General features: G+C 50.0%; 3 protein-coding genes across 3 annotated transcripts; 1 reads left to right on the plus strand and 2 right to left on the minus strand.

Annotated features, from left to right (window-relative positions):
- SDHA (succinate dehydrogenase complex flavoprotein subunit A) lies at positions 6,895–28,889 on the minus strand. The gene is made up of 15 exons (XM_018065656.1): positions 28,757–28,889; positions 20,805–20,894; positions 19,681–19,842; positions 17,730–17,873; positions 17,355–17,519; positions 16,321–16,469; positions 15,612–15,736; positions 14,037–14,205; positions 12,893–13,088; positions 12,104–12,275; positions 10,449–10,567; positions 9,508–9,619; positions 9,288–9,418; positions 7,786–7,899; positions 6,895–7,209 (listed from the first exon to the last, which is right to left on the minus strand). The coding sequence occupies exons 1-15, from the start codon at positions 28,817–28,819 to the stop codon at positions 7,123–7,125; spliced, it is 1,998 nt and encodes a 665-aa protein (XP_017921145.1). The 5' UTR covers positions 28,820–28,889; the 3' UTR covers positions 6,895–7,122.
- CCDC127 (coiled-coil domain containing 127) lies at positions 28,789–41,642 on the plus strand. Its single transcript, XM_018065657.1, has 3 exons — positions 28,789–29,056; positions 30,129–30,259; positions 39,093–41,642. Exons 1-3 carry the CDS (start codon positions 28,818–28,820, stop codon positions 39,746–39,748), a joined length of 1,026 nt encoding a protein of 341 aa, XP_017921146.1. The 5' UTR covers positions 28,789–28,817; the 3' UTR covers positions 39,749–41,642.
- LRRC14B (leucine rich repeat containing 14B) lies at positions 45,497–51,108 on the minus strand. The gene is made up of 2 exons (XM_005694896.3): positions 50,175–51,108; positions 45,497–46,889 (listed from the first exon to the last, which is right to left on the minus strand). The coding sequence occupies exons 1-2, from the start codon at positions 51,062–51,064 to the stop codon at positions 46,244–46,246; spliced, it is 1,536 nt and encodes a 511-aa protein (XP_005694953.3). The 5' UTR covers positions 51,065–51,108; the 3' UTR covers positions 45,497–46,243.

Below are 68,923 nucleotides of genomic sequence, written 5' to 3' on the forward strand. Positions count from 1 at the left end.
TACTCTACAAACCTCAACAATGTGGCTTTTTTCATGACTTAATGAATTCAAGTGCTTTCTAGTTTTATCCTCCTAAAGCATTCGCTGACTCGATGGACGTGAATCTGAGTGTACTCCAGGAATTGGTGATGGACAGGGAGGCCTGGCTTGCTGCGATTCATGGGGTCGCAGAGTCGGACATGACTGAGCGACTGAACTAAACTGAAAGCATTCACATCACTTGCTGACTAATCCTTTCTACAGTTTTCCACAGCTCTTTGATCTGTAGTTTCTGAAACTTGTTTATTCTGTCTCCCACCTCTGGCTCATTTTCCTCTAGAACACTACAAAATTAATAACTATGATTTTGCACCCAATTTGTAAGTTTTCCAGCACAGAGTGTACAGGGCAACTTCTGCAAGGAAGTCCTCAGCGACTCTAGCTGGCTTTGGTCTCCCTCTCCTGACAGTGACACAGCCTCTACCAGCCCTTGGTTGAGTCTCCAGCCTGGATTGCCACAGCCAACACCAACTGTGGGGCCCAGAATTACTCCATCCTACTTTGTTTAGTTCCAAGGGTTGGAAATGATTCATTCAAGAGAAGAATCAATTACTGAATCAACCCTAGTGTTTAAATATTGCTATGTGTAATCCTTATACCAGAACCTCATGGCAAGGTACCAAAGTTCACATTTAACCGACGAGAAAACTATGCTGGTCTAAAATCTGTCAACTGAGAAAAGATGCACAACATGAGAGTTGTGAATTTAGTTTTATCTGAGGCAAAGTGAAGGAAACAGCCCAGGAAACAACACTTTAGACTGTTCTGAGAAACACCTCCCAAGAGGTATGGGGTGGGGGTGGGGGGTGTCAACATATGTGATTTTGGCGAAGGGGGAGTTCATGCAATCAAGCACTTACTTGTAAAAGTGTTCTGCTAGTTACCAGAAGCTAACTTTACCATGAAGGGATTTAGTGCTTCTCTAGACAGGAGATGCTGGCTTCCCTGATAGTTCAGTTGGTAAGAAATCCACCTGCAATAAGGTGACCCTGGTTCGATTCCTGGGTTGGGAAGATCCGCTGGAGAAGGGAAAGGCTACCCACTCCATGATTCTGGCCTGGAGAATTCTGTGGACTGTATAGTCCTTGGGGTCGCAAGGAGTCAGATATGACTGAGTGACTTTCACTTTCAGACATGAGATGCAAGGATTGGGATCATAAAATCAGTTGCTGAAAATATCTAAGACCTGTTCCAACAGTTTTCCTGGAGCACAGCATGCCTCAGTCTTCACCCTGGACTCGTTTCAGGGCATGTCAAAGGTCAGCAGCTGCAGCAGCACGGGATTCAAGCCCAGCCGAGGCAGACAACAGATACCCTTACCTTCTTAATCGCTAAATCATGACCAACTCTTTGCAATCCCATGGACTGCAGCACACCAGGCCTCCCTTTCCTTCACTATCTCCTGGAGTTTGCTCAAACTCATCTCCATTAGAATCAGTGATGCCATCCAACCTTCTTATCCTCTGCCACCCCCTTCTCCTCTTGCCCTCAGTCCTTCCCAGGATCAGGGTCCTTTCCAATGAGTTGACTCTTTGCATCAGGTGCCAAAGGACTGAAGCTTCAGCTTCAGCCTCAGTCCTTCTAATAGTCAAGAAGCAACAGGTAAAACTGTACATGGAACAGACTGGTTCAAAATTGGGAAAGGAGCCCATCAAGGCTGTATATTGCCACCCTGCTTATTTACCTTATACGCAGAGTACATCATGCAAAATGTTGGACTGAATGGATCACAAGCTGGAATCAAGATTGCCAGAAGAAATATCAACCTCAGATATGCAGATAATACCACTCCAATGGCAGAAAGTGAAAAGGAACTAAAAAGCCTCTTGATGAGGGTGAAAGAGGAGAATGAAAAAGCTGGCTTAAAATTCAACATTCAGAAAACTAAGATCATGCCATCTGGTCCCATCCTTTCACGGCAAATAGAAGGGGAGTTCTTGGGCTCCAAAATCACTGCATATGGTGACTGCAGTCATGAAATTAAATGACGCTTGATCCTTGGAAGGAAAGCTATGACGAACCTAGACAGCATATTAAAAAGGAGAGACATTACTTTGCCAACAAAGCTCTGTATAGTCAGAGCTATGGTCTTCTCAGTAGTCATGTATGGGTGTGAGACTTGGACCCTTAAGGAAAGCTGAGCAGCCAAGAATTGATGCTTTTGAATTGTGGTGTTGGAGAAGACTCTTGAGAGTCCCTTGGACTGCAAGGAGATTAAACCAGTCAATCCTAAAGGAAATCAGTCCTGAATATTCATTGGAAGGACTGATGCTGAAGCTGAAGCTCCAGTAGTTTGGGCACATGATGCGAAGAGCCGACTCACTGAAAAAGACCCTGTTGCTGTGAAGACTGAAGGCAAAAGAAGAGGGTAGCAGAGGATGAGATGGTCAGGTAGCATTACCACCTTAATGGACATGAATTTGAGCAAACTCCAAGACAGTGAAAATGATAGGGAAGCCCTGCGTGCTGCGGCCCGTGGGACGGCAGAGGCGGAATGAATTAGCGACTGAACAACCCGTCTGTCACAGCTTTACTTCCAAGGAGCCAGCATCTTTTAACTTCACGGCTGCAGGCACTGTCTGCAGTGATTATGGAGCCCAAGAAGACAAGAGCTGCCATCTTTTTCACTTTTCCCCCATCTATTTGCCATGAAGGAATGGGACCAGATGCCATGATCTTAGTTTTCTAAATGCTGAGTTTTAAGCCAGCTTTTCCACTCTCCTCTTACACCATCATCAAGAGGCTTTTTAGTTCCTCTTCATTTTTGGTCACTGGAGTGGTATCATTTGCTTATCTGAGGCTGATATTTCTCCTGGCAGTCTTCATTTAGCTTGTGATTTATCCAGCATTGCACACAGTGGGCTGAGCATGAATTAAACAAGCAGGATGACAGTTACGTCGCCTCAGTGTGCTCCCTTCCCAATTTTGAACCAGTCCCTTCCATGTCCAGCTCTGACAGTTGCTTCCTGACCTGCATACAGGTTTCTCAGGAGGCAGGTTAGGTGGTCTGGTGTTCCCATCTCTTCAAGAGTTTTCCTGGATGGTGAGGGACAGACAGGCCTGGCAGGCTACAGGCCATGATTGCAAGGAGTCGAACGTGACTGAGTGACTGAACCGACACAAAGGCTTTTGTGTAGTCAATGATGATTTTTTTTTTTTTGGAAATTCCCTTGTTTTTTCTCTGATCCAACTGATGTTGGCAATTTGATCTCTGGTTCCTCTGCCTTTTCTAAATCCAGCCTGTATATCTGGAATTTCTCAGTTCATGTACTGTTGAAGCCTGGCTTGAAGGATTTTGAGTATTACTTTACTAACATGTGAAATGAGTGCAATTATATGGTAGTTTGAATACTCTTTGGCAATGCCTTTCTTTGAAACTGGAATGAAAACCTTTTCCAGCCTCATGGCCAGTCTTAAAGGGGAGACTAATTTAGGATGTGAAGATGTAAATACCACCCCTCCCCACCCAATGTAGCCTCTATATATGTACAAAAGAGTCTAGGGTTCACCAGAGACTAGCCTGGCACTTTCACCTCGGCCCCGATGGCTCAGACTGTAGCTCTAACAGTGATGGCAGTGGCGCCTGGGCTGGTTCCAGCGCAGGACTCAGCCTGCAGTTCTAGCCAGATGGCTGCCATCCATTTGGCGGGGTGTGGGGTGGTGCCCCAGTGGTATCTTGTTGCCTGGAGTCCTGACACCACCTTACAAAGATGTACAGCAACCATGATGACCACCCTCTGCTAACAGAGAGAGGCTGACCATCCACCCCTGGCTCTGCTGAAAAAGTGCCAGTCGCTCAGGTGTATCCGACTCTTTGCGACCCCATGGACTACACAGTCCACGGAATTCTCTGGGCCAGAATAGTCACTAAAGTATTGATGTGCTTGCCACTATCTCCTTGCCCATCTTGGGATTCAATTCCCTCCTAGCTAGGTCTGTTCTAAGCTTTCCATTTAGATGGTGATTCTGGGTGGAGCAGAGCAATGAACTGAAAGACGACACTCCCCTAATTATTGGGCATCTTTCCTTTGGTCTGATTTCTCTAATCGGAAAATGCCTGTTATCCCTAGATTTTTCTGAACATTGGTTCTAAACAGAGTGCTAGCGCTAACACATTTAAATCCATCCCCTGTTCATCTTTGGGCACAGTAAACCCTCAATAAACATGAAACGTGAATGGACAACCAAGGCTACGCACCCTGGTCCTGTCATTGTATATGTGTGTGCACACCTAAGATCTTGTATTATCTACCTTACCAGCTTCCCCTGGAAGCCACCCTGGCTCATTCTGTTCACTAGCTCACTTGTGTCCGACTCTCTGCGACCCCATGGACTGCAGCACGCCAGATTCCCGTCCATCACCAACTCTCGGAGTTCACTCAAACTCACGTCCACTGAGGCGGTGATGCTGTCCATCACGTCCTCTGTTGTCCCCTTCTCTTCCTGCCTTCTGGCTCATTACTTGCCTTTATTTTCTTATCAGGACCATGACACCTGCACACTGGAGACCCTTCCTTCTCTCTGCCCTTCCCAGCCCAGCATGGAATTCCAGGACACAAGCTCATGATGCCTCTCCTCCCCTTCCTTTCCAACCAGTATTCTTGCCAGAATCCAGTATGAAAGTCAGTGACCTTCCAGCTTTGTTTCTAACTCTGGCTTTTCACTGAGTAGCAGTCTATGTGTTGAGCAGAGGTTTAGTGTAGTCTTAGATCTACACTGGTGTTGTCCCCCAGAATTTCCTGCAGTGATGGAGCTGCCTTTATCTGCCATCCAGTGTGGCAGCCACGAGCCACATGTGGCTCTGGAGCACTCGAAACACACCAAGATGACTGGGGAATAAAATCTTAGTTTTAGTGACCTTATTTAACTTATATGCAGAGTACATTATGAGAAACACTGGGCTGGAAGAAGCAAAAGCTGGAATCAAGATTGCCGGGAGAAATATCAATAACCTCAGATATGCAGATGACACCACCCTTATGGCAGAAAATGAAGAGGAACTAAAAAGCCTCTTGATGAAAGTGAAAGAGGAGAGTGAAAAAGTTAACTTAAAGCTCAACATTCAGAAAACAAAGATCATGGCATCTGGTCCCTTCACTTCATGGGAAATAGATGGGGAAACAGTGGAAACAGTGGCTGACTTTATTTTTGGGGGCTCTAAAATCACTGCAGATGGTGACTGCAGCCATGAAATTAAAAGATGCTTACTCCTTGGAAGGAAAGTTATAGCCAACCTAGACAGCATATTCAAAACAGAGACATTACTTTTCCAACAAAAGTCTGTCTAGTGAAGGCTATGGTTTTTCCAGTGGTCGTGTATGGATGTTGAGAGTTGGACTGTGAAGAAGGCTGAGAGCCGAAGAATTGATGCTTTTGAACTGTGGTGTTGGAGAAGACTCTTGAGAGTCCCTTGGACTGCAAGGAGATCCAACCAGTCCATTCTAAAGATCAGTCCTGGGTGTTCATTGGAAGAACTGATGCTGAAGCTGAAACTCCAATACTTTGGCCACCTCTGAGAAGAGTTGACTCATTGGAAAAGACCCTGATGCTGGGAGGGATTGGGGGCAGGAGGAGAAGGGGATGACAGAGGATGAGATGGCTGGATGGCATCACCGACCCAATGGACATGAGTTTGGGTGAACTCCGGGAGTTGGTGATGGACAGGGAGGCCTGGCGTGCTGCGGTTCATGGGGTCACAGAGTCGGACACGACTGAGCACCTGGACTGAACCGTAAACAGCGATATGGCTATAGCTATTGCAGGTCTGACTCTTTTACGATGTATCTTACCTTTTTGCTTTTTTTGATCCCTATTAGAAATGATCTACAGCTCTCTGGGCAGAATTCTATTTCCTTGTTATCTTGACTCTTTTTCTTTTACTTTTCTGGTTTGTCAATCCGCTTAACATTTTCAGTATGAAATATTCTGTACCACATTTCCTTAACTAAAGGAATTCCACAGAGACTTACATTTCCAGATTACCCACTCCCTGGTGGTTTTCTTGATCTCAGAATACTCATGAAAACAGGTTTGTTTTTGGTTCAGAATTAGTGGCAGACATCAAGAAACCACCCTCATCAGTTACTCCTCTGCAACCATCAGCCCTCCAGTTACCCTCTCATGCCTCAGGGGTACCCATGCCAGCTTTAAATTCCTTGTCCTAACACATCAATGTTGCTCAATGCCCATGTTAACACTTCCACCCAGCTTACAAAGTGCCCTGGCACGTACTTCCTCGTAGTGCCCGCTGGCTGGGCAAAGCGGTCTGAGGCTGTCGTGCAGCCTTCCCACATGTCCTTTCCTCCTGAAAATCACCTCCTTCATATTTGCTGGACCACATCACTCCACACAGGTGGTTTTTGAAGTGTGGTCCTTGGTCATGTTACGAATGCAAATTCTCAGGCCCAATCCCAGGACCTACTGAGCGAGTTCTGGGCAATCCCTAACCTAGAAAAACAGAATCTGAAATGAAGGAACCCAACTGCCTCAGACTGGATTCTACAGAATCCAACCCTGAGACAAGACCTGGCGAGGTGGCTCCAAGCAGCACCTGCAAGGGGGGAGAAGACCCATTTATGCCCACATCACCTTCCTGTAGTGTAGGTCATTTAAATACTTCAGGACACACGCTCAAGTATTAAACCATCCTCCTGCTAAGATCTAGGAGGTAATGTCTGTTGTCTTCACTTGCTGTCAAGCACGAAAACTCATGCCTTACACACACACCATGGCAAAATCTCTGGACTTGGATGCAACAGAATAGAAAGGCAGTTATGTTTTATATTTCAGGTCAATAAGTATGCTCAAGTCAAACGGTACAATACTGCAGATGAACCTGGACGTAAACACAAGTCTGTAACTTACGTTTCATCTAGTTTTATTATTTCACGAGAAGGAGGCAGGGATGAAGGCAGGCGGAACACTTCCTGGCTGGTGATCACTGGCAAGTTACTGGCCTCTGGTAGGAATCTCTACCAGATGGCCTCCTCAGTCCGTCAAGGACACAATCAAGAGGGCGGTTATGACCTGAACCTGGGCGTGAGCTATTATACATAGTTACAGGAGCAGGGAGCCCCAGGCTCCTCAGTAGGAGCGGATGGCTGGGGGGACAGTGGCACAGTCGGTCTCGTTCAAAGTCCTGTCGATTACAGGTCTGTATTCCAGGGTGACCTAAAAAAAGAAGAGCCGGTGATGAGTTAACGCAGAGAAATGCACACACAACACTCTTGTGCTTTTGAAAAATCGTAAAAGCAGATTTGCAGACACATTTAGGGACTTAAAAGCAAAGGTATTTACTAAAATATTCTTCAGTAATGAACTTGAGACTATGTAAGTTCACATATGGAATACAACAATAACACTGTATCAAATTCTCAAGACTTCAAATTAAAACTTGAACTGAAAACGCTCAAAAAAGCAGGTAAAATTTTGTACACACTGTCATCACTTAATTACGTGTAAATCGTATTTGCAGTTTTTCCTACTTGAGTGAAAGTTTATATGCACTCAACACTTGGGGGAACTGTTTCCCAACGGTGGGTGGGAGGCGGCCTCTCAACCATCTACCCCACTCGGCTCCTTTCCAGGCAGAGCCCGACGGACAGTGTGCTTTCAGTGGCGTCTCTCATCTGTCAGTAGCCAACTGAAATCCACGCTGTTCCTCGCAGTTCGCCGAACGCTGATCCGCATCACCCGAGGGCCAGGCCAGGCGCCCGTGTGGACAGGCGGAGCCCGCCCCCCACGCACCTCCCCAGTCTTGACGTCGACGTAGGAGAGCGTGTGCTTCCTCCAGTGCTGCTCAAACGGCTTCTTCTGCTGCCCCTGGACGGGCTTGGAGTAATCGTACTCGTCAACCCTCTCCTAAGGCCACAGAAAGTAAGTTTACTTCAGAAAATGCCATCAACAAATACCCTTTACAGCCAAACATCCAGGAAACACGGCAAACTTGCCATTCCCACTGAAACCAAGTGTGCAGACCTGACCCAGAAGAGCACATGAAGTCGCGCCACCGGGCACCATGTGCAAATGAAACAAACAGGGTTTGGGAGTCCTCTAGACATACCCGTGGGCCTTTACCGGTGAGCTGCCAACCCCCCGCCCCAGGCTGGCCCGATCGAGGACCCCCGTCCATCCCATCCCCCGACAGCACTGATGAGGTCAGGCCCCCGCGCCACAGGGCCGGGAGCGGGCCTGCAGCACGGCGCGGCTCAGAACCCCACTTCTGCATTTTCTCTCCACGACCAGCGGGTGGGTGGTAGAGTTTAACTGGTCTTTTATGCACTTGAGTTTATCAAATACTTTTCCTGTCTTTCTGCTCTGTACTCTTTCAGACTTCAACCTTTTCTTTCAGCCTTTTAAATTTAAATGTTCTCGTCTTAGCCATTTAAGTTTTCCAAAACTCTTAGAGAAGCTGAATGCTATTAAGGAATACCCTGCATGTTGTAACAGGTAAGAGGCACAAAGCCTCTTCAAATAAGACCCCAAACATCCACCCACTTGGCAGCTTCTGCTGAGCAAGGCCAGACCTCTTGCCTGGGGCAATGGACACCTCCCTGACTGCTGCACCTGTACCCCAGGGAGGAGCAAGCGACCCAACCCCAATCCGCTCCAGGTCTTCGGGGACATCTCAGCCACAGGAACCAACTGGCTTCCGGGAGCGGTTTCTGTCCTGGACACACAGGACGAGTGTGCTCACAAACGTCCTCCTCTAAGCACCTGGCAAATCTAACACAGCTCCAACTGGCGTCTTGTGGATCAGAAGCCAGTTCCTCCTGCTTAGCCTCTAGCTGAGCCACCCAAACGTGGTCCTGGACCAAAGACTGCCTGTCTGTCCTAAAGCAGCTCAGGCCCGGTAAACGTGCCCCATCCTAACCTGACTGCCGCCCCAAAAACCTTCCAGGGAAATCTAACTACCACGTGCTGGGTGCACTTTTCTGCAGAATCTGGCAAGTGAGCTGGGCGTAAAAATCAGTTCATCAGATGAACAGTGAGCTGCGACAAGGCCCCACAGCTCTTTCCAGGCCAGGGGCAGCACTGGCTGCACCTCCGCCCTGGCCAGGCTTCAAGGCAGCAGCAGACACTGAGCGAGCGGAAGGAGAAACGGTACCGGAGCGCCGACACGCAAGGACACAGGTGTGGCTATCTCAGGAGAGAAAGGCACTCTTCTCACAGCCCTGTGAGAAACAGAGCCCCGCGAAGGGAGTGAGGGCCGCAGTGACGGCTGACGGCCGCCCGGGGAGAAGGCACACCTTGAAGTCCTCCCTGGCGTGGGCGCCACGCGACTCCTTCCGGGCCTCCGCTCCGTAGATGGTCTGCAGAGCACAAAGCATCAGGTTCTGCAGCTCCAGGGTCTCCACCAGGTCAGTGTTCCAGACCATTCCTGGGCACACAAGGCGGCCGTCAGACGACATGGCCTGCTGAGCAAGCACTGTGGACCCTCCGACAGCGGGCGGGCTGCGGTGCACTCACCCCTGTCGAACGTCTTCAGATGCCGCAGGTCTCCGTAGAGGCTGCTGATCTTCTCACAGCCTTCCTGCAGCACACTGCCCACACGGAACACTGCGGCATGGCTCTGCATCGACTGTGACGTAAAACACCTGTAAGCTCTTAATTCACGTGGAGAAGCCACGCCAAGAACTCTTAAACCTTCAGGTTTTTTCTTATGCATTTCTTTTTTTTATAAAATATTTACTTCAATAGAAAAACTAAAAAACTCAGACTGAATTTTGAAATGTAGTTGGTGAGAACTTTGAAAACCTGCTCAAAGCAACTCTCACGTGTACAATACAGGAATACTGACTAGTCAGGACTCTGCTGTACACACCAGGGCTTACTGATTTCCACCCTGAACTTGTACCCTGGACTGTCTTTCTCCACGCGTCTGTTCCCTCCCCCCTTACCACTCCACAAGGCCCCCCCCCCCCCCCCCCCCCCCCGGTGAAGCCCAGACTCCGCGAAGAGAGCGCCACGGTCCTCTGGGAACAGCCACGTGCACCTCCTCCCTTTTGCTGGTGTCTGTGTCTATGGCCATAGGAACCATTCGGGCTTCTTTCCAGAAAACACTCCCACACAGAAATCTCAAGCGGACAGAGCAAGGTCTCCTTCATGGAGCAAGATTCCCCCTACTAAAATAATCGTATTCCTAACTGTTTTAATTGACCTTGTGTTACCTGATGGATTAGCCACTAACCACAGGTACCTACATTTTAAAGTGAAATTAAAGAGAAAACCACATCCCAATGCTGGGGAGCTGCTGGTTCTGCCCTGGGCTGCCCCCTCCAGCTTTTGGTATGGAAAGCACGCACTTGTATCTTACACAGGCCTGAACATGCCTCTGGGACACGGCAACCCCAGGGCAGAGCTGTCGATACAGCTGGCCTGCTCACTCCAGAGCTTGTCCAGGTTCCTACCTTCTGCATGTTGAGTCTCAATTCCGATGTTCTTATGCTTCCATTGGCAAATCTCAATTTGTCAAGATTCATGACAGATTCTTCCCCAGCATTTGGTTTAATTGAGGGAACTTTATCTCCTTAAAAAAAAAAAACCCACCAAATGTGTTATATTTTTTTCAGGGAGTTTGGAAAATGCACATATAATATTCTACCTGAACTACCCTGTCCCTGAGGAAGCATCTATTGACTTGGGGTCAAAGAGTAAACAAAAAGACAATTTCTGGTAAAAAGTTGGTGTCCAATAAGCAATCTTTGCATGAAAAGAACGGAAGCCAACAATCAGATGAAGGCAGGTGCCTCTTGCGCTGCTAACCTGCGGAGGAGAAACGCTGCACACCGCAGGAGAGCCGCCCTCACTCGGCGCAGCCCTTCCGGGGCTAGACGGTGGGCGGCGGTGTGGGTGGGAGGGACCTGGCCGGGGGTGTGTAACAGCCTCCAGGTGACCCTGGCCCTTTACCCTCAAGAGCTGCTGTTCTTGCCTTTCTAGAAAGATGAACACTTTGAGGGTTTTTAAGCAGTTTGGGGATGACAAATATATTCTCTGCAGAAGGTGACGCACACAGGTGCGGCGTGCAGGAGACAGAGGCCTGCAGTCAATCTCTCCCCGAGGCCGAGTGTTGCCTGAGCTCCTCCAGGTGCGTGGCTTTGCTCCCTTTGGTTTCAAATGCTTTAAAAACGTCGTTCTGTAAAACTTTTTCTCTTAGGTGTACACGTCTACAGATTTCAGTAACGCATACAGACTGCTGAGACTGCCATGAGTTTAACATTTAGCCTAACTTAGTGTGGTTGCTGGTTCTGACAGGCAGAGCTGTGTGACCCTCCCCACAAGTGGACGCAGGCCCTTAACGACCACCCCATGCTCTCCTGCCCCCGTCTCCCTACTCCAGAACCCCACACACAAAATCACATACACGTGGCCTCTTGGGTCTGGATCATAGCACCTGACAGACTCATCCGTGCTGCTACCTGAGTGGGTAGTTCGTTTCTTTTATTGCCAATTTCCAAAAGTTTTAAAAGTGCGACCCCTCAGGTACAGAAGTAAACGGTATTCTTGTAACAATTCCTTCTCACGTCAGAAGACAAGGGAGCCTCGAGTGTTCGCCTCTGCTCTGAGAGCTGCTGTGGGGCCCCCACTCTAGCAAAGTGGGCACTAGGGCTGATGTCAGGCCAGCACGCGGCATCGCCTCCTCAGTAAATTACACTACTTTATGTCCACAAGGGGAAATTACAGGGAGAAACCCAGCCTCACTGGCAGGGAGAGCTGCGACCCAAGCTTCTCCTGTCTGTGTCAACTCATCCTTTTCTTCCTTAAGAGATGTAGTTGTATTTTGCTTCATTTATAGCTACTATTTAAAACACTTCTTTGGAGATAATTCACACCAGGCAAGTAATATGTGATAAACCCCAATAATTTCTCAGGAGTGATTTCTGAGCAAAACGTAACAACTCCACCCAGCCTGTGTCTGTCTTGGGTCTATCACCATAAAAATCTCTGAATTTGTTTCTTCACTTCTGTGGGATAAAACCAGGACTTCCCCGCTCCGCCCCCTCCCCACTATATGACGACAAAGCAAAGCCTCTGCAAACTGCCAGGCTCCTGAAGAGGCAAGTACCAGGTCTGCAGGACTCTGCGATGCTCAGGGCGCACGCCCGGCCGAAGACCACCAGGTCCAGGAGCGAGTTTGCACCCAGACGGTTGGCGCCATGCACCGAGGCGCAGGCAGCCTCCCCGCATGCATACAGGCCGGGCACAACCTGGTCCTGGCCATTCACGTGCTTCAGAACCTGGGGAAGGAGACCAAGGTTAGCGAGCACGGTCTGCCCAGCTCCCTCTCCCTGCAGCAGGGGTAGAGAAAGGAGAAGTAGTAAGACTGGACCTCCCTCCCCTTAAGACACTGCCCAGCCCCCTCCCCGGCCCTGTGCTGAGGTCTAAGGAATGCAATCTCATGCCCAGGAGACCCTCCCCGCCACCTGATGTGCCCCCGGAGCCCCACGCCAGCTGTGGGTGCGGCACAGAGAGGGCAGCAGGCGGGAGAGCGCTCAACGGGGAGGTGGAGGACTGGAGGTGTTACTGCAGCCCACCTCACCGGACGAGGGACTGTAATAGTGACTAAAAAGCTCTCTGTGAGCCGCAAACCACCCACAGGAGTTAACTGTGAAGAGCTCACAATTTACTGTTGAAAACATGCACTCCTGTAGGAAACACTGCAAAAGACCTAACATATGACTAAGGGAGAAGTAACCAAATGCCAACAGCTGATTAAGGCGCAAATGCAAGCACTGGAGGAGCACCAGGGCCTCCCGCCCTCCAGCAGAAGCACCCGTCACACCACCGCACGGCACTTCTGGGCGGGGGGTCCCGTCACACTGCACAGCACTTCTGGGGGTCCCCAGCCGATCACCTGCCCCTTGTAGTTGGTGGGGATGCCACCCATGTTGTAGTGCACGGTGGGAAGCACGGGGATGGGCTCCTTGGTGACGTCCACGCCCGCAAAGATCATGGCCGTCTCTGAGATGCCGGGCAGGCGCATGGCCAGCTGCTCTGGCGGCAGGTGGTGCAGCTGCAGGTACACGTGGTCCTTCTCGGGCCCACAGCCTCTGGGGGAAGAGAACAGCAAGGCAACAGGTCAAGAACCACATCCAGGAAACGCCGTGAGGTCACAGCGTCCTGGTGGTGTGTCAGGCGCCACCTGCTCTGATCCAGGAGAAAGCGCCCCTTTCACTAAGGCCACCTCTCTAGGGCATCTTTTCTCGGCACCCAAGCAGCAAGGTGGGCCCCAGGGGCTGCAACGCAGCTGTGAACACGGCAGGCACCCCACCTGCACCAGGCTCACACCTGAGTGCTGGGAGGTCCCAACCTGCCATGTTCTGCTGGATGAATGCATCAGTCCTTTCATGCCGAAGAACCACCTGTCTTCTTTCTCGTGCACACAGGTGATGCCTCCAGAGGCCACACCCCAGGCATTTAACCAGCATCACCACAGCTGGCGCGGTGTCAGGGGCTCAGCCCTCACACTGCTTCACAAAGAACAAATCCCACTCATCTTGAGAGCCCCCAACCACCCAGGGTTAGGCAACAGGCACTGGGAGCTCACCGGTAAATTCCCCTGGTGGCTCAGACGATACAGAATCTGCCTGCCACGCAGGAGACCTGGGTTCAGTCCCTGGGTTGGGACCATCCCCCGGAGGAGGGCATGGCAGCCCACTCCAGTATTCTTGCCTGGAGAATCTCCATGGACAAAGGAGACTGGCGGGCTACGGTCCAGGGGCTTGCAAAGAGTCTGACACAACTGAGCGACTAAGCAGACGAAGGCACCACACGCTCACACACACGAACTGGTCCACAGGTCTGAGAAGGATCCACAGCTAACTGCGAAACTTCTTGAACTACAGGTCTCCAGAGACCATGAACTGGCAGACAGAGGCAGCTGCACGTGGCCTCCGGGGTGGGTGGCAGGCTGACACACACAGGAGCCCCCCAGCCCTGCTGAAATGCAGACACGAACCCCAGCCACCAGAGGATGGGGCGGGCATGAGCACACAGACCTTCCCTCGCGGATTTCCAGGGTCATGGACCGGGACACGACGTCCCTAGATGCCAGGTCCTTAGCGACGGGGGCATAGCGCTCCATGAACCTCTCACCCTGGCTGTTGATGAGGATGCCCCCCTCTCCACGACAGCCCTCCGTGATGAGACAGCCAGCGCCATATATGCCTGCAAAGAAGCAACCGATGAGACAGTTACAACCTAACAATCGCTGGGTCTATACTTCAGCAAATGCTTTTCCCAAGATACTCTGGGAGGAGCAAGGCAAGGGTGTGAAAGAGCACCCCTCCCAGGAGAGCAGAAGATAGAGAATAAGCCAAGGCAGGCGGCGATGCCACAGCCTAGAAGTGGCACGGCCCAGCTGCACAGAAGGCCTGGCTGCAGCGTCCACGCAGTTCTGCTCACTGCCCTGACCGTGACTGTGCTGTGCCCTCTCAACACGGCAGAGTGCACATTTAACAGCTCAGGTTTTAACTGTTCAACACCACGGAGTTGTATTGACTGGTGAAAGTAAGGGAGCCCAGTCGGAAAGCTGGTGTCTGCAGCAACTAAATGACTGACAAGGCTGCAGACTGCGACAGCCTCGTGGAGGCTGCACCCACCACGGGCATTCCAAGTCTCCCCGGCTTCACAGGCAAGCCCACCAGCATCACGCTGGGAAGCGCAGGCCCAAACCCAAGTCTGGCAGGGTGGAGGGGGAGCTGCGCTGTTTCTTCCCTCGACTTCGAAGCGCCCTCGACTTCCCTCACGGTGATGAGCACAAGGATGTCCGGAGCTGGATGCAGTGTGTAGTCTGAAGCCTAACCCTTCAGTTAGTGTTCTAAAGGGTTACCTTGCTTCCTGTCATTTTTCAGATTTCCTAGTTTCAATGCTCATTTCTTCCAGTAGTTTCTCAAAAATTGAAAAGGAAGCCAAAAAAAAAAAAAAAGCTCTAACTACAGCGAAAACCATAAGTTTCAGACATCTTGCTGGTTAAGCCAGCAATAAAACTGCCACCTAACGCACTGGCTTTTCTCACCCACGCCAGGGTCGGGTGACAGAGTGCGCCCGGTTCTGAGCGCGGGGGTGGCTCCTCGGCTGGCAGGTCGCCCCCGGCACCCTCCCACGCTCGAGCGCGCATCGCCTCACGCGGGTGCCTCTGGCCCGGCCTGCCGCTCGGTTGCCGTGGCAGCCCAGTCACCATGTGCTGCTTCTCCACTCAAACGCCTTCCCTCCAGCCCTGCCACGTGCTGGGCGCCGAAGTGCCAGTGTTGGTCACTCAGCCGTGTCTGACTCTTTGTGACCCCACGGGCTGTAGCCTGCCAGGCTCCTCTGTCCGTGGGATTCTCCAGGCAATACTGGGCAGGGTAAAGAGGCAGACCTGCTCTGGCCTCCCAGGGGAGCAGACAGCCTCATCTAGGAGAGGGACAGCCAGCAGTCACTGCGACGCTTGCGAGCGCGCCAAGGTGAGGTGGAGCTGGCTTCACTGCCCCGAGGGCCCTGGGAAGAAGCTCCTCGTGGAGGCCATGGCTCAGGACTAAGATCTGAGAAAGCAAGCGTGTGGTCTCCTGAAAGACGAGCCCGACGCGCCCTACCTGTGGGGTGGAACTGCACGAACTCCAGGTCCTGGCAGGGCAGGCCAGCCCTGGTCACCATGGCGGTGCCGTCCCCGGTGCTGGTGTGCGCCGACGTGCAGCTGAAGTAGGTGCGCCCGTAGCCTCTGGAAAACACAGGCAGCAGAGCGGCGACTTCACGAGAGTCCCTGGGGCCTCGCTAAGGACTGAGGGGCCGCGCCCTGCGCAGCACCTCTGGTGCGTCCGCACGAGCTGCCCTGGCCTCTAGGGCACGTCTGCGCTGTATGATTCTCTGAAAGAACGCTCTTTTCACAGTAAAAAGGAAAAACGTTATGGATTCACTTCTTGAAAGGGTTAAAGTAACAGACTGAGGTATAGAATATGGAATTTTACTTTCTTCATGTGAATAAACAGCATTTATCTACCCCAGAAATCAGTATAATCATAGCATCCACCAAAGCAAAAGAGATGTTACTCCAGAAAGCATCACATGACACGGCCTCGGTCTCCTCGAGGGTCCACCCAGCTGGGAACTGCTGACTCTTTCTGGCCATGCCCAAGGTAGCCGCTGGGGCTGCCCCTCAGGCCTGCAGCGGTACGAGCCAGCGGGTGACCCACAGCCTGGGCTGCACCGACCGCCCCGTGATGCCTCCATCCTCACTAGAAACAGGAAGTTCCGAAACACAGCTTGCCGGCAGAGAAGTCGAACACCACTAAGGCAGGCTCTCACCCGGTGGCGATGACGGTGTTCCTGGCCCTGATGCGGTGGATGGACCCGTCTTCTATGCACAGAGCGATCACGCCGCGGCACTCCCCGCTCTCCATCAGGAGGTCCAGGGCGAAGTACTCCACAAAGTAGCTGGTGTCGTAGCGCAGGGACTGAAAGGGGGAGAAGACAGAAAAAAGGGTCCTGCACCTGCAGCGGCACTGCGGACCTAACTGGCTAGAAACGACGACCTGAGGGGAGAGGGGCCAGGCAGACCCTAGGGGAACAACGGGTTCAAAAAGGAGCCGAAGACTGCAGCCCGTGGACGCCAGCTCAACAGCACAAAGACCAGAGCCCAGGAGAGGGGGCTGCATGTGGGCCTCATCTCAGCTCCATGCAGCCCTGAGAGGCACCAGAGGCAGCGCGAAGTCCCCCCTAGCCGCCGGGGCCGAGCCACGGACCACGGGGTCCAACGTGGACCAGGCTGCGCCATGTGGCGCACGAGTCCCAGCGAAACGAGATGCTCAGCACATTTCCACCACAGCAGGGGGCGCATCCTAGACTGCGAAGCCTGGACCTGGGACCTGACAGCCCTGGAAAAGGGCGGGGCACCTGTCGAACCACCAGCCCCAGCGTGAACCCCCTCTAAGACCTGAAAATCAGTGACCGGTGCCTGCCGCAAAACAAGAGTTCAGAAGCAGCACTGTTCAGAATATTGATTACTGGGCCAAAACTGGCCCTGATTAGTCAGCGACCACTGTCAAGTCACAGATCAGACTGAACAATTAAGTATTAAATCAGTCAATTCAGGAACTCGGAGGTGGGGAAAGAGCTTCAAAATGCTCACTCTGTTCTTGAACTTTCATGATAGAGGCCAGAGTCAAACCTGGCATGTAATGACCCCCACTTACCTTTCCTAAAACAGATACTTTCAAATTAACAACTAACCAAATTACTTTGCCGCTCAGAAAGCGCCCCCTGGGCCGGTGGTGACCCGGCCCAGAAGGCCTGCTCCCCACCCTCCACATGCCCAGGCGGGCGGCGCCCCGCTGCCTCACCCTTCCATACAGCGTGTGCAGCAGCGAGTGGCCCGTGCGGTCAGCCACGCAGCAGCAGCGGTGGGCCTGCCCGCCCTTCCCGAACTTGAGGCTCTGTCCACCAAAGGCACGCTGGTAGATCTTCCCATCTTCAGTTCTGCTAAAGGGCATGCCGTAATTCTCCAGCTGAGGAACACAAAAGGAGACCCTAGGACTTTACAGGATACTCACAGCTAGCCGACACTAGGGCTTCAACACGAACCCGCAGACCAGGGTGAACCCCCCCTATGAAAAGGTCAGCCCTGGGGAGCAGCCCGCCCGAGACGGCGTCTCACTGCCGCCCAGCCAGTTGGCCCCCGGCTGCCGCCGCTGCGCCTGCAGCCGGCAAGGACGCACCTCCACCACAGAGGCGGGGGCCTGCTCCGTCATGTAGTGGATGGCGTCCTGGTCCCCCAGCCAGTCGGAGCCCTTCACGGTGTCGTAGAAGTGCCACCGCCAGTTGTCCTCCTCCATGTTCCCCAAGGCGGCATTGATCCCTCCCTGAAACAAAGCAGCCCGTGAACCACAGCAGGAACTCGGCTGCACCGTCAGCCCACTTCCCACCGCCCCGACGGGACTGATGCGGACAAAGCCAGCTCCTCGAGTGCCAGCGTCTGTGAGGGATCCCACCGCCCGGCAGACTCCGAAGCAGGTCTCCCCGCTGCAACCCAGAGACAGTTTTGGAGTCCCCTAGCCTCAGGCGCCTCACCTGGGAGAGCGGCATGGGCCCTGAGGCCTCGGGGAGTTGTCTGGAGGGTCGGCTGAGGTCCCCTGGGTGAGGCTTCTTTCTTACCAAGCCTGGCACATAAAGGGGACTCAGAGCTGCCTACTGTTTTATGACAGTGTCCCCAGAGGTGCTTGTGCGCACAGGTTAAAGGCAGGAAGCGCCCGCTGCTGAGGCGCAGAGCCAGGCCCCCACGCCCCTTCCCCTGCTGGGCGCTGCCCCACCCCACTCCCACAGCCAGCCCTTGAGTCACGAGGAGAGCGCAGCACCGAGCACACGTGGGCAGCCGGCAGCACCCCCCCCCGCCTGCTCCTCCTCCTCAGGTGGCGTCTTTCTCTAACGGCCTCCCCCACTGTTATTCAGCCGCAACTTCTCACGAAGACTCTCCTAGCAGCTGCGGTCCCTCAGCTTGCTGTGTGTCTTGCTACCAAACTGATGCTAGCATAGAGCAGGGAGGCTCGGCCAGACAACATACGCGTTAACTCATTCCCTCCTCCCTCCTCCGACTCTACACTCAAACACATTCCTGATAAAGAAAAATCTGAAGTACTAGGGTAGCAGAATATAGAAAGCTGGTTTAAAATGATGTGAAAATCAAACTGCCTTCCAAAGGGGTTAGATAAATTTACATCTTCCCCAGCGATGTAAAAAAATTCCTGTTTCCCTACAGCCTTGCCAAGAGTTTTGTCAAACTTGGAGTTTTGCTCACCTAGTAAGTAAAAAATTCTCAATAAATAAATAGTGCAAAAACACACAGCCTAGCTCACACACACACGTGGTCATCCTTCCCCAATTAGACGCTCCTTTCTCGAGAACCAGCATTCAAGTCACGCTACGCTTTCGTCATTCTGTCTTATTGATACTGCACGCCACCTGAAAACTGTATTATTTTTGCAATACTATTTAAAATTATCTGTTTATATCTATTCTTCCTTTTAGACAATGAATTATCCACAGAAGTTTACTACTTATTCTTCAGTTTATAAAGGACAGCTTTCGAACAAAGTATCGGGATAGCTTGGTGGCTGAAGAAGGCTGCTGCTCCAGGTGCGGCGGCGACAAGCAGCCACTGGCTCCAGAGCCAGCACATCCTCTGCTGTCCCAGCGAGGAAGTGTGCCCAAATGCCAGGAGAGACGGCCACGTGTGGCCCTAGGGCACTACCTACAGTGTGCCTGGAGTGAAAAATCACAACCATAAAGTCACGTAAGTTCCCACCTCACTCGCCCCCTTCCCTAAATCCAGAGCAGCACAGGCCACTGCTCTCTGCTGCACCTTCGTGCATCATCAGAGCCCATCCCCAGCGCTGGAGGCTGGCCCCGCGGCTCCGGCAGACACAGGGCGAGCGCACAGCCCGCTCGTTCATGTGGGGCGAGCGCATGGGAGGAGGTCACACTGCGATGGGGGCAGGCGCGGGGGCGTGACTGGAGTGGAAACAGGAGGGATGCGTCCCCAGGCGCTGGGCAGTGACAGCGGGCAGACAGCCCTGGGGACCGAGTGCCAGGAGCAGAGGGGTCACAGTGCAGGGCAGGGCTCCTCGAGCGGCACTTTGCAGGCACTGTGAGCGCGACAGCGCCTTCTCATACCTGGGCCGCGACAGTATGGGACCTGGTGGGGAAGAGCTTCGTGACGCAGGCCGTGTTGAAACCTGCTTCGGAGAGGCCGAACGCGGCCCGCAGGCCTGCCCCCCCTGCACCGACCACCACGGCATCAAACTCATGGTCCACGACTGGGTACTGTGCAGAAATCTGGAAAAGAAATGTCCCCGTTAATCACTGGTTCAACTAGGCCAGACACTGAGGCTGTGGTCATGGTGAAGGACCTCAACACACACGAGTCGCTGCCACAGCCGGAGGGCCTCCATCGTGCTGGGCTGCACACCAGGCACGGCAGGAACGGCAGACACGTCCTCAAGTCGAAAGGGTGCTCCCACCACAGCAGAGCACCAACCCCACGGAGCCGGGACCCCCGCCATCAGCTGAGAGGCCGGAAACTCACAGCACGGGCCCACAGGTGCAGGGGGCAACGCCACAGATCAGAACACCAGTTCCACCTATGGCTTCTCTTTACAGTCACCATCTTTCCTCTTTTCTTCTTACGCTTACATCTGTATACACTTGGTAGACAAGCCTAGGCTTACAGAGAGTATAGGCCACGATTTGCAAGTTTCCATGGAAACACTGAAGGGTCATCTCGTTTAGATAAGCACGGTTGTTCGCCTGGGAGACCACCCACCAAGAACCCAAGTATGTTCCAGGCCCACACTGTGTTTACAACTGAGAAGGTGCCAACCAGCACTCAGAAACCACTGTGAGTGCCTATGGAAGTGACCTCAGAAGCAAATTCCGGTTACTTCAACAGGGTGCGGAAGAGCCTCGTAAACACAGAGGAGCCCACGTTCAGCTGAGAAGGCGTCTGCCACCGCGCGTTCCAGTAAATACTGTTCACCTGGCATCTGTACTTTGTTGTTTTGTTTCCTTCACCTGAGGTCTAATTTGCTTATAGATACACAAGAGCTACAAGCGAAAACGCCAGTGTCTCTGTTCACGTCTGAACTGTAATTACTAAGACACCAAAAATAGTTTGAGTATGAATTAGAAAGAGAATTTAAGTAAAAACCTGTGTGTTACTCAAGTACACAAATAGCTGGTATAGAACACTACTCTGCTAAGTCAAGAAAATCACTGAAAACCAAGAGCCCTGAACTTACCGCATCTGAAACTTTAGCGGACGACCTCTTATTGCCGTCAACGGTGAAGTGAAAGTCGCGGGCTCCTGTCTGCCATGCTGCCGGCCGCTTCTGAAACACAGGGGGAGGGCTGCGTGTCTTCACGGAGCCGGGGACTCCAGATCTCTTAAGCCGCCAGCCTTCTCACGGACGGGTGCATGCCCTCATCCAGAACCCTTTCCTGGAACCCTCCACTTAGCTCCGAAGGTTAAGGGAGGGGCTAAGGACCCAGGCCCGCCCGGCTTGAGGAAGTGGTAACCAGCAAAGGCCCTTCCACATGAAGCTTGTTTCCAGACAGGACATTCACTGACCCAGGAAATGTAAAAGGCACATTTTCACACTAATTTCTTGACTTGAGGTACTTAGTGCAGAAGGGGAAGGACACCTGTGCTGCCTAAGCGGCAGGTCTGCAGACGACCAAGTGCTTCTCCCGGGTCCACCCAGCCCTCTCCACACTGGCCCCCACCCTGCACATGGGGCCTGCGGCTCACAGCAGGAGGCGCTGACAGTAGGAGGAGGGGGCAGTGAGGCTGCCGAGCAGGCCGCCCCGGGGCGGGCCCTCCACAGACACACGTCCAGGCCCCGAGACGCTCCTGGTCCTGTGTCGCCCTCTCCACACCTGCACCGGCTCAGCCGCATCCCTGCCTGTCATACTTCGCCTCCATACCCCCTGCCTGGACAGCTGTCCCCAGTCTGTCCCTGGCCAACCTCTACAACTGCAAGCCTCAGCTAAAATGTCCCTTTCGACAACCATTTACAGGAAATGGTGGCAATGAAATCACAACCCAGCGAGAGAGGCAACATTCTGCGTGGACTAAGAAAGGTCCACCATTTAGGGAACAAGTCTTTTCATTCTGCTTACCACATTTTAGCAGACTGATAAGAGACTTAGAACATCCTGAACAACAGTTTGGGGAACTAAATACATTCAGCAATGACAAAAGGGACGTCTTCAATTGGAAGAGATGTTTCAATTTTGTGGAGAAAAGAAACTATGCTTTGGGACAAACACGTGGATTACAGGGAGAATTTCCAAACACAAAATGAACTGCAACCAAGTCGTTTGAAACCGGACAGACTTCTGTAAGATGAGGGACTCTGTCAGGGCTGGACGGCCCGGCTGACCACCAGCGAGGAACGCCAGAGGCAGGAGGCTCCCCCTAACTCAGGGACTGAGTGGTGGCTGATCAGACACCTGACTTCATCTGAACAGCTCTACTTAAAAAGCGTAGTTTCTTGCATTTTAAAGTAGATTCGAACTGGTAAGAGTGACGTCCTCGAATTTTTCATTTGTAATGTGAAGGTATTTATTTTTTTTTTTAGTACATTTGTTTTTATTGACAAACTAATTTAGTTTTTTCCTTTAGATGTGCATTTAAAAGAATACTCTCCAGCTTTATTACACTCTTTTAAATGGTAAATTTGTATTTTAACATAAACCAAGTCCCTGAAGGAATTTCAATACAAATGCTCTTGAAAACATCAGAAAGTACTGCGACTGAACTGAACAATAAAAATGTAGCCAACAGTACCAATAAGAATAGTATACTTTGTGATACCAAGTTAAAATTAAAATAGAAACTGTGAGATTCCCAAAGTACTTACTTCTTTCCAGGATGTTCACACTGAATAAAGACAAACACACACATCCACATGGTTAGCTTAAAAAGCAGTCCCTACTGTAATGAAATCAGTAACAGATTATCACATTACACAGATTATCCCGTGGAAAAACAGTAACACGATATTTTGTACCTAAATCAGATTTGGGGAGTGATTTCAGAATTTGGAGAGTGCAATTTAATCCAATTTCTGTCTTTAGAGAAAACTCATTTTATGCCACTTATTATTCTCACATTTTTTGAAAACAAAAAAATCAACCATTTTGCAACAGGGTAACATGAAAAAGAAAGCAGAAATCTACCTAAGATATTAACAGAGTTAGCATAAAAGTACAGGACACTGAATCAGGACAATAGAGAAGCAAGTGAGAAGGGCAGACACTCATCTCCCCAGCTGAGCCAAGTGCAGAGCCCTCATCCAGCACAGCTCCCCGCGGGTCGGGACCCAGCACAGCTCCCTGTGGGTCAGGACCGAGCAGCTACTCTGCAAGATCAGGTCCGAGCTGCGCAACTACAGAGCTGCACAGAAAGGGTTCTCAAAGTGGCTGCACAACCACACTGGGAGAACTGAGGGTGCCCGCAGAGGGGTAAGGGAACCGAACCCTTCAGAGCAGTCGCTCAGTCGTGTCTGACTCTTTGCCACCCCACGGACTGCAGCACGCCAGGCCTCCCTGTCCATCACCAACTCCTGGAGTTTACTCAAACTCATGTCCATTTAGTCGGTGATGCCATCCAACCCTCTCATCTTCTGTCGTCCCCTTCTCCTTCCCCGTTAATCTTTCCCAGCATCAGGGCCTTTTCAAACGAGTCAGTTCTTAGCATCAAGTGGCCAAAGTATTGGAGTTTCAGCTTCAGCATCATTCCTTCCAATGGATATTCAGGACCAATTTCCTTTAGGATGGACTGGTTGGATCTCCTTGCAGTCCAAGGGACTCTCAAGAGTCTTCTCCAACATCACCTTTCAAAAGCATTGATTTTTGGCGCTCAGCCTTCTTCACAGTCCAACTCTCACATTTATACATGACCACTGGAAAAACCATAGCTTTGACTAGACAGATCTTTGTTGGCAAAGTAATGCCTCTGCTTTTTAATAAGCTGTCTAGGTTGGTCATAACTTTTCTTCCAAGGAGCAGGTGTCTTTTAATTTCATGGCTGTAGTCACTGTCTGCATTGATTTTGGAGCCCCCCAAAATAAAGTCTCTCACTGTTTCCATTGCTTCCCTATCTATTTGCCATGAAGTGATGGGACCAGATGCCATGATCTTAGTTTTCTGAATGTTGAGCTTAAAGTCAACTTTTTGACTCTCCTTCACTTTCATCAAGAGGCTCTTTAGCTCTTCTTCACTTTCTGCCATAAGGGTAGTATCATCTGCATATCTGAGGATATTGATATTTCTCCTGGCAATCCTGATTCCAGTTTGTGCTTCATCCAGTCCAGCTTTCCTTATGATGTACTCTGCATATAAGTTAAATAAGCAAGGTGACAATACACAGCCTTGACGTACTCTTTCCCCAATTTGGAACCAATCTGTTGTTCCACGTCCAGTTCTAACTGTTGCTTCTTGACCTGCATACAGACTTCTAAGGAGACAGGTCAAGTGGTCTGGTATTCCCATCTTGTGAAGAATTTTCCACAGTATTTTGTGATCTACAGTCAAAGGCTTTGGTGTAGTCAATAAAGCAGATCTTTTTCTGGAATTCTCTTGCTTTTTCGATGATCCAACAGATGTTGGCCATTTGATCTCTGGTTCCTCTGCCTTTTCTAAACCCAGCTTGGACATCTGGAAGTTCACGGTTCACTTATTGGTGAAGCCTGGCTTGGAGAATTTTGAGCGTTACTTTACTAGCGTGTGAGATGAGTGCAATCGTGCAGTAGTTTGAGCATTCTTTGGCATTGCCTTTCTTTGGGAATGGAATGAAAACTGATCTTTTCCAGTCCTGTGGCCACTGCTGTTTTTTTCCAAATTTGTTGGCATATCGAGTGCAGCACTTTCACAACACCATCTTTTAGGATCTGAAATAGCTCCACTGGAATTCCATCACCTCCACTAGCTTTGTTCGTAGTGATGCTTCCTAAGGCCCACTTGATTTCACCATTCCAGGGTGTCTGGCTCTAGACGAGTGATCACACCATCGTGATTATCTGGGTTAAGATCTTTTTGTATAGTTCTGTGTATTCTTGCCACCTCTTAATATTTTCTGCTTCTGTTAAGTCCATACCATTTCTGTCCTATATTGAGCCCATCTTTGCATGACTATTCCCTTGGTATCTCTAACTTTCTTGAAGAGATCTCTAGTCTTTCCCATTCTATTTGTTTTCCTCTTTTTGTTTGCATTGATCACTGAGGAAGCCTTTCTTATCTCTCCTTGCTATTCTTTGGAACTCTGCACTCAAATGGGTATATCTTTCCTTTCCTCCTTTGCCTTTCCCTTCATTGTGGGATTCTTGCCCAGAGCAGTGGATATAATGGTCATCTGAGTTAAATTCACCCATTTCAGTCCATTTTAGTTCGCTGATTCCTAAAATGTTGACGTTTACTCTTGCCATCTCCCGTTTGACTACTTCCAATTTGCCTTGATTCATGTACCTAATATTCCAGGTTCCTATGCAATATTGCTCTTTACAGCATTAGACTTTACTTCCATCACCAGTCATATCCACAACTGGGTGTTGTTGCTTTGGCTCCGTCTCTTCATCCTTTCTGGAGTTATTTCTCCACTGATCTCCAGTAGCATATTGGGCACCTACTGACCCGGGGAGTTCATCTTTCAGTGTCCTATCTTTTTGCCTTTTCATACTGTTCGTGGGGTTCTCAAGGCAAGAATACTGATGTGGTCTGCCATTTCCTTCTCCAGTGGACCATGTTTTGTCAGAACTCTCCACCGTGACCTGCCTGTCTGTCTTGGGTGGCCCTACACAGCATGGGTCACAGTTTCATTGAGTTAGACAAGGCTGTGGTCCATGTGATCAGTTTGGTTAGTTTTCTGTGATTGTGGTTTTCAATCTGCTTGCCCTCTGATGGAGAAGGGTAAGAGGCTTATGGAAGCTTCCTGATGGGAGAGACTGACTGAGGGGAAAACTGGGTCTTGTTCTGATGGGTGGGGCCATGCTCAGTAAATCTTTAACTCAATTTTCTGTTGAGGGATGGGGCTGTGTTCCCTCCTTGTTATTTACCTGGGGCCAAATTACAGTGGAGGTAACGAACATAACGGTGACCTCCTGCTACGCTCAGTGCGCCCAACCCTGCAGCGGGCCACTGCCGACCACAGCTCTGCCGGAGACTCCTGGACACTTGCAGGCAAGTCTGGGTCAGTCTCTCGTCGGCGGGGGCTGGGGGGGGGGCACTGCTCCTTTCTCCTGGGTCCTGGTGCACACAAGGTTCTGTCTGTGCCCTCCAAGAGTCTGTTTCCCCAGTCCTGCGTAATTCTGGCAGCCCTATGCGGGGTTAATGGCAACCTCCTCCAAGAGGGCTTACGCTGTACCCAGGTCTGCTGCACCCAAAGCCCCTGCCTCTGCGGCAGTCCACTGCTGCCCGTACCTCCGCAGGAGAACTACACCCTTCTTTACCAGCAAAAATCAATGTCTAAAATGGACAAAATGCACCTGCATCTTAGCTAGAGAAATGGATGTAAATAGCAGGCATCAATGCCAAAACCAGTTCAGAACTGATTCCACTAGAGAACAGGTTTAGGGAAGGAAGTGGTCTTCCTTCTTTCCACTTATGAGAACTTCTATACTCACTTTTTTTTTTTTTGCTCACTATGTGCAATTACTTTCACTTAAAATTTAAAGGGTTTTCAAGCAGGAATGTTTAAAACATCATTCACATGGTAACTGAGGGTAGGCTGTGAGCTGCAGGCCCTGGCATGGAGGAACACCACACAAGTTTCACGTGTTCCCTCACAGAACCCTCAGCAATCAACAGAGAAGTGGAATCTTTCCAGGGTATTGGATCTGCCTGGCAGGCTCCAGATCCTATACTTTCTCTACCATCCAGGGATCCTTGGGAAGAAATTTCTGGGCTTCCAAAATAAGACGAATATCCAGGTCCATACCGAAACCAGCCACAGCTTTTCAAATGAACCAGGAAGAACAGGACATGGAATGCAGAACTGAAAGCCAGTGCCGTAGGAATTATTCCAAGAAGCAAAACAGAAGGGTGCTAGCTACTACAGGGCCGAGACAATGTGAGTCTGAATGTGCCACTCGGAGCAGGCAACGGCACCCCACTCCAGCACTCTTGCCTGGAAAATCCCATGGGCGGGGGAGCCTGGTGGGCTGCAGTCCATGGGGTCGCTAAGAGTCGGACAGGACTGAGCGACTTCACTTTCACTTCTCACTTTCACGCATTGGAGAAGGAAATGGCAGCCCACTCCAGTGTTCTTGGCTGGAGAACCCCAGGGACGGGGGAGCCTGGTGGGCTGCCGTCTATGGGGTCGCACCGAGTCGGACACGACTGAAGGGACTCAGCAGCAGCCGCAGCAGCAGATATGCCACTAGCACATATTCAGAACAATACTTTTGAATAAACTGACTTATTCTAGAACAGCTTGCTGAAAATGGAAAAATATCACCTGAAGTTAAGCAGCAACTATCTGAGGTTACTGGTTTTACTCCTCCTTTCGATTTAACTTCTTTCAAATAGTGTGCAAATCTGTGTCAGTGCATTGGGACAATTAAAAAGGAAACAAAGGCAAAATAGGTTCGATAATTTTGTAACTCGAAAGTAGCTGTAAATATGGCTTGAAAACACCACAGAACTGAACACATTTTCTGTGGACTTTACTCAGATTACCCTCATTGAGTGCAGCCCTTGGACAGAGAGAGACTGCGAGTCCTCCTTTCTTCGTTCTGCTGGTTTGCTGCCTCTGTTCTTGCCAACCTTAAGCTCCATTAAGCAGCTTGTAGGCAGATTAATTTACATAGGTGGAAATAGTTTTAAAAGCTACCTTCATCAAGATAGAAGACTTTAAAACTCAAGACCATCTTTGGTAGATCTAACCTGTGGTTCAATTTTGCTAACACTCTCTTGCCATTCTGTTCACAAGCACCTGAACAGAAGACCCTGGTGAAGAATCATGAGACAGCAAAGCACAGGGCTGGCAGTTAAGAGCAGATCGCACTAAGGTCACTTCCATGTCAAGCCAACAGGAGAGGAGAGGGTTAGGCTCCAATCTGTTGTGTGAAACTTTCACTTTCAGCTAAAACCTCAAAGCTGAATTCCGTCCAGCCCAGCCTGGATAAAGAAAGGTCAGCAACAGGTACATAAACTGTCAAAGAGCGAGTGATGGGTGAAGGGCAAGCACAGGCTGGAATGGCTGGAATAAGTATCGCTGGGCTCCAGTCCAGGCTGACAGACCTGTCCATTCTTCCCCAATGACCACCAGACCAAACCGCCATCTCACCTAACAAGAAGGGCCCATGCAGAAGTCTGCTTATGCTTGGTTGGCTAAAACTACTCCACTGACCATGGACTTCATCCCCTGCTTGTGGACCCCCTGCCACCCTTGTGTCTTAAAGCCCAAGATTTGAGGGGCTGGGGGGAACCTCCGCTCAGTAAGCATCAGCAACATGGGACAACATTTAAAACACTTTCTGGGGTTGGCAGAATGTCCGACTCAACCTCCTCACATTTAAAAATAACCTCCAACATCAAAATTTTAAAAAAGAAAACAACTGTGGGTATAACTACAGGCACAAATCAAGTCTACATTGTTGAAAGCCTTGCTAACTAGGTGGCTGAGCAAGTTCACATAACGGGACCAAGTAACTAAACCCTCTAAATCCAGTGTTTCAGTAAAATTCCAGAGGATCAACTCAGAAGACTTAACTGTCAGGAGTGGAAGGGACACGGTCCAGCAGCCAGGCCTTGGGAAACCACAGCGCAGACCTACCGAGTAGGGCTCGCCGGGCTCCGCAGGGAACGCCCAGGAGGACATCGGCCCCGCGACCGCCCCGGTCGCTCTGCGGCCAGTGCCCAGGGGCCGCGCAAAGCCCCAGAAGCAAGGCCGAGCCGAGTGCCGGGGCGCTGCTCAGACCGCACCCCACCGGCTCCACGGCCGTCCGGCTGCCCCGGGCGCGTCCCGCCGCGTGACCTTGGGCGGCCAAATCTTCGAGCGCGCCCCCGCGGCTGGGCAAGCAGCCTCGCAGCCGCGCCGGGCTCCCGGACGGGCCCCGGGGCAGTGACCTTCACCGCGCCGCAGCCCGGCCGGCTCCGGAACGTGCGGTGGGCCCTCCCCAGCCCGTTTCGCCGCGAGGCAGGGGACCCGGGACCCGGTGTCTGCCGCGCCCTGCCCGCGGCGGACACTCACCGTGCAGTTCAGCGCCAGGCGCCGGGCGCGCAGCAAGCGCGACACAGCGGCAACCCCCGACATGTCCGCCCTCCGGAGCAGTCGGTACGTCCCGCGCAGACCGCGCCTGCGCACGTCGCCGCGCCCGGGGTCTTACGTCGCCGCGCTCGAAGTCTTAGGTCGCCGCACCCTGGGTCCTACGTCGCCGCGCCCGGGGTCTTACGTCGCCGCGCCCGGGAGACTGGGCAACGCCGCGCCTGCGCAGAAGGGCTGGCGGGCGGGGGCTCTCAGGGCACCTGGTCGGCGAGTTCCCGGCCGGAGGTAAGTTGGCGTTTGGGGGTCTTCTCGGGCTCCCCCGATTTCTCCTCATATCCAGACAGTGGTGGGTTTTTCTGGAGATTACGGCAGTTTTGTGAGACGGTACCCGGGTACCCGTCCCGCTGTCTCTCCGGGACGGAGCGGGAGTTCCGGTATCGGGCAGTTGGACGGCGGGCCGCCAGCTTGGACCGGTGTTCCGCGGTCACCGGGGCGCCCAGCCCGTTCGGGCCCCTCTGCGCGTCCCGGGGCGGCGGGCGCGCGGGCACCCTCTGGAGCGCGCTGTCCGAAGTGGAGCGCAGGCCCTGAAGTTTGTGGGGTCGGGGGCGGAGTGCCGCTCCCAGCCCTGCGCTTTGAGGGTCGTGAGCTTCGGTACATCCTGACTTTTTTTGTTTTTTTCTAATTGTGCTGGCCACAAGCACCTTCACAATAACTACTGAGCTTTTGTGTGTGTGTGTCATTTTTTTATTGCCAATTAGGATTTTATACCTTTAGGCGTTAAGCAAGTATTTATTGGAAATTCTATGAAGAGTCTTTGATGCTGAATTGAGTTTCTTTTGTCTATATTCACCTCCTTCTATTTGTATTTCAGTTATTTGAAACACATCACGCTCGCCTACGATTTGCGAGTTGCTTTAATCTCGTAAGGCTCACTGCTGTGGAGCCCATACCTAGATCTGAACAAAGTTTTTTAAGAGAGAGAGAGAGAAAAAAAAAAAGGCTCACATGGACCACATGCTGTGCTTAGTCGCTCAGTGGTGTCCGACTTTTTGTGACCCCATGGACTGTAGCCCGCCAGGCTCATCTCTCCATGGGGATTCTCCAGGCGAGAATACTGGAGTGGGTTGTAATGCCCTCCTCCAGGGGATCATCGAACCCAGCTCTCCCACATTGCAGGTGGACCCTTTACCGACTGAGCCGTCAGCGTAGCCCAAGAATACTCCAGTGGGAACCCTGTTCCTTCTCTAAGGGATCTTCAGGACCCAGGAATCAAACCAGGGTCCCCTGTAGATGATACATTGTGAGCAGTGTGTTTTGTTCCATTTGTGTGGTTAATGATATTGTTATTTACTTCAAGGTGTATCTCCATGAATAACTTAAATGACCCCCCAAATTGGAATATCCGGCCCAATTCCAGGGCTGATGGAGGTGATGGAAGCAGATGGAATTATGCCCTGTTGGTTCCAATGCTGGGACTAGCTGCTTTTCGTAAGTCATGATTCTCCTAACTTGTTTTCTGGGCTCAAAGTGTGGAGCCCAGAGATCTTGGGCTTTGAAACCTAGCAAATGTTGACTGGGGAAAAAATGTACAGTGAGCTGTGAAGACTGTATCACAAGATGTGTGTGTGTGCGCTCAGTTGTGTCCGACTCTTTGTGACCCCATGGTTTGTAGCCTGCCAGGCTCCTCTGTCCATGGGATTTTCCAGGTGAAAATATTGGAGTGGGTTTTCATTTCCTTATCCAGGGGATCTTCCCAACCCAGGGACCGAACCCATGTCTCCTGCATTGGCAGATGGATTCTTTACCACTGAGCCGCCTGGGAAGCCCTATAAGCCCAGGAGAGAGCCTTTCAGATACCTGTTAGGAACTGCTCTGCTGAGGTAGAGGAGGAGCCAGGGAATACATGTGGTCAGGCTGCATCTAGGTGAAAGATTACTCCTTCTCACGAAAGAAAAACCAGGTATCTCAAGTTAATGATTTTAGTATGGGGAGGTGCAAGAATCTGGGGTCATTAAAATTCTTCCATAAGTGTGTATCTTAATTATGTTGGGTCTCATGTATCCAAGACAGAGTGCATTCACCCTGAATGCCTTTCAGGGTGAACGTGTAGGTCACTGACTGCAGTGGCTAATCACTTAATCATAAATGGCAGGCACCAGTCTTTGTTTACACAGATGCGTACTGTGTGTCCTGGTCAAGTGATTTAACCCTCTGAGCCTCAGTTTCTCTGACATTGTAATTATCTTAGTGCAGTGTGAGGGTTTGATAGAGAGATTTTGTGTGGAGTGATCAGTAACCGTTCATTCTTTTCAAAGCTTCATTGCTCTGAAGGGGGCTCCCTTGCTTCAGTTGCCCTCATAAGCGCTAATGAGGAAGAGAGAAGTAGGCATGAAGGAAAACCCGTTTTCGATGTCTGTGTACTGTTTAGGGTATCAGTCTTTGGGAGACTTCATCCCTGAAATCTCTGCTCAGGCTGACTAGAAACTCTCTCTACATTGAATCCACTTTGTACCACTTTGGGGAAATTACCAGTCACTGGTCCCTTGTAATTTTTCCAGCTCTTGGTTTTTATCCGGACTATTGAGGTGGCCAAAAAGTTCGTTTGAGTTTTAAACTTGAACGAACTTTTTGGCCAGTCCAATCCCTGATGAATTTCTGGGTGGTTAGGGGTTGATTTTATGTTTTGTCATTGTTGCAGAGGAAGAAACTTTACGCTTTTAGGGTTTTTCTGGCTGGTCTAAGAATTAAATTGATACGAGTTAGAGTAACAGGAGAAAATAAAACCACAGTTCCTAACATCTACCCATTGGAGAGAGCTGGGGCTTCCTAGGTGGCTTATTGGCGAAGACTCTGCCACCTGCCTGTGCAGAGACGTGAGAGGTGTGGGCTTCGTACCCCGGTCGGGAAGACCCTCTGAAGGACGGCACAGCAACCCACTCCAGTGTTCTTGCCTGGGAAATTCCATGGACAGAGGAGCCTGGTGGGATACGGTTCATGGAGCAAAGAGTTGGACACCACTGAGCACACGCACAACAACCACAGCATAGGAGAGAGCCAGGAAAGCCGAGCGACCCAGCAAGATGCGCAGGCTCTCCCCTGAGATGCCACGCTCAGCTCAAGACAAAAGAGGGAGCTTGGGGTGGGGAGAGTTAGTTACCAGAGAACAGGAGAAGCACAGTGATTGAGGGTAAGGTTCTTGTGCAGACTTAGGCTGTAGCCTTTTCATTAGATAACTTTCAGGCAATTTGGTTACCCTGTTCCTGGCACAGTCAGGGAGACTCCGTTACAACTGGAGACTTCTCTTATAAATATAAGTGTTTCTTGTGTTGTTAGTTAGGCTCTAAGTCGTCTCCAACTCTTTGCAGCCCCATGGATGGTAGCCTACCAGGCTCCTCTATCCATGAGCTTTCCCAGGTAAAAATACTACAGTAGGTTGCCGTTTCCTTCTCCAGGGGATCTTCCTGATCCAAGGATCAAACCTGTGTCCTGCATTGGCAGGTGAATTCTTTACTGCTGAGCCACCAGGGAAGCCCCAAGTGTTTCTTATGAACGGGTAACTCCTACTTGGTTTTCAAAGTCTCTTCCATGTCTGCTGTTTCTTAAAAAATAACCAGTTGATATAATCCTTACACCAAAGAGACCTTTTTTTTTTGATTAGTAGAAAGTGGATTTATTTAGAAAGAGACACACTCCACAGAATATGGTCCATCTTAGAAGCAGAGGCCCTGAAATATGGGGTCGTTAGCTTTTATGGGATGGGTAATTTCATAGGCTAATGAGTCGGAAGATTATTCTAATTATTTGGGGAAGGGCGCAGGGATTTCCAGGAATGGACCACAGCCTACTTTTTTGACCTTTCATGGTTGGCTTTAGAACTGTTCTAGAGTTGGTCATTGTGTAATTTAGCATGCTGCTGTATTACAGTGAGCGTATAATGAGGCTCAGGGTCCACTGGCAGTGGGTCCTGCCATCTTGGACCTACTTGGTTCTGACCAGTTGCAGGAAGATCAAACCAGTCAACCCTAAAGGAAATCAACCCTGAATATTCATTGGAAGGATTGGTGCTGAAGCTGAAGCTGCAGTACTTTGGCCACCTGATGGGAAGAGCCAACTCATTGGAAAAGTCTGTGGTGCTGGGAAAGACTGAAGGCAAAAGGAGAAGGGAAGGTCAGAGGATAAGATGGTTAGATAGCATCACCAACTCGGTGGACATGATTTTGAGCAAACTCTAGGAGACAGTGGAGGACAGGAACCTGGCGCGCTACAGTCCGTGGGGTCGCAGAGTCGGACGTCACCTAGTGACTGAACAAGAGCTGCATGCTAAGTTGCTTCATTCGTTTCTGCTCTTTGCAACCCTGTGGGCTGCGACCTACCAGGCGCCTCTCTTCATGGGATTTTCCAGGCAAGAATACTGGAGTGGGTGGCCATGCCCTCCTCCAGGGAATCTTCCTGACCCAGGGATTGAACTCGTGTCTCCTGCATTGGCAGGCAGGTTCATTATCACTGGCACCAAGGGCTATGTCATTCTTTTAAAAGTTGTGCCCTGCCCCCTTCCCTCCTGTTTCATTCTCCCTTCAGATTTTAGTCCCGTGTTCTTATGGAAAGCAGAGGGGTGATGCTCCAATTTCTGTGGCTTCAAGGCTGAGGAGGGGTATTGACCCTATCTGTCAGGGAGTAAAAATCTCTGGATGCCTGGTCTAGGACCCCAGGGGCAGGATGGCTTCTTGTTTGCAGTCGGTTTGGGCTGGAATCCTCACATAGCTGTCAGCTTGATGTGGAGCTGTTACACAGCTTCCACAGCCTTCCTGTGACTCTTCTTGATGATGAAGCACTTTGTATGATATCAGACTACAAAAATAACTATCTATCTATAAATGACAAAAGAATTGTTGACCAAAAAAAAGAAGCACAGGTGAGAGTTGAGAGTTAAGTTTTATTTGGGGAGAAATAAGGACTGCAGCCTGAGAGGCAGCACCTCAGATAGCTCTGAGACAGAGCTCCAGAGAGGAAGTGGGGGAAGGTCAACATACAAGATTTTGGTGAAGGGGGAGTTGAATGCAATCAAGCGCTCATTTTACAAAAGGTTTTCTGCTAGTCGCAGGAGCTTGTGTCACCATGAAGGGATTTAGTGCCTTTTTAGATATGTTGTTCAGTTGCTAAGTTGTGTCTGACTCTTAGTGATCCCATGAGCTGTAACGTGCCAGGCTTTCCTGTCCTTCGCCATCTTCTGGAGCTTGCTCAAACTTAGGTCCATTGAGTTGGTGGTGCCATCCAACCATCTCATCCTCTGTAGCCCCTTTCTCTTCCTGCCTTCAGTCTTTCCCAGCATCAGGGTCTTTTCCAGTGAGTTGGCTCTTCACGTCAGGTGGCCAAAGTATTGGAGCTTCAGCATCAGTCCTTCCAGTGCGTATTCAGGATTGATTTCCTTTAGGATTGACTGGTTTGATCTTGCAGTCCAAGGGACTCTCAGGAGCCTTCTCCAACACCACAGTTCAAAAGCATCAGTTCTTAAGTGCTCAGCCTTCTTAATGGTCCAACTCCCATATCCCTAAGTGACTACTGGAAAAACTAGCTTTGGCTATATGAACATTTTGTTGACTAAGTGACATCTCTGCTTTTTAATATGCTGTCTAGGTTTGTCATAGCTTTCCTTACAAGGAGCAAGTGTCTTTTACTGGCTACAGTCCCCATCCACAGTGATTTTGGAGCCCAAGAAAAAATTTGTTACTGTGTCCCCTTTTTCTCCATCTATTTGCCATGAAGTGATGGGACCAGATGCAATGATCTTAGTTTTCTGAACGTTGAGTTTTAAGCTAGCTTTTTCACCTTCCTCTTTCACCCACATCAAGAGGCTCTTTAGTTCCTCTTCACTTTCTGCTACTAAAAAACTCATACTATCTGTTATTAAAAGCAGCATTTCAAGAAAACTTCGAAGAAGCCAAATCCAGTCTTGGCCCAGCCTGCTTCCCTGGTGGCTCAGAGGTTAAAGCGTCTGCCTGCAATGCAGGAGACCTGGGTTCTATCCCTGGGTCAGGAAGATCCCTTGGAGAAGGAAATGGCAACCCACTCCAGTATTCTTGCCTGGAGAATCCCATGGATGGAGGAGCCTGGTTGGCTATAGTCCACGGGGTTGCAAGGAGTCTGACACGACTAAGTGACTTCACTTTCACTTTCTTTCACTCCTAACAAAAGCCATTTACCCAAGTAAATTTAATCCAGTCTTAGAAAATCTTGATCATGTAGAACTTTCTCTTCCAGTATTTTTTTCTCATTCTTTACACTTTCTTTTACTGAAAACATACATCCTACTTTCAAGTTTTTTTTTCTTTTTCCACTTCAAGCTATTTTTTTTGATGACAGATTTGTGACATATAAGATCTTATTTGACCTTTAATAAACCTAGGTATAACAGAAATACTGTACTTGACAGTGATGATTCTAAAGACATGTCTCTATTAGTCAAACCTAGAAACAAGTCACCTTCAATACCAGATATTAATTTAGTGTTGAATATTTCCTAGATCACATGAACCCCAAATTCTTTCGGGCCAGTTTTTACTCCTGAGTACTTATATAAGCACTTGTGCTTAATTGCTCAGTTGTGTCTGACTCTTTGCAACCCCATGAACTGTAACCTGCCAGGCTCCTCTGTCCATGGAATTCACCAGGCAAGAATACTGGGGTGGGTTGCCATTTCCTTCTCCAGTATAAACAATTAAGTCAATTAAGCAGAGCTCTTTTATAAATTAATTTTGGTTATACCACACGTCTACAACATGCAAACACAGAGGCCTCGAAGCTCTTATTTCAGATTTTCAGCCCTGAGTCAGTGTGTTGTTGTTGTTTAGTTGCTTAGCAAAAATAAGGCCGGAAGCTAACTGTGGCTCAGAGTCAGGTGCTGCAGTGTAGAACCATCGGTTTATGGTGGTTTATTGCTCGGTCGTGTCCGGCTCTTTACAACCCCATGGACCGCAGCACACCAGGCTTCCCCGTCCTTCACTCTCCCAGTATTTCCTCAAACTCATGTCCACTGAGTTGGTGATACCATTCAATCATCTCATCCTCTGTTGCTTCCTTCTTCTCCTGCCCTCAATCTTTCCCAGCATCAAAGTCTTTCCCATTGAGTCAGTTCTTCGCATCAGGTGGCCAAAGGATTGGAGCTTCAGCTTCAGCATCAGTCCTTCCAATGATGGAAGAGGTCAGTTTTCATTCCAATCGCAAAGACTGTTTAACAAACTAGCACAAAGTTGCACCCATCTCACACACTAGGAAAGTGATGCTCAAAATTCTCCAAGCCAGGCTTCAACTATATGTGAACCGTGAACTTCCAGATGTTCCAGCTGGATTTAGAAAAGGCATAGGAACCAGAGATCAAATTGCCAACATCTGCTGGGTCATTGAAAAAGGAAGAGTTCCAGAAAAATATCTACTTCTGCTTTATTGCTTATGCCAAAGCCTTTGACTGTGTGGATCACAACAAACTGGAAAATTTTTCAAGAAATGGGAATACCAGACCACCTGACCTGTCTTCTGAGAAATCTGTATGCAGGTCAGAAAGCAACAGTTAGAACCAGACATGGAACAACAGATTGGTTCCAAGTTGGGAAAGGAGTATGTCAAGGCTGTATATTGTCACCCTGCTTACTTAACTTATATGCCGAGTACGTCATGGGAAATGCCCGGCTGGATGAAGCATAAGCTGGAATCAGGTTGCCAGGAGAAATATCAATAACCTCAAATATGCAGATGACACCACCCTTATGGCAGAAAGCAAAGAAGACCTAAAGAGCCCCTTGATGAAAGTGAAAGAGGAGAGTGGAAAAGCTGGCTGAAAACTCAACATTCAGAAAACTAAGATCATGGCATCCAGTCCCATCACTTCATGGAAAAATGATGGAGAAAGTATGGAAACAGTGAGAGACTTTATTTTGGGGGCTCCAAAATCACTGCAGACAGTGACTGCAGTCATGAAATAAAAAGCCGCTTCTTGGAAGAAAAGCTATGACCAACCTAGACGGCATATTAAAAAACAGAGACGTTACTTTGCCAACAAAAGTCCATCCAGTCAAAGCTATGGTTTTTCTAATAGCCATATATGGATGTGAGAGTTGGACTATAAAGAAAACTGAGCACCGAAGAATTGATGCTTTTGATCTGTGGTGCTGGAGAAGACTCTTGAGAGTCCCTTGGACTACAAGGAGATCCAACCAGTCCATCCTAAAGGAAATCAATCCTGAATATTTATTGGAAGGACTGTTGCTGAAGCTGAAGCTCCAGTAGTTTGGCCACCTGCTGGGAAGAACTGACTCATTGGAAAAGGCCCTGATGCTGGGAATGATTGAAGGCAGGAGGAGAAGGGGATGACAGAGGATGAGATGGTTGGATGGTATCACCGACTCGATGGACATGTGTTTGAGTAAACTCCAGGAGTTGGTGATGGAAAGGGAAGCCTGATGTGCTGCAGTCCATGGGCTCACAAAGAGTTGGACACAACTGAGCGACTGAACTGAACTGAAAATCACTGCATATGGTGATTGCAGCCATGGAATTAAAAGCCACTTGCTCCTTGGAAGAAAGTTACGACAAACCTAGACAGCATATTGAAAAGTAGAGACGTTACTTTGCTGACAAATGTCCGTATAGTCAATGCTGTCGTTTTTCAGTAGTTGGGTATGGATGTGAGAGTTGTATCATAAAAAATGCTGAGCACCAAAGAACTGATGCATTTGACTGTGGTGTTGGAGGAGACTCTTGAAAGTTCCTTGGACAACAAGGAGATCAAACCAGTCAATCCTAAGGAAATTAACCCTGATTTCAAATTGGGCTTGAAATTCATGTGGAGGACTGATGCTGAAGCTGAAGCTCCAGTCCTTTGGCCACCTGATGCAAAGAGCTGACTCATTGGAAAAGACCCTGATGGTGGGAAAGATAGAAGGTAGGAGGAGAAGGGGACGACAGAGGACGAGAAGGTTGAATGGCATCACTGGGTCAGTGGATGTGAGTCTGAGCGAGCTCCAGAGGTGGTGAAGGACAGGGAAGCCTGGGGTGCTGCAGTCCACGGGGCCACAGGGTGACTGAGGGGCTCAGTAACAAAAGCAGCAATTCATAACGTGGAGCATATCCTACACCAGTGAAATCATCACACTGTCTTTTGTCTTGTTATCAGAAAAGACGAAAATGCTCACTGAGGATGGAGAAGGTCTGGAGACAGCACCCAGAACCAGGCTCCAGCTGGTCGCAGGCTTTGTGGTCATCAGCTCTGTTTCTCACTTGGGCTTGTCAGTTTGTGGAGCAGAGCAGGGTATTACCCACCCCAGCTGCCCACACCTTATGTCTCGTGTCTGTGAGGTTATGGTGGAGATGTGTCTCGAGGCTGAAATTCTGACTTATTTGTATGACCCCCTAGCAGGATATGAGCAGCCATCTCGGGCCTTGCTTGTTTACTAGTGATGACCGGGCACAGCTTCGAACACACTTTGAACTTTTTCAGTTCTGTACTAACCTGGCCAACACTGTGAAGCGTACTTGTCCGTGAGGGAGGGAGGGAGGGAGGGAGGGAGGGAGGGAAGTCGCTGAGTCGTGTCCGACTCTTCGTGACCCCGTGGACTGTAGCCCACCAGGCTCCTCCATCCATGGGATTCTCCAGGCAAGAATACTGGAGTGGGTTGCCATTTCCTTCTCCAGGGGAATCTTCCCGACCCAGGGATCGAACCCAGGTCTCCTGCATTGCAGGCAGACCCTTTAACCTCTGAGCCACCAGACTTGCCCATAGTCATTTTTAAACCTTGCCAATGGTCTGTGGGGGCCCTGTGCCCAGAGTATAGGCACGAGGTGCCATGCTGGAGGTATGTTTTCTCAGCCCTCAGACGTTACGAGGCTGGAAGGGGTCTCTGCAGTCTTGTTGGACTTCTCTTTGGAGAGCCCTTACCTGATTTGAAGCACTCTGCATATTGTATGTGTGCTTACTTGCTTTAGTCTTGTCTGACTCTTTGTGACTCATGGACTGTAGGCCACCAGGCTCCTCTGTCCGTGGGATTATCCCAGCATGAATACTGGCGCAGGCTGCCGTTTCCTCCTTCAGGGGATCTTCCCCACCCGGGATCCAGCACGCGTCTCCTGCACTGGCGTGTGGGTTCTTCGCCATCTGAGCCACCTGGGAAGCCCACAGAGCTTCCTACAAACTATTCATTTCGCTTGTCTCAGGACTTAAGAATGTATTGAAATGTTCTGTAGCAGTTTTATGTTTCCTGTAAATAGAGATTATAACTTGAGCTCTGGTGTTCATTATGTGTGTTTTCCTCCCCCAAATTATTTGTGTCAGGCTGGATTTGGTCTAGGGAGTCGAGAAAAGAAATAGAAAAGGAGAGAGAAGCTTACCGTCAGAGGACAGCCGCCTTCCAGCGGGAGCTTGAAGCCAGGTACCACGCCACAATCGCAGAAAGCCGGCGGGCCGTGGCACACTTGTCCCTGGAACTTGAAAAGGAGCAGAACAGAACAACTAGTTACCGGGAAGCCCTCATCTCTCAGGGGCGCAAGTTGGTGGAAGAGAAGAAACTTCTGGAACAGGAGCGGGCTCAGGTCCTTCAGGAGAGGAGGCAGCCCTTGCGGAGTGCGTACCTGCGCTGCCTGGGCCAGGAGGAGGACTGGCAGCGCAGGGCCAGACTCCTGCTGAGCGAGTTCGAGGCCGCGCTCACCGAGAGACAGAGCATCTACTGCAGCCTGGTGCTTCCGCGCCGCAGGCGGCTCGAGCTCGAGAAGAGCTTGCTGGTCCGCGCATCCACCGACCCGGTGGCTGCGGACCTCGAGATGGCAGCTGGCCTCACTGACATATTTAAGCACGATACGCACTGTGGGGACGTCTGGAACACCAACAAGCGCCAAAACGGGAGGCTCATGTGGCTGTATCTCAGATACTGGGAACTAATCATTGAACTGAAGAAGTTTAAGCAGGTAGAGAAAGCCATACTGGAAAAGTGAGACAGGGATGAACTGCTCCGGGTCAGAGTTTTGCGTTTCGGGTTTGTTTCGGGTTTTCCGACGTTCGCTGCTCCTCCTGCCAGCGCTCCCTTGCTGTGACCCTGCATGCGCACCGCAGCCTCTCAGCAGTGGCCACGCCCGTCACCCTCTGAGCAGGACAGCGAGCCTCTGTCCCCTGCAGCAGCTGAGCACACAGTCTCAGAAGCAGATCAATATTTTATTAAGCAGAACAGGATAACCTCACAGCTTTAGAGTAAAATTGTTTTTAAGAATGTCAAATACAGCGTTCATCCTATAAGTCATTTTGTCACTCCCTAAATAAGTTCTGTTTTCTCCTCAAATTATTTTTCTCTCTCCTAAAACTACAGTTAGAAGTTGTCAGGTAGCGGTGAGGACTGCCTCAAAGATGGGAACAGAGGGTGGTGACGCCAGCAAGGTTTCGTGGTCTGAAGCTTTTTCCCGTCAGAGTGTTTCTGCTTTCCACTTGATAACCCTTGTGGGTGTTTGGAGTTTGCTGTGTCTGTATTCGGTAAGCAGATACTATTTATTTAGGTTGGTGCAAAGGTAATTGCAGTTTTGCATTGTTGAATTTTGCTATTTGCTATTGAAATACATTCTTAAATAAATGAAGTTGTTTTGGAAGTGCAAGTGTTAGTCACTGAGTTGTGCTTGACTCTTTGTGATCCCATGGGCTGTAGCCCTCCAGGCTCCTCTGTCCATGGGATTATCCAGGAAGAATACTGGAGTGGGTTGCCATTCTTTTCCCCAGGGGATCTTCCTGACCCAGGGATTGAACCCACATCTGCTTTGCAGGCAGATTCTTTACTGTCTGACCCACCAGGGAAGCCCGAGGTTATGTTTTACATCATTTTAATGCACATTTCTCACTTTATGTTTTTTTGTTAATGATTTATTACTTGCTGTTTATTTTAGACTAGGGAAATGATGTTAGACAAAAAGCAGATTAGAGCGATTTTCTTACTTGAGTTCAAAATAAGTCATAAATCAGCAGAGACAACTAGCAACATCAGCGACACATTTGACCCAGGAACTGCTAACAAACATGCAACGCAGTAGCTGTTCAGGAAGTTTTGTAAAGGAGACGAGAGCCTTGACAATGAGGAGTGCAGTAACTGGGCATCAGAAGTTGACAGTGACTAGCTGAGAGCCAGCATTGGAGCTGACCCTCTTGCAGCCGCACGAGAAGTTGCCAAAGCACTCAGTGTCAGCCATTCTGCAGCTGTTCAGCACTTGAAGCAGGTTTGTAGGTGATAAAGTGTGATGATGGGGGTGCCTCATGAGCTGACTGCAGATGAAATCGCGTTTCTCTTATGCAACGACGGCAAACCATTTCTCAGTCGGATTCTGAAGTGGCAGAAGATGGGCTTCATGCCACAGCTGGCAGTGGCCGGATGAGCGGCTGGTGACGAGGAGAGGCTTCAGGCCTTCCCAAAGCCAAGCCTGCACCGTCAAAAGGCCATGGTCGCTTTTGGCGGTCTCCTGACTGTCTAACCCACTACAGCCTTATGAATCCTAGTGAAACGACTGCATCTGAGAAGTGTGCTCGGCAGGTTGACAAGATGCACTGAAAACTGCAGTGCCTGCAGCTGGCGTTGGTCAGCAGAATGGGCCGAGTTCTTTTCCATGACAGTGCCCAACCACCCATTGCACAGCCAGTGCTTCAGAAGTTGAACAAATTGGGCTACAGAGTTTAGCCCCATCCACCATATTCATCTGAACTCTTGCCAGAGACTACCACTTCTTCAAGCATCTCAAGAACTTTGCAGGGAGAATGCTTCCACAACCAGCAGGATGCATAAAATACTTTCCAAGAGTTCATCGAATCCCAAGGCATGGATTTTTAATGCTACAGGAGTGAATAAATTTCTCATTGACAAAAATGTGTTGGTTGTAATGACTCCTGTTTTGATTAATAAAAACGTGTTTAAGCATAGTTATAATGATTTAAAGTTATGATCCAAAACCACAGTTACTTTTTCACCAACCTAAATATTAGCAGTGGGCTATATTTAAAACACCTGCAATTTGAAAGCAACAGTACCACTTTTTCTGTGTGTAATTCTTAACTCCTTACAAGGCTTTTTAAAATAGATTATCTCAATTTTTTACTACAAACTTAGGTCCACTTCCCACAGAGCTAATGTGAATTGGCCTGTGTGTGTGTGACGCACATCACTTGTGTCACCCTGACCCCAGTCTTGTGCAGTGAGCGCTCTTGCTATCCTTGGGGTAGGGGCTCCTGAGACCACCCCAGACTTGATGACTTGCTGGGAGGTCTGAGGACTCAACGCGTGGCTGTTCTCATACTTGAGGCTCATCACATAGAAGGAGGACAAGGCCAGCAGAGGGATACACACCTTGCAAACGGGGAGACCACGCAGCTTCCAGCCACGACCCCCCCCCCCCCCCCCCCGCCGAGGGCCACACGGCCACGTGGACGCGCCTCAGAGACAGTGTCCCGGGTCTCTCTGGAGGGCCAGTCACACAGGCAGTCTGCCTGGCACAGACCCAAATTCCTGACTCCCAGAGGAAAGCAGGTGTGGGCGCCAGGGGCCATTCCTACCACTTGATGTTGGCAGGAGTCTCCCCAGCCCGGGTCCCAGGCACCAGCTGAGGGCCAGCCTGTCAGCAGCCTCCCAGGCGTGCAGTGAGCCCTTCTCGGCAGCCATCATGTCCAGGGTCATGCAGGTGGTCACAGGTCCAGTTCAGACCCAGGCAGCTGGGCTTCAGAACTGCACTGCCCCGAGTGAGACCAGGTCAGTTTTGAGGGACTGGTGGGTTTGTGGGCTGATGTGAGAGGTGCTCGCCTCCACCTGAGGAACCCCGAGAGCAGCTGTGCTCTCAACAGGGCTCTGGTCCTGCTGGCTTAGACAGCCGGGGGCTTGACTAAGGCCACCTCATGGGGCCTCAGGCCAGGGGTGGGGTGTGGGGGTCAGACCTCAGAGAAGAGCCAGAAATGGCTCGTGAACGACATCTTGAGCCTTGGAGAAACCACCTTTTGGCCTCAGATCTCATTTTATCTTCTCTGCTGGCAAACCAGCTCTCCCGCTTCTGGCCCCAGATCTCATTTTATCTTCTCTGCTGGCAAACCAGCTCTCCCGCTTCTGGCCCCAGGGTAAAAACAGCGGCCAAGTTTGGGGGCTGCGGGGTTGTGTGGTGCTGTGGCCTCTGAGTGGCGTAGGAGCACCCGGGTGTGGCAGCTGTGAAGGAGTCACGTGCCCTGCAGGCCCTCCAGCAAAGCAAGGACCTGCACAGAGCACGGGGCTGCCGGCAGGGTGGGGAGGGCCTTCCTGGGTCTAGCAGGGGGCAGCTGCTGGGAGAGCTGCAGGCTGGTCTCTGGGTCTTTGGGCGCAGTCACCGTATGAGTCTGCTGGGGTGCGGGTGTCTCCTCAGCTCTGAGTATACGATCGGAAAAACCGTCTGGAACAAGAATTGTTGAGGTGGGACAGATGCATTGAAGCCCCTGAAGCTGCATCCCTCTCTTGCCAGGATGGTCAGCAGGAAGCAGTGCTGCGTTCCTGGAGGAAGGGCAATTACCAGTCCACACAGGCCAAGGGGAGGTAAAGACGGGGCTCCCCACGCATCTAGGTTGTGGTCCCATAGGGTCTATCAGGGTCCCCGTCGTCTCCCCATTCCATTCAACTGTCTGGCCCCTGGTAAGACTGGGTGGGTTTAGGCAGATGACAGCACCTCAGGCTCCTCAAGAGCAGCCCAGCTGAGCCGCCATGGGCCACGCTGCTGGGCTCCTGACCCTGGCACGCTCCTCCTCCCCTGTGGATTGTGGTTTGCCCTCGCGTGGGAGCTCTGCTGTCTGCCACACGAGAAGCACAAGGGTGGTCCTGGGCCTGCTGGGCACCCACGGCCATGTGCCCTGCCAGAATCACTGGGCATCCTCAGGCCCCCCAGTCTTGGGCTGGGCAGGTGCAGGGAAAACCCGCCAGGCTGGAAGCGGCGTATTCAGTGTTGGGGCTGAGCGGGACCACAGCGACAAGTGAGTTCAATGCCCTGGGATGAGCGGGAGGCGTAGGTCCCAGTCGGGCCACCTGTGCGCCTCTGAAGTGCTCCAGACGCGCGTCCCAGGCTCTTCAGTTCCACGAAAGTGGGCTATTCCGCAGGGTGGGGTGGGGGCAGCTGGGAGTGCTCTCCACCAGCAGGCCCCTGTGTGCACTCCTGAGTAGATCTCAGGTCCTGTGTCGCCACAGTCTGCCCGGCTCTTCTCTCCAACGCTGCTGGGCTCAGCCTCACACGTGCCCGGTCAGACCTGCTGACCGCCCAGAGGCCAGGTCTCATTGAAAAACTTCCAGAGACACATACAGCAGAAGCTACTCTACTCTTCAGAATTAGAACAAAATCATTTAAAAATTTGCCCTGTGCCTCCCAAGAGTCTTGCACTAACAAAGTCCACGTGGCTGAAATAGGTGCCAGTGAGACTTGACCAGCACAGCACGTGAGGAGACGTGCAGGGGTGAGCAAGAGGCAGAGCTGACGAGTGCAGGGAGTAGAAGCCGCCATGTTGTCACTCCAGCCCACTCTGTGCATCACCGCTTTCCCAAAGACCCAGGGGCTCTTCCTGACCCAGGGGTGAAACCCACGTTTCCTGTGGCTCCTGCATTGGGAGGCGGATTCTTTACCACTGAGCCACCTTGGAAGCCCTGTGGAATGCTATAGATATTTGGTTTTGTTCAGTTGTTAAGTCATGTCCAACTCTTTGCGACACCATGGGCTGTACCACACCAAGCTTCCCAGTCCTTCACCAACTCCCAGAGCTTGCTCAAACTCATGTCCATCTAGTCAGTGATGCCATCCAACCATCTCATCCTCTGTCGTCCCTTTCTCCTGCTTTGATCTTTCCCAGCATCAAGGTTTTTCCCAATGAGTCAAGTCTTCCCATCAGGTGGTTAAAGTATTGGAGCTTAAGCCTCAGCATTAGTCCTTCCAATGAACACCCAGGACTGATCTGTAGGATGGACTGGTTGGATTTCCTGGCAGTCCAAGGAACTCTCGAGTCTTCTCCAACACCACAGTTCAAAAGCATCAATTCAGCGCTCAGCTTTCTTTATGGTCCAACTCATAGCCATACATGACCACTGGAAAAACCATAGCTTTGATTACATGGACCTTTGTTGGCAAAGTAATGTCTCTGCTTTTTAATATGCTGTCTAGGTTGGTCATAACTTTCCTTCAGGGGAGTAAGCATCTTTTAATTCCATGGCTGCAGTAACAGCCTGCAGTGAATCTGGAGCCCAAGAAAATAAAATCTCACTACTTCCACTTTTCCCTTCTTTGCCATGAAGTGATGGGACTGGACGCTATGATCTTGGTTTTTTGAATGTTGAGTTTTAAGCCAGCTTTTTCACTCTCCTTTCACTCCCATCAAGAGGCTGTTACTTTCTCTTTGCTTTCTGCCATTAGAGTGGTATCATCTGCGTATCTGAGGTTGGTGATAGTTCTTCCAGCAGTCTTGATTCCAGCTTGTTATTCATCCAGCCTGGCATTCCACATGATGTACTCTGCATATAAGTTAAAGAGATTAGAACAGGCAAGGGTCCTGTGGGGGAAGGGGAGAAGTGGGTGAACTTTTTGTTTTTAAATAAATCATTTTAACAAAGGAATACAAATGGCCAACAAGCATATGAACACGCCCAGTTTCATGAACATCTAGGAAATACAAATTAATGCAAGACCTTTTCTTCATCCACTAGATTAAAAAAGAATACCATATCTGAGTAAGCCACACGTCTGTTTTATTAGCATTAATATTTAATTACCTTAATATGCAGCACTCTGCACAAATCTGATCTTAGTAGAAACCAAGTCCAAACATTGGAATTAACCACTCCTGAAGCTCCAGGACTCAGCTGCCAGAAGGCGCAACCCAAGCCCAGGGTCGGTGGAGGTATCAGAGCCAGAGGTCACCCCTGCTCTGGGCTCGGCCTGGCAACAGCGGAGCCCTCGCCTACCACTTGCAGGCCGGAGGGCAGGAAGAGCCATTAACAGCAAAGCCAATGTCCTCGCTGGACAGGGGATTAAATATTCATACAGGGCAGCGCGGCAGACACCTGTACCCTGCAGCCCGGGGCCCGGTGCGCCCCTCGCTTTCACTCCCCCCGGCTGGTCGCTTTCATCCGTGTGTCCAGAGAGGTATCCTCTGTCCTTCCGCGCTCACACTGGCCTGTCCTCCCAGCACCCGAGCGCCGGTCCTGCCCCTGCAGCTCACTCGACTCCCTACTGCCGGGGCAGCTCCTCAGCTCCCACTGTTGGGCGTCCGGCCTGCTCCCCCCCAACCCTGAGCATGGGGCTCAGTAAGACCCCCGTTCTGTCTTTGCTCCCAGGGAGAGGGCGGAGTCAGGGCCGAGCTCCTGCAGCAGCGCCTGGGTGTTTTCACCAGGAGGTGCCCAGGCGGTGGGCGGGGGGATAGCGGGGCGGGGAGCCTGGAGGCGAGGTGCGGACGCACCCGCCTCGGACGTGCAGGGTCTACTCCATCTGTTTCAGCACTCTGGAGAAGTTTTCTAGAGCGGTTTTGAAAGCTTGCAGCAAGAAAGCTCCGAGTTCATTGCTGGTTTCCTGAATGTCTGGGTCGAAACTCCCGAAGAGGGGTGTGGAGACCTGGATGTCGTCCCGGCCGGCGCGCAGCAGCACCGCGCGCAGGTCAGCCGCAATGGCGTCGTATTTCTGCTGGTCGAACTTGGACATGGCCAGCTCGTCCTGGGGGTAGGCGCTGCCCTCAGGGTAGCAGTCCCGGGGCACTGGGAACTCCACGCACCGCAGCCGGGGGAGCTCGCAGAGGGCGGTGAAGAGGCGCCGGAGCGCGCGGCCCGACAGCGGGTTCCCCAGGAAGCGCAGCTCCCGCAGCCGGCGGCAGGTGCCCAGCGCCAGGCTCAGCGCGCCCACGTGCCGGTCCTCGAGGCCGCACTCCTCCAGGGTCAGGGCCCTCAGCGTGGGGGCTGCCTGGCCCAGCAGCCGGTGGAAGGTGGCCGGGAACAGGTCCACCAGACAGTGCCCGCTGAGGTCCAGCACCTCCAGGTGGGCCGCGTGGATGCAGTTCGCCAAGAAGGTCATGTCTTCATGGTTCAGGGCGCAGTTGCCCACGTCCAGCACTCTCAGCGGCGTCCGGAGGGGGCTGCGGGCAAGGTGGGAAATAGCGGCTGAGAGCAGGCCCCAGGGTGCTCTGGAGCCTTGGGGTGAATCCTGTTTCAGGCACAGCAGACTGCGGCTCAGAGTCGCACCCACCTATCCCGGACTCCACTGCCTGAGAGCAGGACTGTTCTTCATTTTTAAGCAGTTGAACAAATCAAAATGAGAATATTTTGCGACATGTGAAATGATATGAAATTCAAGCTTCAGTGCCCGTAAATCAAGTAAAATCTGAACAAGGCAAGGCCTTCCTGTGCGCCCTGCCTGCAGCTGCCCAGGCGCAACGAGGGGCTGAGTCGCCAGACAGTGTGTAGCCTCCTGCAGCAGAGGCTTGAGTTGCCTGGAGACAGGCCTGGCCTTTGTCCTCAGCCACCAAAGTGGTCAGTTTCTTCTGTCAACAGGGCTCTGTGTGTTCACAAGCTTGTGGGGCCATGACGTGCCTGTGAATTGGCAGGAAACGAAACCCTGGCTTGGCTCCGAATGAAGGGCTGGAGCGCACAGGTTTTTAGGTCAGGGAGGGGTCCATTCTTAGCTTGCCAGGGAACTGAAGACCCTCCTGTGCTCTGAGTAGGAGTCCTTGCCCCGCTCAGCGGCTCTCACAGACCCACACCCGCCCTGGGGATTCCTGGCCTGGGTCTGGGGTCACTGGGCTGAGCACCCAGTGCCAGGATGTGGGGGTCTACTCTCCACCTGCCCGCTGGGGCTCCTCTCCCACCTCACCCTGTATCTGTACCCTGGGCCCAGAGCTCCTGCGGTCTTCTAGCTGCCGACACAGCAGCGTGCCTGCTGTCCACCCACCGTGGCTCTGCCGGCCGTGGCTCAGGCCCTGAGCTGTGTGGAGTGTTTCCACTGCCATCTCCCTCATGCCCACATCCATCCATAAGGAGCCCTCTCCCCGGCTGCCCTTCCCCAACCCTTAGGGGGCCTCCTGTGTGGAAAAGGGTCAAAGGGCAGGCCTGACTGCCAATGTGTGTCTGGGAGCTTGGATTTGGGAAAGGGCCCCCCTTCACCCGAAAAGGGGCCCCTGGCCTGAGCTGTCCACACAAGCAATGTGGTGCCTGCTGACACAGGCCTCCTTCTGGGATCTGAAATCTCCGTGCATGCCAGGCCGAGGTGCCCTCCCAACAAGCCCCCAATGAAGCCCCTGGGCCTGGGTCTCCAATGTGCTCCCATGTGTCCGGAAAGGCGGGCCCTGAGCCCACACACAAACACGACTGCCGTGTGGCGCCGCCCAGGGACCCTCGGGACAGCCCTGCATTTGTGGTGCCTGGGGAAGTGCACTCACAACCAGATGACCCGGCACAAGCCCACAGGGCCGTCTTGTTGGCTCCGCCCTGACATCACCTGTCTTCCTGAAGCTCTGCACACTCGGGCTTCAGTCAGCTGGTTGCTGAGGGCCTGTCCAAAGCCCCAGAAGGCGCAGGTGTGCCGTGTGTCAGGGCTAAGTGGGAGGGAGGCAGACAGGTGCGTGCCCGTCATTGCAGCCGTCTGCTGTAATGCATCTCAGCAGTGAGTCTTCCCAGGGGGTCACCAACCTGGGGGCCGAGGGAGGCCTGCCCTGCCTGCTGGTCTTCCCGTCTCTCCACCAGGGTCTGCTGTGTGAGCCAAGAGAGCCGGGCCAACCCTCGTCCTGCGGGGCTGGCCGCCCCGAGTCGGGCTCAGAGCTCCCAGGGCTTGACCCAGCTCTTCCCTCCCCCCGTCCCTCCCCCCTGCTCCCTTCCTCACCTGTCCTTCAGCCCCCAGCCCAGGCTGCACCCTCGGTGTCTCCCAGAGCTGGCTCCAGCCCCAGCTCAGGCCCTTCACCTTCAGGGTTCCTGCCGGTTCACTCTCCCCTAGCCCTCCACTCACTCAGGGGCCGGGTCTCTGCTCAAAGGTCACCTTGGAAACCGACCTTCCCTGACCACACGGCCGTCTACTCGCTCCCACTTAGGCCTGACACACCACACACATGGACCTTCCGGGGCTTTGTACGGGCGCTCAGCGAGTGTGCAGAGCAGAGGGTCAGGGGAGACAGGTGAGGTCAGGGCGGGGCCAACGAGATGGCCCTGTGGGTTTGTGCCGGGTCGTCTGGTTGTGAACACGCTTCTCCAGGCACCACAAATGCAGGACTGTCCCGAGGGTCCCAGGGTGCTGCCACACGGCAGTCGTGTTTGTGTGCGGGTTCAGGGCCCGCCTTTCCTGAGCTGGGCAACTGCCTGGTTGAGGAGCCGGGGTGGGGGATGGGGCGGGGAGTCCAGGAGCCCCAGGGAATAGAGGCGCAGGCCCTGGCCAGCCACTGCATAAAGGAAAAATTCTGGCAAGCCAAGGGCTCCCTAAACCAGAGAAGACATCCTCACAGTCATTGGCTCAAGAAACGAGAGGTTATTTTCCATAATTTTGTAAGTATATTCACAGCTGGTGGCCGCCAAGGTGGCGATCCTCGGTGGTGCCCTCCCCTGGCCTGGTGACCGGCCCTCACCACACCGTGAGCGGCAGCAGCAGCGTCGTACTCTGCAGGGAAGGGTACAGGAGCCAGAGGGCTCGTGGAGGGGCCCATGAGCCAAGGAGCTGAGGTCTCCTGTGGCTCAGCCGGTGAAGAATCTGCCCGCAATGCGGAAGACCCCAGCTTGATCCCTGGGTGGGGAAGAGCCCCTGGAGAAGGGATAGGCTCCCCACTCCAGTATTCTTGAGCTTCCCTTGTGGCTCAGCTGGTAAAGAATCCACTTGCAATGCAGGAGACCTGGGTTCGATCCCTGGGTTGGGAAGATTCCCTGGAGAAGGGAAAGGCTACCCACTCCAGTATTCCGGCCTGGAGAATTCCATGGACTGGAATCCTAGAAAATTCCATAGAGTCCATGGGTTGCAAAGAGTCGGACACGACTGAGCGACTTGCACTTTTCACTTTTTTTCACTGACAACCATGGAAATGAGCCTAAGCCCCAGCACTGGGGTGATTTGTTACAGCAAAAGGTAATTAATACACTGTGATAGAGTTACTTCTATGTTGCCTGCTTGCTACTCAGGACTCTTGTCTTTTCCTTACCACCTGGAGAGTCTCCTTTGAGGCATGGGACTCCCAGGTGGCCCCCAACGCCAGTCCCAGCTGGGCTTCCTCCCTCCCCATGGGTCTGCTCTGGCTGTTCTGGGCTGGGCAAAATCCACAGGGACCGGGCCTGGTGCCTGGTAAGTCACCAGGTCTGCGCACAGCCCCACGCTGCCCTGACCTGGGCTGAGGGGCTGAGGGCAGATGCCCCCCACCCCTGCCCCCTCCTTCCGGTCGCCCCAGACTCACCCAAGCAGTGTCTGCAGCTTCCCGGTCAGCGTGGAGAAGGCCACGTGTAGCTCCGTGAGCTGCGTCATCCTGCTGAGTGCCCAGGCGATGGAGGCGAGCAGGGGCTCCTCGCCGTCAGGGGCAGGGGTGCTGGCGGGGGGCGCGTCAAAGGCTTTGGCGGGCAGGGTGAGTGAGACCAGCTGCGGGAAGCCCCCCTGGGCCAGCAGCTGCTGCACATGGCCTGCGTGCAGACGCACGTTGTGCACCACCTCCAGCCGGCGCAGCTCGCGGGGCCCCGCCAGGCGCAGCACGTGCAGCAGCCGTCCCGGGTCCAGGCTGTCCGCCCGCAGCGAGAGGCAGCGCACGCGCAGAGGGCCGGGGCCCGCCGGCCCCAGGGCGCGCGCCACCGCCTCAAAGTTGCCCGCGGTGACGAAGACGTCGGCCAGGACCTCGACGGGGCGCCGGGTGGCGCAGGGCTGCTCCTGCAGCTCGCAGCAGGTCCTGGCCAGCAGCTCCGTTCGGCCCCACCTGCCCAGCGCCTGCCCGCAGGGGCACCTCTGCACCTGCACATCTCGGATGCCCGTGAGGTCAGCCACCCGCAGCCGCCGGCAGCCCCCGCCCTGGAGCACGTGATCGGCCAGGCCGTGCATGCAGGCCTCCAGGCAGGCCCGGCAGGCCCGGTCCCGCAGGTCCCCCGCGTGGTCCGCGCTGGGACCCAGCAGAGGGCCCAGCCGAAACTCCTCCAGTGGCCAGTGCTCGAGAAGAAGGCGGATCACGGCGGACTGCTCCAGCAGGTAGCTGGCTTTGAAGAGCAGCGGGAATAGATTATGGGCCACGGCGTCCAGGCTCTGCTGGGCCCCCCGGGGGTGGGACACCAGGGCCACCGCGGAGATGAAGCGCAGCGACTGCATGGCCCACCTGCGGTCGCTGGGACTAACCCCCTGTGCTTCTGCTGAAGACCAGCCCCCTTCTTGCCTATTTTTAGCTGCAGCTGCTGCAAGCAGCTTGCCTTAGACGGGGTGGGGAGCCAACCCTCTGGTCATCTGATGGCTATTTTTGTCCTGGGCGCCCATTTGGCTCTGGCTGTGGAGGCGTCTGGCTGCTGCCGGCCTGTCTTGAAGGCGCTCAGCTGGGGAAAGCTGAGCTCCTCTGGTGCTTGGCTGGGGGAGGGCGTGGGCCCCTGGAATTGCCGCCAGGGTTCACTTCCAGTGTGGCCTGCCCTGGGGGCACCCATCCCCTCCAGGGAGTGGGTCTGCCCCAGCCCTGGGCCGGCTCCAGAGCTGGAGGGACCAGCAGCAAGCCTTTCCTTGGACCCCTGGGCCCGAGTCCCTCCCCTGGCCCCGAGTCCAGAGTCAGGGATGTGGCAATGAGCATAGGCTGGCCTCTCCAACAACTGTCTCCTGAGTTTAGGAGAAGATAAATGCCCCTGAGGGGCCTAACCGTAACCTGACTTCATCGTCAGTGAGGACCCAGGCTGGGAGCCGTCCCCTGCCATCCCACACTCGCCTGCGCCCCACCGGTCCATGTGCTCCCGGCTGCGGGGCCTCCCTGGACAGAACCCCCTGCAGCCCCGGGGCCCAGGCAGTATGCGGGGCTGCAGGGGAGGTGGGGACCCTGGGACCCTGACGCTCCCGCAGCCTGGAGCCTGATTCCTCGCTCTGGAGGGTGGCAGAACGTGTGCCCCTGAACACGCAGGAGTATTCTGAGCTAAGGGCGCTTGGGTCCCCTTCCTGAACGCAGGAAGGTGAGCCACTTTCCCTGAACTGGGAGGAGAGACAGTCTCGTCACTGGAGAGGGCGTCAGGATGGCTCCTTGTTAATGTCACTGCCTTGTGTGTTGGGCTACTTTCCCACAGTCCCCTCATCTCTCAGCTTAGTCCAGAAACACTTAGGCCACTGGGGTCTTCATCTCCTTATGAGGGCTCCCATGTCACAAAAGCTTACCTGAAATCTTTTCTCTTGTGAATCTGTTCTTTGTTACAGAGCCCCAGAAGACAGCCCAAGATGGGCAGGGAAAAAGTTCTTCCTTCCTACAGCTCCCAGCTCTGATGGGCATTAGATCATCATCCAGTGGCTTGAAGGTGCACGCTCCCTCCACCCTGACTTCAGCATCATCTAGGAGCTCATAGACTCTCCAGATGATCGCTGAGCTAGGGAGGGGACATGGTGGACAGAGAGAGAGAGACAGGAAAACAGAGAGTCAGAGACACACCAAGGCAAATCAAGAGACAAGAGGAGGGGAAGGTGGAAAGGACCCTGGGAGGGTAGGGTCAGGGGCCACTGGACTCCAGGAGGTGGGGCCTGGCGGGGGTGCAGGTGTGTGGGGGTGGGGAGGAACATGAGGGTGAGAGTGAGCGTAGGGCTGGGGCTGCGGTGCCTGGGGACCCACGTGGGCTGGGCCCTCCACCCCTCCACCCAGGTTGGACCCCCCTCAGGGACAGTCCTGACTGCTGTTTCCTCAGAGCCTCAGCAGTGCCTCCCTTGGGGGGGTTGTGGGGAGGCGTTATGCTCCAGGGGGGACCCCAGTATTGTCAGGCAGGCAATGTGTGTGTGGAAGGTGGTGGGGAACCTCCTCTGACGCCCCACCCCCCCGCCACCGCAGGGCAGGAGACAAAGATGTGGGCCAGGCGGACCCCACGGGGCTTCTGCTGCCCAGGGCCCCATCCCCCAAAGTCACGGGGGTTGAGGTCCCTGGGGGAGGTATACCGGTTACGACCCCGACGCAACAGAGCCAGTGAAAGAAGCACACGCATATATTAGAAAACAGTCCCATTTATTTATGGTCCTAAAGTTTGGAACGGGGCTTCCCTGGGGGCACTAGTGATAAAGAACCCGCCTGCCAATGCTGGAGGCATGAGAGATGCAGGCTCGATTCCTGGGTGGGGAAGGTCCCCTGGAAGAGGGCATGGCAACCCACTGCAGTATTCTTGCCTGGAGAATCCCATGGACAGAGGAGCCTGGTGGGCTACAGTCCAGAGGGTCTTAAAGAATCGGACAAGACTGAAAGACTTGGCTCAGCATATAAAGTTTGGCATAGCCAGCGTTGAAGCAGGGTGACAAGGAACAGAATTTACAGTGGCCGGCAGAGCACAAACGTGAGGCCCCTGCCTGTCCAGCTGCTCCTGTCCGGGGGCGGGGGGTGATATCTGATGCTGCCCCCCGGGGGAGGCAGCACTTTGAGGGCATCCACTCAGGCTCTCCTCCCTGTGGGGAGGGGCTCAGGGCCTTGTCCACACTGGCAGGACCTCCCTGCAGAGGCTGGCGTGGACCTGCAGCCCCAGCTGCTGTGCCCTTTCCCCACACCACTTGGGGTCCCCCGGGACATGGGAACGCTGTGTCCTGACTCACGGGTGGAGCCAACTCGAGTGCCACTGGCCACACAGCTTGTTTGAAGGAAAAGGAACCCACGATCCCAGCTAGACTCAGGCAGCTGCCCCTGCACCCGGGACACACCTCATGGGGGCTGCGCCTGGGGAGAAGGTGCTCTGCATGGGGTTAGGGCCTCATCAGTAGGTGGAAGTTGGTACCATTTACTAAATTGGGAGAAACTTGGGGAGAATAAGACACACTAACACCCAGATGCTCTTCTGGGATTTGTGGCCTGATCGGAAGGTGGAAGTTCATACCATTTACTAAGACATGTGAGACTTGGGGAGAAGAGGACACACTCACACTGAGATGCTGTTTAGGGGTGTGGGACCTGATCAGTACCTGGAAGTTGCTGCCATTCACTGTCATGGGAGAGGCTTGGGGAGAAGCAGGCACACTCACGCTGAGATGCTGCTCAGGCCTTTGGGCCCGATCAGTAGGTGGAGGTTGGTACCAGTTACTAATACAGAAGAGACTTTGGGAGAAGAGGACACACTAACACACAGACGCTGTTCAGGGATTTGGAAAGTGATCACTAGGTGGAGGTTGGTACCATTTACTAAGGTGGGAGAGACTGGGGGAGAAGAGGACACAGTGACCCTGAGATGCTCTTCAGCATGTTGAGCGGACAGATTGCCCTGTGAGCTGGATGCTGAGAGGGAGCGTCAGGTTCAGAAGCATTCACATGGCTCAGATGGTAAAGAATCCACCTTCAAGGCCGGAAACCAGGGTTCAATCCCTGGGTCAGCAAGACCCCTGGAGAAGAAAATTGTACCCACTCCAGTACTCTTGCCTGGGAAATCCTGTGGACAGAGAAGCCTTATGGGCTACAGTCCATGGGGTTTCAGAATCAGAGAGGACTGAAGTGACCGAGCACCAGGCTTAATTATCCCTCCCACCTAACTGTTTTTCTTTATGATGACTAGTTGGTTTTCTAACTTTGTGAGTTGGTTCTGGTTTTAAATTAGTTCATTTGTATGAATTTGTAGGTAAGTGATATCTTACGATATTCGTCTTTCTGCCTCTGACTTACTTCACTTAGTGTGATAATCTCTGGGGTCATCCATGCTGCTGCTGGTGGCGTGCTTTTGCTCCGCTTCACGGCTGAATAAGATCCCACTGTGCGGTGCACCGCTTGGTCCTCACTGTTCTGTCAATGGGCACTTTGTTTAATGTTTTCACTATTGTAAGTAGTGCTGCCCTAAAAACAGGGATACATTGTCATTTTAAATTTTAGTCTTCTCCGGATCTGAGCCCAGCAGTGGGACTGCCTCATCCTATGGTTGATCTGTGTTTAGTTTTTTAAGGAAGCTTCATGCTGTTTTCCGTGGTGGCTTCACCATGTGTCCCCTCACCAAGACGCAGGAGGACCCCCTCTACCCTACACCCTCAGTGCAGGAGAAGAGACTCTCACACTGGGATTCTGATCAGGGGTTTAGTGCCTGATTAGTAAGCGGGAGTTTTGACCATATGCTAACATGGCAGAGAGTTGAGGAGAAGACACACTCACACTGAGATGCTGCTCAGAGTTTGGGGGCCTGATTGGTAGGTGGAAGTTGGTATCATTTACTAAAACGGGAGTGACTTGGGGAAATGAAGACACACTAACACTGATATGCTTTTCAGGGGTCCAGGGCCTAGTCAGTAGGTGGAAGTTGGTACCATTTACTATATTGGGAGAAACTTGGGGAGACTAAGACACACTAACACTCAGATGCTCTTCAGGAATTTGGAGATCTTTTTAATGATGGTCACTGTGACAAGTGGGAGGTGATTTCTCACTACAGTTTTGATTTGCATTGATTTAGTAGTTAGTGGAGGGTTTTTGCATGTACTCTAACACTTTACTTGATGTGAATACAATTTACCTCTTGAAACTGGCTTCTTAAAAGTCAGCCCTGTTTTGAATTATTTTTTTGTAATTAACCCAGGGATATTGCTTGAGGGCAGGTGTCATTTACAGCCCCAAAGGCCTTGCAAATATTAGGTGCCCATCAGTTCCAACAAGATCCAACCAGTCCATCCTAAAGGATATCAGCCCTGAATATTCATTGGAAAGACTGATGCTGAAGCTGAAACTCCAATACTTTGGCCACCTGATGCCAAGAACTCACTCATTGGAAAAGACCCTAATGCTGGGAATGCTTGAGGGTGGGAGGAGAAGGGGATGACAGAGGATGAGATAGCTGGATGGCGTCACCGACTCAATGGACATGAGTTTGAGTGAACTCCGGGAGTTGGTGATGGACAGGGAGGCCTGGCGTGCTGCAGTCCATGGGACAGGCCTGAGGGACTGAAATTAACTGAGCTGAGCTGAACTGCAGTTTTAAAGATGTTGTTATGGAAAACAGCCACAAGGGGGCAGCATTCCTTCATGCTCAAATCAGGTTCCTCAGGCAACCAGAGCCTTAAGAGTTAGTCAGAAGATGGCGGAGGAATAGGACGGGGAGACCACTTTCTCCCCCACAAATTCATCAAAAGAACATTTCAACGCTGCGTAAACTCTACAAAACAACTTCTGAATGCTGGCAGAGGAATCAGGCACCCAGAAAAGCAGATCATTGTCTTCAAAAACAGGTAGGAAAAATATAAAAGACGAAAAAAGAGACAAAGGAGGTAGGGAGGGAGCTCCGTCCCGGGAAGGGGGTCCTGGACTGGGAAGGGAGTCTTAAAAAGAGAGAAGTTTCCAAACACCAGGAAACACTCTCCCTGTGGAGTCTGTGGCGAGCCTTGGAAGCACAGAGGGCAACAAGACAGGGAAAAAAAATAAATAATTGAAACCAACAGATTACGAGCCCAACGGTAACTCCCCCAGCGGAGAAGCAGCACAGACGCCTGCATCTGCCACTAGCTAGTGGGGGCTGGGCAGGGAGGCGCGGGCTGCAGTGCTTTTTAAGAATCGGGATGGAATGCCGCGAGTGTAACCAGAGCGAACTAACTTGGGCTAGCATACCAGTCTGTGGGAAAGCTACCACGCGAAAAGCTCTAACATAAGACACCGCCTGGACTGCGCACAGAACAAAGGACGGAACAGAGATAGCTGGCTGCAGACCACCCCCCTCCGGTGACAGGCAGCCTGAGCTGTAAGGGCTGGAAGGGGGCAATCGCAGCCCCGGAGAGACTTTACCTACCAAACTGCAAGCAGGCTTCTTTGCCAAGACTTCCGGGGGTTCTGGACGGTCACCATCCTCCTGACAAGGGGCGCCAGCGGCACACCCAGAAAACTGAGCATCAGGGAAAGGCGATGAGTCGCAGCGACCGCGCTCGCCAAGCGCCGAGCTGCTCGGTCCTGGGAAGGGCCCAAACGCAGGCCCAACCGAATCTGCGCCTCTGAGGGCTACCTGAGAGCCGAGCCTGAGCGGCTTAGACCGGGGAGGCGCATGCAGCCTAGGGCTGGCCTCAGACGGTTCCTGGCGGAGCAACGTAGAGCCTGAGCGGTGTGCAGGGGCAGGCCCAGCGGGGCTGAGACACTGCGAGCACACACCAGTCTTATTTGTGTGCAGCATCCCTCCCTCCCCACAGCGCGACTCAACAAGTGAGCCTAACAACAACAACAAAAAAGTGTCCACCACCGCCCCCTTGTGTCAGGGCGGAAATCAGACACTGAAGAGACCAGCAAACAGAAGAAGCTAAACAGAGGAACCGCCTTGGACGGGACCCCACACTGCCCACATCACCAGAGAAAGTCACAGAAATATCTTTACTATTTTTACGACCATTCTCTCTCTTTTTTTTTGTTGATGTTGTTTGATTGTTTTTCTTCTTTTCTTTTTCTTTTTTTAAAACTTTAAAAAAATTTTAAGTTCTCGATTTCTCCTTTAACTTTAATTTTTATAACCTACTATTACTTTTCAAAAAAAGACCCTATTTTTAAAGCAAACGCTGTATGTATATATATATAGTGGCTGTTTTTTTTTTTTAAATAATTCTTGTGACTTTGGTTTTTCTTCTTCTTCTTCTTTTCTTTAATATTGTATTTTTGAAAATCCAACCTCTACTCTAGATTTTTAGTCTTTGCTTTTTGGTATTTGTTGTCAATTTTGTACATTTAAAAACCCAAATCTTCAGTACCCAATTTTACCTGAGAGTGAGATTACTGGCTTGACCACTCTCTCCTCCTTTGGACTCTTCTTTTTCTCCACTAGGTTGTCTCTGCCTCCTCTCTCCCCCTTCTCTTCTCTACCCAACTCTGTGAATCTCTGTGTGTTCCAGACAGTGGAGAACACTTAGGGAACTGGTTACTGGCTGGATCTGTCTCTGTTTTTCATTTCCCTCTTTTATCCTCCTGGTCACCTCTGTCTACTTCCTCCCTCTCCTCTTCCCTGTATAACTCCGTGAACATCTCTGAGTGGTCCAGACTGTGGAGCAACCATAGGGAGGTGATTACTGGCTAGCTTGCTCTCTCCTCTTTTGATCCCACCTCATCTCATTCCAGTCACCTCTAACTACACCCTCCCTCTTCTCTTCTCCATGTAACTCAGTGAACCTCTCTGGGTGTCCCTCAATGTGGAGAAACTTTTCATCTTTAACCTAGATGTTTTATCATTGGTGCTGTATAGATGGAGAAGTCCTGAGGCTACTGTAAAAATAAAACTGAAAGCCAAAAGCAGGAGTCTTAAGTCCAAATCCTGAGAACATCAGAGAACTCCTGAATCCAGGGAACATTAATCGATTGGAGCTCATCAAATGCCTTCATACCTACACTGAAACCAAGCACCACCCAAGGGCCAACAAGTTCCAGAGAAAGACATACCACGCAAATTCTCCAGCAACACAGGAACACACCCCTGAGCTTCAATATACAGGCAGCTCAAGTTACTCCAAAACCATAGACGTCTCATAACTCATTACTGGATACTTCATTGCACTCCAGAGAGAAGAAATCCAGCTGTACCCACCAGAACTCCGACACAAGCTTCCCTAACCAAGAAACCTTGACAAGCCACTGATACAACCCCACCCACAACGAGGAAACTCCATAATAAAGAGAACTCCACAAATTCCCAGAATCCAGAAAGGCCACCCCAAACGCAGTAATATAACCAAGATGAAGAGACAGAGGAATACCCAGCAGGTAAAGGAACAAGAGAAATGCCCACCAAACCAAACAAAAGAGAAAGAGATAGGGAATCTACCTGAGAAAGAATTCCAAATAATGATAGTGAAAATGATCCAAAATCTTGAAATCAAAGTGGAATCACAGATAAATAGCCTGGAGACAAGGATTGAGAAGATGCAAGAAAGGTTTAACAAGGACCTAGAAGAAATAAAAAAGAGTCATATATAATGAATAATGCAATAAGTGAGATCAGAAACACTCTGGAGGCAACAAATAGACTATCGGAGGCAGAAGATAGGATTAGTGAAGTAGAAGATACAATGGTAGAAATAAATGAATCAGAGAGGAAAAAAGAAAAATGAATTAAAAGAAATGAGGACAATCGCAGAGACCTCTGGGACAATGTTGAATGCCCCAATCATAGGAGTCCCAGAAGAAGAAGACAAAAAGAAAGACCATCAGAGAATACTTGAGGAGATAATAGTTGAAAACTTCCCTAAAATGGGGAAGGAAATAATCACCCAAGTCCAAGAAACCCAGAGAGTCCCAAACAGGATAAACCCAAGGCGAAACACCCCAAGACACATATTAATCAAATTAACAAAGATCAAACACAGAGAACAAATATTAAAAGCAGCAAGAGAAAGACAACAAATAACACACAAGAGGATTCCCATAAGGATAACAGCTGATCTTTCAATAGAAACGCTTCAGGCCAGGAGGGAATGGCAAGACATACTTAAAGTGATGAAAGAAAATAACCTACAGCCCAGATTACTGTACCCAGCAAGGATCTCATTCAAATATGAAGGAGAAATCAAAAGCTTTACAGACAAGCAAAAGCTGAGAGAATTCAGCACCACCAAACCAGTTCTCCAACAAATGCTAAAGGATCTTCTCTAGACAGGAAACACAAAAAGGGCGTATAAGCTCGAACCCAAAACAATAAAGTAAATGGCAATGGGATCATACGTATCAATAATTACCTTAAATGTAAATGGGTTGCATGCCCCAACCAAAAGGCAAAGACTGGCTGAATGGATACAAAAACAAGACCCCTATATATGCTGCCTACTAGAGACCCACCTCAAAACATGGGACATATACAGACTGAAAGTGAAGGGCTGGGAAAAGATATTCCACACAAATAGAGACCAAAAGAAAGCAGGAGTAGCAATACTCATATCGGATAAAATAGACTTTAAAACAAAGGCTGTGAAAAGAGACAAAGAAGGCCACTACATAATGATTAAAGGATCAATCCAAGAAGAAGATATAACAATTATAAATATATATGCACCCAATAGAGGAGCACCGCAATATGTAAGACAAATGCTAACAAGTATGAAGGGGGAAATTAACAATAACACAATAATAGCAGGAGACTTTAATACCCCACTCAAAGCTATGGACAGGTCAACTAAACAGAAAATCAACAAAGAAACACAAACTTTAAATGATACAATAGACCAGTTAGACCTAATTGATATCTATATGGCAATTCACCCCAAAACAATGAATTTCACCTTTTTCTCAAGTGCGCACAAAACCTTCTCCAGGATAGATCACATCCTGGGCCATAAATCTAACCTTGATAAATTTAAAAAAATTGAAATCATTCCAAGCATCTTTTCTGACCATAAATGCATTAAGATTAGATCTCAATTACAGGAGAAAAACTATTAAAAATTCCAACATATGGAGGCTGAACCACATGCTTCTGAATAACCAACAAATCACAGAAGAAATCAAAAAAGAAATCAAAATATGCATAGAAATGAATGAAAATGAAAACACAACAACCCAAAACCTGTGGGACACTGTAAAAGCAGTTCTAAGAGGAAAGTTCATAGCAATAGAGGCATTCCTCAAGAAACATAAAAAAGTCAATTAAATAACCTAACTCTACACCTAAAGCAACTAGAAAAGGAAGAAATGGAGAACCCTAGAGTTAGTAGAAGGAAAGAAACCTTAAAAATTAGGGCAGAAATAAATGCAAAAGAAACAAAAGAGACCATAGCAAAAATCAACAAAGCCAAAATCTGGTTCTTTGAAAGGATAAATAAAATTGACAAACCATTAGCCAGACTCATCAAGAAACAAAGGGAGAAAAATCAAATCAATAAAATTAGAAATGAAAATGGAGAGATCACAACAGACAACACAGAAATACAAAGGATCATAAGAGACTACTATCAGCAATTATATGCCAATAAAATGGACAACGTGGAAGAAATGGACAAATTCTTAGAAAAGTACAACTTTCCAAAACTGAACCAGGAAGAAATAGAACATCTTAACAGACCCATCACAAGCACGGAAATTAAAACTGTAATCAGAAATCTTCCAGCAAACAAAAGCCCAGGTCCAGACGGCTTCACAGCTGAATTCTACCAAAAATTTAGAGAAGAGCTAACACCTATCCTACTGAAACTCTTCCAGAAAATTGCAGAGGAAGGTAAACTTCCAAACTCATTCTATGAGGCCACCATCACCCTAATACCAAACCCTGACAAAGATGCCACAAAAAAAGAAAACTACAAGCCAATGTCACTGATGAACATAGATGCAAAAATCCTTAACAAAATCCTAGCAATCAGAATCCAATAACACATTAAAAAGATCATACACCATGACCAAGTGGGCTTTATCCCAGGGACGCAAGGATTCTTCAATATCCGCAAATCAATCAATGTAATTCACCACATTAACAAATTGAAAAATAAAAGCCATATGATTATCTCAATAGATGCAGAGAAGGCCTTTGACAAAATTCATCATCCATTTATGATTAAAACTCTCCAGAAAGCAGGAATAGAAGGAACGTACCTCAACATAATAAAAGCTATATATGATAAACCCACAGCAAACATCCTCAATGGTGAAAAATTGAAAGCATTTTCCCTAAAGTCAGGAACAAGACAAGGGTGCCCACTTTCACTGCTACTATTCAACATAGTTCTGGAAGTTTTTGCCACAGCAATCAGAGCAGAAAAAGAAATAAAAGGAATCCAAATTGGAAAAGAGGAAGTAAAACTCTCACTGTTTGCAGATGACATGATCCTCTACATAGAAAACACTAAAGACTCCACCAGAAAATTACTAGAGCTAATCAATGAATATAGCAAAGTTGCAGGATATAAAATCAACACACAGAAATCCCTTGCATTCCTATACACTAATAATGAGAAAGTAGAAAAAGAAATTAAGGAAACAATTCCATTCACCATTGCAACGAAAAGAATAAAATACTTAGGAATATACCTACGTAAAGAAACTAAAGACCTATATATAGAAAATTATAAAATACTGATGAAAGAAATCAAAGAGGACACTAATAGATGGAGAAACATACCATGTTCATGGATCGGAAGAATCAATATAGTGAAAACGAGTATACTACCCAAAGCAATCTACAGATTCAATGCAATCCCTATCAAGCTACCAGCGGTATTTTTCACAGCGCTAGAACAAATAATTTCACAATTTGTATGGAAATAAAAAAAACCTCGACTAGCCAAAGCAATCCTGAGAAAGAAGAATGGAACTGGAGGAATCAACCTGCCTGACTTCAGGCTCTACTACAAAGCCACAGTCATCAAGACAGGATGGTACTGGCACAAAGACAGAAATATAGATCAATGGAACAAAATAGAAAGCCCAGAGATAAATCCACACATCTATGGACACCTTATCTTCGACAAAGGAGGCAAGAATATACAATGGGTTAAAGACAATCTCTTTAACAAGTGTTGATGGGAAAACTGGTCAACCACTTGTAAAAGAATGAAACTAGATCACTTTCTAACACCATACACAAAAATAAACTCAAAATGGATTAAAGATCTAAACGTAAGACCAGAAACTATAAAACTCCTAGAGGAGAACATAGGCAAAACACTCTCCGACATAAATCACAGCAGGATCCTCTATGACTCACCTCCCAGAATACTGGAAATAAAAGCAAAAAAAAAAAAAAAAAGGGATCTAATTAAAAGCTTCTTCACAACAAAGGAAACTATAAGCAAGGTGAAAAGACAGACTTCGGAATGGGAGAAAATAATAGCAAATGAAGCAACTGACAAACAACTAATCTCAAAAATATACAAGCAATTTATGCAGCTCAATTCCAGAAAAATAAACGACCCAATCAAAAAATGGGCCAAAGAACTAAATAGACATTTCTCCAAAGAAGACATATGGATGGCTAACAAACACATGAAAAGATGCTCAGCATCACTCATTATCAGAGAAGTGCAAATCAAAACCACAATGAGGTACCATTTCACACCAGTCAGAATGGCTGCGATCCAAAAGTCTACAAGCAATAAATGCTGGAGAGGGTGTGGAGAAAAGGGAACCCTCTTACACTGTTGGTGGGAATGCAAACTAGTACAGCCACTATATAGAACAGTGTGGAGATTCCTTAAAAAATTGCAAATAGAACTGCCTTATGACCCAGCAATCCCACTGCTGGGCATACACACGGAGGAAACCAGAATTGAAAGAGACACGTGTACCCCAATGTTCATCGCAGCACTGTTTATAATAGCCAGGACATGGAAACAACCTAGATGTCCATCAGCAGACGAATGGATAAGAAAGCTGTGGTGCATATACACAATGGAGTATTACTCAGCCATTAAAAAGAATACATTTGAATCAGTTCTAATGAGGTGGATGAAACTGGAGCCTATTATAAAGAGTGAAGTAAGCCAGAAAGAAAAACACCAATACAGTATACTAACACATATATATGGAATTTAGAAAGATGGTAATGATAACCTTGTATGCGAGACAGCAAAAGAGACACAGATGTTTAGAATGGACTTTTGGACTCTGTGGGAGAGGGAGAGGGAGAGGGTGGGATGATTTGGGAGAATGGCATTGAAACATGTATACTATCGTGTAGGAAAGGAATTGCCAGTCTATGTTTGATACAGGATACAGGATGCTTGGGGCTGGTGCACGGGGATGATCCAGAGAGATGATATGGGGTGGGAGGTGGGAGGGGGGTTCAGGATGGGGAACTCATGTACATCCGTGGCTGATTCATGTCAATGTATGGCAAAACCAATACAGTATTGTAAAGCAAAATAAAGGAAAAAAAAAAGAGAGTTTCTGATTGTAAATTGGAGTGAAATGTGCCAGAAGTCACCTAAAGCCGTGTCTCTTAACTTTTGTAACAAAGCTTTTTTGTCACCTCCCCCCCCCACAGGCATACAGAATTATTGTAGGTGGGCTTCCTGGTTAAAAGTCCACCTGCAATGCAGGAGTTTCAGGTTTGATCCCTGGGTCAGGAAGATCCCCTGAAAAAGTCAATGGCTACTCACTCCAGTATTCTTGCCTGGAGAATCCCATGCATAGAGGACCCTGACAGTTACAGTCCATGGGGTTGCAAGAGCTGGGCACGACTTAATGACTAAAGAACAATGACAATAGTTATACCTGTGGATATGTCTAATGAGCTGGGTTTTTCACATATAGGTTAAAACACAGATAGACTCAGAGGCTTAAAAAAACAAGCTTATGGTTACCAAAGAAGAAAGATGGGGCCATGAGATAAATCAGGTGTTAGGCACTGAATTACGCACACTAATACATATAAAGTAGATTAATCAACAAGGACCTACTGTACAGAAAGGGAGGGTTGCCATATCCTTTTCCAGGGGATCTTCCCAATCCAGGGATCAAACCCGGGTCTCCTGCCCTGCAGGCGGACACTTCACCATCTGAGCCACCAGGAATGCCCTTATAGGTTACTACAGAGTGTTTAGTACTTTCCTTTCCTTTAATTTTTTTGGCATCCACTTAAATACTCCTTAGAGAGGCAAATTCTGAAGTGTCATATTCTATTTGCCTTGATATAGAGGTACCCCACTTTGCTTGTGCATTCATTTATTAAAAGACATGCTGACTTGTTCAAGTTTTTAGCTATCATGAGTAGTGCTGCTGTGCATGACTGCATCCTTGTTTGAATTTGGAGATAGATTTTCAAAGCAGTTGACTAATTCTGAAAGTATGATGTGTTGCTGGCCGAGATCTTGAACTTCTTTGCCCACTGAAAAGAATATGGAGACAGAGTTTGGGGAAAATAGAAAGGTGGCTTTAATTCTCAGCTGGTGGAGAGGGGAAGACAGCAGGCTCGTGCCTTGAGAGCTGTGTCCCCACCCCCTCTCTGTGAGGATCATGGGCTGATAGAAGGCAGGGCTTGCAGTCAGGTGTGGGTGATGAGGAGCAAAGGTAGCAGGATCTTGGTTTCTTCCTCTCGCATTGTTTCAAAGACAGTCATAAGCTGTCATCAGTAGCCCGGTAATAGAGTCTGATAGTTTGGTAGCTCTGTGGCCTTCTTTCTGATATGGAACTACAAGCAGAAGAGTGTTGTAAGTGTAAACACCAGATGTAGGATGTCAAAGGAAAAAATGTGAATTGTTGCTCCTACAGAGTTATGGGGCAGAAAAGACAACTTAGCTAAAGACATGCAGAGTTAGGGGCAGCTAAAGTAAACCTCTAGGGATATTCAGGCCTCTCACAGCCCTTCATCTTCCTGGTTCTCAGGAAAGGGAAAGAAAAACTCATTCCTCTTTTTTTCCTTTTCACGGCAACAGATATACCCCATTGCTCAACTTTGGGAAAAAACTGTCTGAATGTGTCACACAGTGTCTGCACGGCCATCCCACCAGGCAAGGGAGACTTCCGGCTGCTCCTCACGCCCCAGCAGTTGAAGTTGTTGTTGACTGAGAAGTTCTAGCTGGTGCTGGTGGTGAAAGACCCGCCTGCCGATACAGGAGACATAGGAGACACAGGTTCGATCGCAGGGTGGAGAAGATCCCTGGAGAAGGGCACGGCAACCCACTGCAGTATTCTTGCCTGGAGAATCCCATGGACAGAGGAGCCTGGCGGGCTATGGCCCTTTGGCTAGAACGTGAGTGCACAATTTGAAAGTTGTGAGTTAAGCTTTATTTGGTGCAATGTGAGGACTGCAGCTTGGGAGACAGCACTCAGATAGCTCTGAGAGACTGCTCCACAGAGGCAGTGGGGGAAGTTCAACATATAAGATTTTGGTTGGATGAGTGAAATTGTGCTGTAGTTTGAGCATTCTTTGGCATTGCCTTCCTTTGGGATTGGAATGAAAACTGACCTTTTCCAGTCCTGTGGCCACTGCTGAGTTTTCCAAATTTGCTGGCATATTGAGTGCAGCACCATCACAGGATCATCTTTTAGAACTTGGAATAGCTCAGCTGGAGTTCCATCATCTCCACTGGCTTTGTTTGCAGTGACGCTTCATAAGTCCCACTTGACTTTTGCATTCTAGAATGTCTGTCTCCAAATGAATGATCACACTGCCACGGTTATCTGGGTCATGAAGGTCTTTTCTGTACAGCTCTTGTGTGTATTCTTGCCACCTCTTCTTCATATCTTCTGCTTCTGTTAGGTCCATACTGTTTTTGTCCTTTATTGAGCCCATCTTTGATGAAATGTTCCCCTGGTCTCTAATTTTCTTGAAAAGATCTCTAGTCTTTCCCATACTATTTTTTTCCTCTATTTCTTTGCATCGATTACTTAGGAAGGCTTTCTTGTCTCTCCTTGCTCTTCTCTGGAACTCTTCATCCAGATTGATGTATCTTTCCTTTTCTTCTTTGCCTTTAGCTTCTTTTCTTTTCTCAGCCATTTGTAAAGTCTCCTCAGACAGCCATTTTGCCTTTTTAATTTCTTCTTCTTGGGCATGGTTTTGATCACTGCCTCCTGTACAATGTTATGAATTTCTGTTCATAGTCCTATGAGGATGGTGGGGCCTAAGGCCTGGCATGTCCTCTCTCTTTTTGAGCTTGCCCAGATTCTTATGGTTGGTGGTAGCTTGTTATTACAGAGTGTGTTACCAGGACCTCCTGTTGTAAGATAACTCCTGCAAGTTGTTAGTATGGTGCCTGGCAAGGGGGGGGGGTGGTTTCAGTCCATGGTTCCTCTAAGAGGTTTTTTGTTTTGTTTTGTTTTCTGAATAAGATCTTTCACGGAGTAGAAATGCATAATTTTTTGAAAGTTAAGCTTTTAATTAGTTTATTTAAAAAATTTTGTAAGTTGACTTGTAGTGTTTTGTGCTAAAACTCCTTAGCAGAGCCTAGCTGGTTTTTTTTTCCTCCTAGAATTTTTAACAGCTTTGTCATTGAAATGTGGTGTCAGTTGCAAAGTTTGTGTCTCTGTGGTTTCTTATTAATTAGAAACATCACTGTTCTTCACTGTTTTTTAGCGAGGTTTCTGTGTGAGGTAGAGGATGACTAGTGATGTTATACTGGTCTACTGGTGTTTCTAAATCATATGGTTTCTAATTAATTAGTTGTTCCAAGTAATTATTTTGAGAAGCGTTGTGGAGATGGTCGGCCCCATTTCAGTTTGGAGTTCTGAGCTTAGTGCACCCAGAAGAATAGCGTTCAGGATGCTGCCTCCAGGGGTTGGACTTGGTGGTGTGCAGGGGGCGTCATTCCTGTCCCTGACCGGCGGGCACAGGCACATTCTGCCCTCAGACTCGGTTCCAGGTACAGCTGATGGAGTTTGGCTTCTCAAGACCCATCAGGGCTCAGGCTTCTGGATAGCGGAGCTGCGTCCACGTTGAGAGGAGCGGGGCTGAGTCAGTACTGATCAGCAAAGAGGTGCTGGAAGAGGGAAAAATGAGGACAAAGGAGACGTTTCCTGCGAGCAGCTAGGTGCTGAGCCGGCAGGCCAATCCTCAGAGGACTTAGGAGGGAAAGAGCTCGATATGGAAAATGGTGGGATTTTGGTGAGGTTTCTGTGCGATGGGGAGGATGACCAGTGGTGTTCTTTGCTGCAGGGTAGCTAGTTTTCCTGGCACTGTTTCTTGAGAGGACTGTCCTCTCCTCTTTGCACCTTCTTGGTTCGGCTTTCATGAATTAACTGTCCACATACGCATGGGTTTATTCTGGGCTCTCTGTTCTCCTCCGGTAGTCTGTGTCTGCACCAGGTCCTCTCTGCTGTGGTTACCACAACTCCTTGCTGTAGCTTGAAGTCAGGGAGTGAGATGCCTCCAGCTGGATTCTCTCTCAGAGTCTCTGCCTATTCAGAGTTCTTAGCTGTTGCATACTAATTAGGAATATTTATATTCCTATGAAGAATGCCCTTGAACATTATATTATAATTGCATTTGCTGATGGCTTTGGTCGAAATGGATGTTTTAATAGCTCATTCTTCCAGTGCATGAGCATAGACTATTTCCCTGTTTGTGTTTTCCTCCATTTGTTTATTGATGCTCTCTAGATTTTCTGAGTAATGGTTTTTATGTCCTTGGTTAAATTTGTTGCTAGATATTTTATTCCTTTTAATGCCGTAAATGGGAATTTGTTAATTTTTCTTTCTAAAGGTTTACTATTAGTGTCTAGAAATAAACAGATATCTGTATGTTGATATCAAATTCTTAAACGATACTAACTTTATGTATTCTAACAACTTTTTATGAAGTGATGTTGAACACTGTGTCCACGGTTTGAGTCTCTCTTGCGCTGGGTCACCCAGTGGACCCAGAACATGGTGGCTGCTGATGGACGTGTTCGGCGGTGCTTCTTCATCCCAGACGGACCCTGACGAGGGCAGTGAGCATTCCAGCACCCTCTGACTTTGATCTGGGTAAGTCTTGGCCTCTGTTAACCAAGTTTCATGCCTGTCTTATGTGATTTTCTGGCATGGCCTTAACATGGTTGTTTTGAAAAATAATTTACTTTCTAGTAATGCAAAGTGTACAGGAAACTTGTTATAATGGTACAAAGTACTCACATTTGCCACGTCACCTAAACTACTCCATATATTTTACCCTGAATGGGCACATTCCCCTGAGGAACCAGCACATAACCCCCAATTCAGGAAATAATATGGTTTCCACATTATCACGTAATCCATAGAGCCACTTCTTCTTTCACTAATTCTCCAAATTGTATGGATATGTCTTTTCTCCATCCTCATCCAGTCTTCTTTTCTGGAATGCAACTGATTTAAAGCAAACAAGATGAATATGGGATCCAGGTGGCCTTTTCTGTATGGATGCTTTTTCACTAAGGATGTTTTTAGTGTTTATTCATGTTGTATTGTGTATCAGTACTATATTATTTTCCCCGTTGTAATTAAAAATAAATAACATGACATACCATTCAAATACTTTTAAGTGCACAGGGTTGTAGTGTAAACTACCTTGACTCATTGTGCAAACAATTTTAATAGCATGTATAGTTGTTTATACACTGAAGAAACCCAGGAAATTGAGTTGCTCTCTGAAATGGCCCAAGATATCACCTTAGATACCATCTTTATCTCAAAACAAAACAGAGATTACCCTGGTG

Source organism: Capra hircus, chromosome 20, assembly GCF_001704415.2.
Source record: "Capra hircus breed San Clemente chromosome 20, ASM170441v1, whole genome shotgun sequence".
Classification (NCBI taxonomy): Eukaryota; Metazoa; Chordata; class Mammalia; order Artiodactyla; family Bovidae; genus Capra; species Capra hircus.

Coding starts and splice junctions, on each gene's coding strand:
- CCDC127 (XM_018065657.1), top strand. CDS start 28,818: ATGTCCGCCCTCCGGAGCAGTCGGTACGTCCCGCGCAGACCGCGCCTG. Junction 29,057..30,128: donor CGGCGAGTTCCCGGCCGGAG/GTAAGTTGGCGT, acceptor ATTTACTTCAAG/GTGTATCTCCATGAATAACT. Junction 30,260..39,092: donor GCTGGGACTAGCTGCTTTTC/GTAAGTCATGAT, acceptor TATTTGTGTCAG/GCTGGATTTGGTCTAGGGAG.
- SDHA (XM_018065656.1), bottom strand. CDS start 28,819: ATGTCGGGGGTTGCCGCTGTGTCGCGCTTGCTGCGCGCCCGGCGCCTG. Junction 16,470..17,354: donor TGCACACGCTGTATGGAAGG/GTGAGGCAGCGG, acceptor TCCCCCTTTCAG/TCCCTGCGCTACGACACCAG. Junction 9,620..10,448: donor TGAGACTCAACATGCAGAAG/GTAGGAACCTGG, acceptor TTTACGTCACAG/TCGATGCAGAGCCATGCCGC.
- LRRC14B (XM_005694896.3), bottom strand. CDS start 51,064: ATGCAGTCGCTGCGCTTCATCTCCGCGGTGGCCCTGGTGTCCCACCCC. Junction 46,890..50,174: donor AAGCTGCAGACACTGCTTGG/GTGAGTCTGGGG, acceptor CCTTGCCCGCAG/CCCCCTCCGGACGCCGCTGA.